General features: G+C 31.8%; 2 protein-coding genes and 4 long non-coding RNA genes across 6 annotated transcripts; 1 reads left to right on the top strand and 5 right to left on the bottom strand.

The window, feature by feature from the left end:
* Positions 1–2,982: 2,982 nt before the first annotated feature.
* Positions 2,983–3,386, bottom strand: LOC111717367 (uncharacterized). Its single transcript, XR_002768765.1, has 2 exons — positions 3,229–3,386; positions 2,983–3,060 (listed from the first exon to the last, which is right to left on the bottom strand). It is a non-coding gene; the product is annotated as an uncharacterized LOC111717367 (long non-coding RNA).
* Positions 3,387–7,926: 4,540 nt separating this feature from the next.
* On the top strand, positions 7,927–8,504 carry LOC111717371 (uncharacterized). Its single transcript, XR_002768766.1, has 2 exons — positions 7,927–8,048; positions 8,300–8,504. It is a non-coding gene; the product is annotated as an uncharacterized LOC111717371 (long non-coding RNA).
* Positions 8,505–13,946: 5,442 nt separating this feature from the next.
* On the bottom strand, positions 13,947–14,568 carry LOC111717366 (uncharacterized). The gene is made up of 2 exons (XR_002768764.1): positions 14,424–14,568; positions 13,947–14,158 (listed from the first exon to the last, which is right to left on the bottom strand). It is a non-coding gene; the product is annotated as an uncharacterized LOC111717366 (long non-coding RNA).
* A 22,879-nt stretch (positions 14,569–37,447) lies between these two features.
* LOC111717365 (uncharacterized) lies at positions 37,448–39,418 on the bottom strand. Its single transcript, XR_002768763.1, has 3 exons — positions 39,350–39,418; positions 38,627–38,697; positions 37,448–37,590 (listed from the first exon to the last, which is right to left on the bottom strand). It is a non-coding gene; the product is annotated as an uncharacterized LOC111717365 (long non-coding RNA).
* Positions 39,419–40,496: 1,078 nt separating this feature from the next.
* Positions 40,497–50,075, bottom strand: LOC111717369 (limbic system-associated membrane protein). The gene is made up of 8 exons (XM_023492869.1): positions 50,049–50,075; positions 49,889–49,963; positions 49,322–49,415; positions 48,935–49,037; positions 46,643–46,708; positions 45,835–45,938; positions 45,492–45,619; positions 40,497–40,577 (listed from the first exon to the last, which is right to left on the bottom strand). The coding sequence occupies exons 1-8, from the start codon at positions 50,052–50,054 to the stop codon at positions 40,497–40,499; spliced, it is 657 nt and encodes a 218-aa protein (XP_023348637.1). The 5' UTR covers positions 50,055–50,075.
* A 721-nt stretch (positions 50,076–50,796) lies between these two features.
* Positions 50,797–67,515, bottom strand: LOC111717368 (neuronal growth regulator 1). Its single transcript, XM_023492868.1, has 6 exons — positions 67,321–67,515; positions 57,039–57,136; positions 55,008–55,138; positions 53,552–53,593; positions 52,009–52,114; positions 50,797–50,805 (listed from the first exon to the last, which is right to left on the bottom strand). Exons 1-6 carry the CDS (start codon positions 67,361–67,363, stop codon positions 50,797–50,799), a joined length of 429 nt encoding a protein of 142 aa, XP_023348636.1. The 5' UTR covers positions 67,364–67,515.
* Positions 67,516–72,089: the final 4,574 nt, after the last annotated feature.

The raw sequence follows: 72,089 nt of genomic DNA, 5'->3' as shown, positions 1-72,089 counted from the left end.
TATCATCAGCAATGTTAGTGCAAATATGATCTAAAATGGTTGCTGAATTGTGATTTATTCTAGTAGGAAGAGTTATAAGAGGCAAAAAACTATTCTCAAGAAGCGTATCTAAATAAGTCTCTGTGTCACTATGCAATGTATGTTTTAGAAGGTTATTATTCATATCTCCTACTAAGACTACATCCTGCGCATTTCTTGAAGTAGGATCAGACCTAATTTTTGAAAAATTTCTCTTATTGTTTGCTTAAAATATTTCACGTCTGCATACGGAGCAGTGTTAGGCCTGTAAATGTTACCTACAACTGTATATTTATTCTTCCCATTTTTAATCTTAATAAATTGTGATTCAAAAACGGGAGGTAAGAAGATAGAAATTGAATTAATCGGTTCAAAACAAAGTGATTTCTCAACCCAGAGTCCTACTCCTCCCCTGCATTACTATTAAAGATATAAAAGTGAAAACATGAAAACATATTAATAACTTTTGTTTCAAGGGATCTAAACACCCCTTTAGCTAGGCAGCATAATACAGTTCAAAATATTCACACAGGCTGGTTTTTTGCACAGGCTTATTACTTTCTAATACTTCTAAAATTCATATTTTCTTGTCCATTGTCATAAATAAAGCATGATATAAAAAGTTTATAGTGTCGTAACTTTTACATAAAATCCAAACTATTGGGATCCCAAACGATTATTAACTAATGTTCAAGATATTGGGATTAGGCTTGGTTTGGGAATAAGGTATATGAATGAGATAGAACCAATTGGAAGTAGGTAGAAAATTTTTGGAATTGGAAAGGATATCAACTAAAGAGGAAGTTGGGATTGGGATGGAAATCAGCTGTAGAGAAATTTGGGATTGGAAGATTTGGGATTAGGAATCAATGAGAGCTAGGATGAAAATAAGGGTTGTTATATTGGTAGTTAGAGTGATTGGAAAGATTGGGCAAAGGAGTAGATGTTTTTTTAAGAAACACTGTATTGAAAGAGAATAAGCAAAATATTGAAGTTTAGTATAAAGATACCGATAGGATAAAATATGTGTGTGTAAAACTATAAGAGAATAAGTGATTTAGTGGATAAAAATGTTAAAATGGAATGAAGACGACATCTTGGAAAGGATGAACGTATTATTGTCAAGTTAAAATAAAAGAGTGAAAGGGATATAAAAATCATCTTTAGAATCATTCAATAATGCAACTCAAACTAGTTTGTAGATTAGTATTTTTTACATGTTTTGTCAATGTTATTTAAGAATTTAAAAAAATGTTTCTTCTGCTGATTGAAACAACAGGTAAAATATTACAAACAACTTATACGCTCTTTTTAAAAATTTACACCATAAAAATGTCTTACCGGTATCACATGAATCCTAAAGTATTCTTCTACAATACTGCACTTTCGACTCAACTACCAAATCTAGCCAGGCCATTTAAGTCAAAATAAGTATTGATAAATATTGCTTTATATTGAGCAAATTCCTTAGATTGAATGAACCAAGTTCAATAAATGGGTACTGAAACAGAACTGTAAAATCAATGGATGAATCAACTGAATGAGTGTTTAAAGATGGGATTGAAGATTCTACAGCTGCATTTAACACAACATCTTGCGGAGCTCACACTTTTTATTTCGGCTATGTTTTAGTTCTAATCATTGCAATCATTATAATATCCATAGTTTCTTTGTTGTGGTTGTAGAATGTTTTACAGCAATACTGGAACTCCCATTGACTTGGTCTTGTATATACCAAGTAGAAGATATGCCAACGTATAAAGCAGAAAAGATTCTGCATTTAATATTTGCCAAATCAAACTGAATTTAAATTTTTAACAAAAATATTTAGTAGAGTCAGAAGCATTTCTAAGGATTATTACATTATAGTTTTTAATTCTTTTCCTTCAGTACAAGCACAGAATTCAGAATATTGGGAAGTACTGGATGGTTCTGAGTGTTACTGGGGGTACTGGGGAGGACTGGCTGATACTGAGGGTTACTGGTGGGTACTGCGGAGTACTCAGGTAACTGCAGGATAACACCCAACAGTACATCCGACAGTACCCTTCAGTAACCCTGGCCTCAGTACCTCCCAGTACCCCCTAGAAACCCCCTAGTACCCCCGCGTACCCAACAGTACCCCACAGTACACCACAGTACCCTAAAGTATCTCAAAGTTTCACTCAGTACCCCCAATTTCCTCCAGTGCCCCTCAGTCTCTGTAGCAGCACCTCCACACAAATGAGATTATAGCATATATAGAGTGATGATATATGCTAATCCTTTACCAATTGTACAGGCCATGTACTTCACTAGCTAAGATCCAGCCCCCCCTGCCCCAACAGTACCCTGCAGAACCCCTCAGTTGCACCCAGTACCTCTTGTATCTCAAAATTTCTCCTGTATGCACCTAGTCTTAATAATTGAAAATGATATTTTTTCAAAGCTAGAATGAACATTTTTTTAAAGTTAGTTTTACCAGGGTATTTCTAGATAAATGCATCAGGGTTGTAGAAAAGTTTGAGGTTTAAATAGGTTTAATATGTAATACTATAATTTAATTTACCAAAATTATACTACAACCCTTAAACTATCATACAGGGATATTCTTAGGTTTTAAACATACCAGGGAATATTTTGACACCTTCTTTTATTCTTAAAACATTTAGTGAAAGAAAATTTCTATCTTTAGTCACTTTTGTCTTTTTGGCACGTGCCATATTAGAACAATAAGATTTGTATGCAATATTATAGAATAATATTGTTTTAAACAAAAACAATTTATTAATTTATCTTTGATATATTTAAACTATGTATATAATTTTGCATTTTAAAATACATAAATGTAAATATGCATGTAAAGTAAATAAAATATTAAATTCATGGTCCATATTTTGTCCATCATTAATATTCTACCGTCTTTAAGGAAATCGTGAACATAGTCTTGCTATATTTGTGAACTGCATGATAGTAAACGCGTTTGGTGCATCCGGATCAGCTGGTGGGCTAGGATCTGCGCAAACTAAATTTAAGTTCTGACAACACTGAGCACTCATAGGTCTGAAAAGATTCAAGTAGTTTTAATTTTATCGTCAAAAAACCAACCAAAAACATATCAAATTTTACTTTTTATTTTAGATATCAACCAAAAAATCAATGATAAAAAAATCTTACTTTTTTTCTTGAATAGGCTCATTCTTATTAATTTCAAAACTCAAAAATTCTTACGTATTTGGTGTTGGAAGTCTGCACGGTGCTCCGACTGTAGAAATGCACTGCTGCTGCGGAAATAAGAAGGATTGTGTTGAGTTGATGAGGAGAAGGATGGAGAGGATTAGAAATACAACCTTCATCTTGCAGTTGATCAGATCAGAATACAATTTCAGTTAAAGATACTCCAGCATTTATGGGAATTAAAACTAATAAAAAAGGCAAAAAAATATATGTTATTTAAACGCCATTTCCTAACGCAATAAAATTTCTATAAAACACACCAACTGTGAATGGATTCATAATCTATATAAAAAAGTTGAGTGCAAAAGCTTAATTATTTACATTTCCGAATGCAATAACATTCAGGAATAAATACATACTCTTATAATTTACAGGAATTATACTTTTACTAATAAATGCAGCTGGTTGTAGCAAAAAGAATGTAAACATGAGATTCTTTAAACTTGCAATGCCAATATGTTGTACATTACAAATGATTTAAAGTTCTGAATTTAGACATAATGACATTGTTCATTGAAACTACGTTTTCGGTTTTCAATGAATTCTTAAACATGATTACCTCAAGTCTCGCAACATACTTACATTCTTTAAACTTGCAATGCCAATATGTTGTACATTACAAATGATTTAAAGTTCTGAATTTAGACATAATGACATTGTTCATTGAAACTACGTTTGCGGTTTTCAATGAATTCTTAAACATGATTACCTCAAGTCTCGCAACATACTTAAATTATGCTATAAAATATGGTCAGAAATAGATTAATTGTATTCTATTCTCTTTAATCCTTTAGATACGTTCATTAAAACTTCAACTGTGCAATAAATACGCAAATCCTGGAAATGCGATTAAACTATTCCATGTTCGTAGAAAGATATGACTCTGTCATATCTATATTGTGATTGTCTATTTCGTATATATATTAACCAACTGTGACTTGTAATTACATTTAAATAACCCATTTCTAAATGCAATATACAGTTCAGTTGACTAAGACTCTGCTTTTGATTAAGTTATCAGAAGCCTAAGTAAGCTTGTCTGGGACTGCTTGTTCCTCGTTGAATTATACGAGTTGATATTATCTTACCTCATCTATGAACACTCAAGGCCAGGTTGCTTCTGTCTCTGGCCGCCTCTGTCCTCCTTACCTGTACTTGAATTTGGCGGAAGGATGGCATTCAGTCCTCGTTGAATTATATGAGTGGAATTGCCTGTGTGGCATTTAGTGTTGCCTGTGTGGCATTTAGCATTGCCTGTGTTACATTTTAAGTTGCCTGTGTGGCATCTAGAATTGCCTGTGTGGCATTCAATTCGCTTGTGTGGCATTTAGCATTGCCTGTGTGGCATCTAGAATTGCCTGTGTGGCATTCAGTATTGCCTGTGTGGCATATAGCGTTGCCTATGTGGCATTGAGATATTGCCTGTGTGGCACTTGGATCCGGCCCTGTTTGATTGAAGAGCCAGTCCTGGATAAGAGTGTTTAGAGGATAGACCTGAGATGGAATTTAAAGAATTTGAGCCGCGGTTTAAATCCGCCAAAACCCGGTTTAAATTTAGCGCTGGATTAAATCTTGAAACATTTGATACAATTTTAAGTGAAACCAACCATATTTGAGCCGCGGGTTAAATTTAAGCCACTGCTCAAATTCTTTAAATTCGGTCTCTGGATAGATACGTCTCGAAAAATTGTACTGGAGTAAGGGTATTTTCTACATGGTTACTTGCCTCTTACTTACAGAGTTTCTTTACTTACTTTCTTCAGATTATATATCAAGTTTTATTGTAAAAGAAAAGTGATAAAGCAGATTTGGGTTGATAGAACCATCTTTGCCAACTATTGAAGAATCAAAGATATGATTAAAAATGATAGTTTCTTATTTCCGGTCAATGTAGCGTAAATTAACATTAAAGTGAACCTCCATTTAAAGAGGGGCATTCTCGATTCACAATGGGACCTTTATAATGTGGAAGTTTACGTCGTTTTCCTAACTTGACAAGTTTTAATCCTGATAATTTTTTGGTACAATTCGCAATAAATCCCTTTAGTTTCATACCATTAATATGTCTATGATGTATAAATAGTGAATTGGGCCAAGGATTTCAAAAATACGGTCAACATTGGTGTACATTTACTCAGTGCGCGTGCACGCCGCAAAAAATTGCAATAATGTGTGCAAAAAATAGGTTGTATACCATTTAAAATGTTTTCGAGGCCTAGTGTTTTAAAAATGCGACCAAGATTTTCACACACTTACCCGGTGCGCGTGCACTCCAAAAAAAATTGCAAAAATATGTGCAAAATGCATTTTGTATAGCTAGCTTTAAAACTAAATATTTTTATTTTCTGTAGTTTTTCAAGATAATGATTGAATTACATAATATATATTTTATATATCACTTTAGTTTAGAAAGGAATTTATATCTGTGAATTTAATGTAGGTTACTAGTTCGTAACCAAGTCATGAGATAAAAGTTTTAAATTTGATCGTGTCCCTGTTTATATATAAACAACAGACACATTTGAAAGAATTCATAAGTTGTAATAATAACGACATCTTCAGAAATACTGTGAGTCGACTTTTTTCGTGTAAAAATGCCAGAGTTTGGACATCATGTAAAACAATGACGACATTCTTCAAGATACATTAAAAACTTAAATGTAACATATTTAGAATGAGATCTTAAGAAATACTGTGAGTCGTCGTTTTTGGAGTAAAAATAACATATTTTGGACATAGTGTATAACAATGACGATATTCTTCAAGATATTTAAGAAATCAAAATGTAACATATTTAGAATGACATAGTGCAGACATAGTCTGTACTAATGACGACATTTTTAAAACAGGAATTCAAAGCTGTACATATTCAGAGCTATACTTCTGACGACATTGGTTGAACAACTGTGGGTATGCGTTTTTCGAGTATTATTACATAGATCGGTCTTGTTACTGACGACATTCTTTAAAAGAATTTATGAAATTGAGAATTAACATAATTTCAAAGGGCTTTTATCAAAAGAGGAGATGCTTTTCGATAATTAAAATGTCATCTTGAAGTATACAAGTGGAAAAAAATAGCACAATGTGGGAGCTTTTTTATAATATATTTGAAAATTTTGTAAAGTGGAAAAAATAGCACGATGTGGGAGCTATTTTATAACATATTTGAAAATTTTGTAAAGATTGGTTTAAACCCGGTCATTAGCCAGAGAATCTGGCAGAATTTGTAACTGTTCACATCGATCTCTATAGATTGGAAGGATATTGACTGATCATCGTCTAGAGTAGTTTAACCGTTTATGGTGGTTATACCAGGTAATGATAGATTCATGAATTTATTTTCTCTTTCTTTCATTCTTTCCTTCTTTCCTTTGGTTCTTTAGTCCGAGTTGTTAATTATTCGCCATCAATTAGTCCTGTTTGAAAATTTAATCATATTACAAAATGGGTTCTCATTCGTTAAATTTTTTTTCTTGACACAGATTGTTTTTCAACGTAGTTTATATCCTGTGTGCCCAAATATGGCACTAAGCAACAATTTATTACATGCAAAAGTTTGGATTCCTTAAAATAATTTGTAATTTGTAAGTTATATAGGATAGAAATACGAGGATAAACCTGTAAATTATTTAGGGTAGAAATACAAGAACAACCTTGTAAATTTTCTAGGATAGAAATACGAGAACAAACTTGTATAACTAACTTGGATACAAACAAAAAAACAGACAGATAAGCTTTGTATATTTATAACATGAAAGTTTAAATTGTTATTAGAAATTTATTTTTGTTAATATTAATGACATATATGAATGGCAACTACCTAATTTACCGCCTGTTTTTAAAGAGTCCTCACCCCACCTCTCTTGAAGTTGGAAGGGAAGGGAAGAAAGGGAAGGGAAGGATGGAATGGGATAGGGAGGGGAGGGATGGGATGGGATGAAGTGGGGAGGGATGGAGAGGGGGGGATGGAGAGGGGGGGGATGGAGAGGGATGTTGATTGGGAGGGATGTTGATGGGGAGGGATGGGATGGAGAGGGATAGGATGAGATGGGGGGAATGTTGATGGGGAGGGATGGGATTGAATGGGATGGGGAGGGGATGGGGGGGATGGGGAAGGGATGGTACGGATGGGATGGGATGGGGATGCATGGGATGGAGATGGGATGGGGAGTGGACAGATGGTTAGGGAATGGGACCGTAAATCATATTTTTATTATAAAGCACATGCAGATATGTACAGGTGCAAAATATTTTTTTACATACATAATAAAAAACGCAAAGACCCTTCCCCCTTTCCCAGCCTTTTTTGGGTGGGGCTGGACACGTATCAACTCTTTCAAGCAGTTTTGTTAACGGTTTGTTCCAAGCGTTGAAAAAGAATTTAGGTAGCCATTAGTTTTTAGTTTAGTTTAGCCGTTCATTTCTTTAAGGGTATTTTACGTTGTTTTTAAGTTACCGTTAGTTAACAATCTCAATTTTATGAACAAGTGATGCATATATTCGGCATGCTCACAAAAATTATTTCTCTATAAATGTGAGTCTATTTACTGCTGAATATTTTATGGCATGCGGAAATGATATGATGTAAAATAAAAATTCTTTCTCAATTAAACATTTTATTTGTTTCGTTTTCCATAAAAGCTGTTGTATCTCTGTCTGAAAATGTATTGTAGTCTGATCAACTGCAGGATGAAGGTTGTATCTCTAATCCTCTCCGTTCTTCTCCTCATCAATTCAACACAATCCTTCTTATTAAACTTCCAACAGTGCCGTACTGCAGGAAATCCATGTTCTCTACCGCTTGCTACAACGTAAGAATATACTTTTTTTGGAAAATGAATAAATACGAGTTGGTTTAGTTTCAGGTCATGTTGGTTGATAGTTGCTTGCTTACAATCAATATTACAATATAATTTTTTATTAACAAAGGAAACAACTAACGAACAAATAAATTGTCTGTCATATTTTAATCTGTTAATAATTGTTTGTCATTTTCATTAAATAAATATTCAAAAAAAGTATAAAAATAATGAAATTTTTAGTAGTATATTTATCTCTTTAGAACGTTTTCTGGGCAATGCTGTCAAAATTTGAACTTAGCATGTACAGATCCAATACCACGAACTATAACAAGGAGCTACAATCAATGGCTGAATTTAAACAGAACATGCCAGTAATACAGATGAAGATGAAAGATATTGCTGATGGATAATATTTGAACAATAAAATAATGTAAACTAGAATAATAAAAATGTTCTATTTTTTAATCATTTATATTTCCTGATCAGGTTATTTTAAAGCACATTATTTTTCAAGAATTTTTTTAACGTTAACCGCTTCAAATTTTTAGATTTCTATTTCTATTTCATTTATTTTCTTTCAACTGCTGGAATAAAAAATTTTATGGAACTGTTTCTTCTTTCAATTAATTGGTTTTAAATAACTTTTAATTTCTTTCACACTAGCTTAAGAATTCTTTTTCCAGAGGTTACAGTTGAAAAAAAACAATTTTGCATAAAAAATTTAGTCCCCTTAATAGAAGAACAAAAAGGTTGTAAGAAATGTGCAATTTAAGCGGTTTAGAAATTAATTATTTTGTAAAAAAAGCTAAATTTCATCTGCTAGAAGGAAAAAAAGGTTGCAAAAATGAATCCTATTGGTTGAAGACAAAAAAACCTATATGTAAATGTGTAAGTGCAGTGATTGGAGAAAAAATAATTCTTTTTAAACAAGTGAAACCCAGTGGTCGAAAGTATGAAAGTTCTGTAGTAAGTGTTTTTGTAGTGAAAGCAAAAAGTTATTAAAATTTGTGGGCAACTGGAGCTACAGCTAAGATTACTGTGTAACAGATACTACACGGGAGCATGCTCAATGAGATATTGAGTTAAATATAGCTTCCTTCACCGTGACAAGACGTGAGTGTGTGTGTGTGCGCTCGGTCATCTGGCACTAATTATCTATAAGTTCATGTATAGATAGTTCAGTCAACAATTTATACAGGTTGTATAAATTGGCTGGTAGGAAAAATGCAAACCATGAAAAACCTCCAAGGGCTACTAACTCCAAGGAAAATAACAAGTCAGAAAATCACCCAGAAATAGAAATTGCTGCCCTAGATTCTATTCTCAAAAACCTGTCCGATCTAGGAATTGGTTCTGAGACTGATATACAACCTGAAAAATCTAGTTTTGGTACAATTCTAAACCATTTAGTTGAAATTGTGGTTATACTGAGCAAGGAGATATCAGAGCTCAAACAACAGAAGCAAGAAGNAATGTACAATGTACATTGTTTTTATCTGCAATTCTCATTCGTTTATAGTGGGCCAACCAATTAAAACAACCTACTCTGGTTAGGCGGGTCCAAACTACATAGTAAATTGTGATTTTTTATTTGTATTATCTCGTGCTTTGTAGTTGAATAAAAATATGAAATAATATGAAATCCGGAACAGGAGCAGCAAAACCGAATATGGAGTTTAGGAAGTTGCTCGGGCGGAAATCAAACTATCACAGACGAGCTACAGTTCTCAGATACTAGGACAGCAAGCTTAGCCAGAATAAACCACAACAGATGTATCTTAGATCCAATAAACTGTGAAAACATATTTATTTCTACTTTAAAGAACGAATTATTATTGAAGAGAGAAAAATCAGTTTATTAAACAGCACCAGGTTCTGAGCACCTGAGGGAGCAAATTTTTTAAAGCCTGAGGATATCTCAGCTTTTGTAATTGAGATAGAACATTAAACATTACATTTGTAACGACATCAATTACACTGTTACAGAGTTTTCTGGTTCTCACTGTAGAAAAAGAACTAATTTTTTATGATACAAATCTTACGATTTTAATCGAAAACAGTTTCCATTTTAATGTTCATCCAATGTGAACAAATGAAAATACACGAAAAAATGCTAAATTTTATGAAATTTTCTTATCGTGAAAATGCGAAAATATTTTCGCAAAATGCAAAAATTTTGCGAATTGCAAAAATTTTGTGAAAACCATGAGTTTTATAGCTGCAAAAATTAATTGCTCTAAAGAACTCGTGGAATACTCTGCTCCGTAGTAGATTTTATTTTGTGTTTTAAGAAGAAAGATCTTAACGGCCGAGTCTTTTTTGATGATTTTCGCAATTTTTTGTTTCGTTTTTTTGCAAAATTTCCATTTTTTCATGAAATTTTTGCATTTTTTCACTAAATGTTTGTATTATTTTTTCATGAAATTTTCGCATTTTCTGTTCCTCAAAAAAAAATTCACAAAATATTTGCTTTTCCTTTAAGCTGAAAACCCTACACCTTACCAGCCAGGATAAAGATATATATAACAATCTTTATATAGGATGGATCAAAAGAGTTGGCGGGTTAGTGAAAGCTATTAAGTCAATGGTGTAGCTAGGGGGGGGGGGGGGCAAACCAAGTTTAGTCCTCCCCTCAACCCCTCAGCATATTTCACCCCCTCTAGCCTCCCCCCTCTCACTTGACTCCAGCATGAACATGAATCGATTGTGGACTATTTTTATCAAATTTTGCTAAAAATGATAAAAAAAGAAAAAAATGTTCATTTTCATTAGAATTTCTAACTTTTTTCTCATTTTCAACTCAAAGACAGTCAGTCATTCTTAATGTATTCTCAAAAAAACCTGTACATATATATATTGCTTCTCATGATTTATACAATACATTTATCTTTTAAGGTTACACAAGAACAACAAGAAATATGATAAGGATTATATAAACTATTAGGACTTTTGTAGACTATAAGAGGAAAAAATGGATAAGCCCCTTACTGGCAAACAAGGACAGAGGGACTTCGATCAGAAAGACTATTAGTATTTTGTATTATGGACAGACAAAAGTACCGCCAGAACTGCTAGTAGACACATATATTTAGTGATTACAAATAAAATACTGCAGACTGTAATAAAGGACTTTATATACATAGTGAATATGACAGGGATTAACAGACACTAAGAAATACATGAAAAGCCAATTTTTGGAGCCTTACTTATATCATTTATTTTAAAGCTGTTGGAACTTGGAAGTATATTTATATATGTACAAAGTACACCAGAACATGCCATAAATATAATAAGAATTTGGTATATTATTGAGCACGGATCCAACCCTTCAACAATTAAAAAATACTGTTTTTTTACTTCAAATCCTGAAAACTGCGCTTTCTCTTTGAAAAAATATTTGACAGGAGGATCCAAAAAACATAATATTCGGAAGGAACAGCTCAGAAGGAGACTTGTCAGAGGTCTGGTGAAGCAAACTTCTGCAGAAACCAAGACAATCCTCAACATGTTTTTAGGCCAAAAGTAGAATTTTTCGGTAATGATATGGCTAATCTTAAATATTTGTTCTCAAATACCTCTAAATCATGTTGCTTAACCCTTTCAGCCCTTGTTTCAAAATTTAGGGGTTAAATTTTGAGGAATACAGGTATTTTTCAAGTGCTTTTCTAATCCTACCAAGCATTTTTTTCCATACTGAGCTGAAAACTTAAAATGATGGATATCAAGATTAATGCTTAAACTCCTGAGCTGAAAACTTAAAATGATGGATATCAAGATTAATGCTTAAACTCCTGAGCTGAAAACTTAAAATTATGGATATCAAGATTAATGCTTAAACTCCTGAGCTGAAAACTTAAAATTATGGATATCAAGATTTATGCTTAAACTCCTGAGCTGAAAACTTAAAATGATGGATATCAAGATTAATGCTTAAACTCCTGAGCTGAAAACTTAAAATGATGGATATCAAGATTAATGCTTAAACTCCTGAGCTGAAAACTTTAGAATGAGATATCCTTAATCCCGATCACTTAATCTAAGTATCCAATGGACACACTTTTGAAATTCTTCTTAAACCGTTCTTTCTTGGATACAGAAGAGAAAAATCTAAAACCAGTTTTTTAAATTATAGCGTCCCTCCTGCTTCTGTATATTAATCTTAAATGGCATGAAAAATTTAAAATTTATCGGCTTCATTTACGCGACTCTGATTGGTTGAATTTTATACACTTTTCAGGATACAAGTACTATACAAGATTAGTTTAGTCTCAATATTAAGAAAAAGAGAGGATAAAGCATCAATCTCGTTATCCATCATTCTAAAGTTTTCAGCTCTGGTTTTACTTAACCCAAGATTATTTTAAAACGCATTCCATATCCAAGAAAGAAGTTTGAAATTCAATCAATCAGCGTGTTATGTTAAGATGTACTCTTTAACTTTTGAAAAACTGGCTTTATTTCTGGTGTTGATGGTGTCATATCAATTGAACTAAACATCGATTGAACCAACGTAAGTTTTGGATTAATGTTTTTTAAAACTAACGTTTAAAATTACAATGGCCATAAAATGTGATAAAATATGTTTTTTTGTAAGTTCATATTAATATGATGAAATTTATATTTTTTAAATGCTTTAAAAGCCGGCTTGTGAACAGCTGATTTGAATTAAATCGGATATTATAATATAGTCCAATCGATATAGCATTGTATCTGCAATTTTTATCAAATGTAACTTTATACAGAATAGGGATATCCAAAAAAGAGGATTAAGAAGAAAATCAAAAGTGTGTAATTGGATACTCAGATTAAGCGATCGTAATTAAGGATATCTCATTCTAAAGTTTTCGGCTCTAGACTTTTAAGCCTTTTACTGATCCCTGTCCTTTTAAATTTAGCTCACCACGACTGGCTGTGCTTCTCTAAATCCTACATCTAGATCCTTACCAACATCTTTCTGCCTTTTTCCTGACCTCAAACACCCCAATAACTAGTCCCGATGGTATATCAGATATATGTTTTTTTTTAAATTGTGTTGCAGTAAAAAAAGATTTCTGGACAGTCTATTTTAATGTTTACATATATTTACTTTGCCCAAATATCATTTAGTAAACAAGGAAGAAAAGTATGTTTAAATTTTTTATGAGCCAAAAGTCATTTTCTAAACCAAAGGGGCCTAAATTCAACCCGCCGACTCTTTTTATCAACCATACATACTTTGCCTGTCTGGGTCTTTGTTTGCTGATTGTATCTAATAAACAGCAAAACGGCATAACCAATTGGGCCCAATTTTTGCATGGGACATCACATGACCCCAGGAAAGGTTTTTTTTTGCTAATGTTATATATCGTGCACAGAGAAGAGATAGAGCCATAATTTTTAACTTTATCAATTTATTTATTTATAATTTTTTATGAAACAAATAAATTGATACATGTATTTAATGCAGAATGCAGATACTTATTTTTCCAATCTTCTTGTTTCCTGGCTGTCCTGTTTTGCTCATTCAATTAGCTGAATACCCTCGCCCCCCCAGGAGGGTTAATATGCAGTTTCGACAGCTGATCAGGCAATTTGTAGTATTTCAATATCAGCTCTTGAGTTTCTATATTTATTCCAGTTGTTTTTGATATCGGCCATATGCAGGTTTATTGCTGACATTGTTGTATAATGAGAACTTCCCTTTGTCAGCTGCATTACATGTATCAGTGTCTTGCAGTAATTTAGAAAGAAATTAAAAGACCTATTAGCCTTAACTGCATTCGGCTAGGTTCAAGGTGATTTGGGTGTACCCCCTAGGAAATGAACACCCATGATACCAATGATGATCTCTCTCAGAAACTTTTGATTAAGATTCCACAGCAAAGCAGTTTCTGAGTTCCAAAATTAAAAGTTAAAATACTGTTACTGTTACTGCTTGAAAAATTTATTATTATTTTTAATAACATTATTTCTTGGCTCATGTTTCATGCAGCAGCAATAGTCTTCAAGGAAATGTCATGCATTGTCTTGGTCTTGCAAGGAAAGCAGCCGGAGTAATATCAACAACAGTAGGATCAGCTGGTGGATTGGGGTCAATGCACGCTAAGTTTAAGTTCTGACAGCACTGATTACTAATAGCTCTGAAAATAAGTACAGATAATTTTTTATTATTGACAAAACCTTTTACTTATTCCTTTCACTACCCAACGTAGCCCGCCCCCCCCCCACTCTTGTATACTCCCCGCCAACAAAAAAAAATTAAATATTTCTTTTTGTTAAATCTTTTTAGAAAAACATTTTTCTTTAAAATTTGAAAAGACAAAAATGTGTATAGGCTAAACAATTGCTGAATATTTGTTTCATCTGTAAAGTGAATAATAAATTTCTTGATATTATTATTCTTACGTGGTAGGAGTAGGAAGTGAACATGATGTTCCAGCAGTAAGGCATGACTGCTGGAAGAAGAGCGATCGTGTTGAGTTGATGAGGAGAAGGATGGAGAGGATTAGAGATACAACTTTCATCCTGCAGTTGATCAGATTAGAATACACCTTTACACATAGGTACACCAGCTTTTATGAAAATCAAAACCAATAAAAAAGAAGAAAAAAATTTAATTTTTACTCCATATCCAAATATAATAAAATTTCACGATAAATTCACCAGGTGTTATGGGGTTTAAAACCAATAAAAATGTTAGCGCAATGAAACAATTATTTACATATCCGTATACAATAAATAACCTGAATTTATAGGAATACAAATTATATTTTTACTGCAATGAAAAAAATAGATATTATTTTTCAGAACATAATAAGTTTAATAAATAGTTCAATGCTTTGTGTAGTTTTGTTCCAATTTTTAAGGTTATAAGCAATAGAATTAACAAAATCATTTGTTTTTCGAATTCTAAAAAGGAAAAATTAACAATTTTTTTCGTTTTGAAAATGTTTTAACATAAAAACAAAAACATTTAAAATCTTATGCATTTTTCAAATTTTCAATAAGATTCAGAATTTTTAATTAGCCAACAGAATTTTTCATCAATTAGGGTAAGTAGTAAATAATCAATGGTAGTAGTAGTTATTTATATCAAAAGTAATTAATTTCTCTAGGTTCATTGACTTTAAATGTTTACAATCATTTATGATTTAACAAGTGCTAAAAACTTTTTCCAACGCCCCTGTTACTTATTAGATTAGTGTAATTTAAAAACTAAAGTTAGGATTACAGAGCAAATGAGTTTTTATCAGATATGGTATAAGAAATTCATGTTAAAAGTTGTAAAGATCATGAAATTAATTTTAAACAATATAATCCTATAATTTTTTTATTTTTATGTTTTGCGCTTGCTTTTTTGTCTAATTTAGATGCATGTTGACCGAATTTTAAAATGCGTAATATAAAACATAAAATATAGTGAATACTGAATATGTGATAGTTAGATCTTTTATGAAATGTTTATACATTTCACTACATGCCTGTGCATAGAAACAAATAATAGGGGTTTTCTTAGCAAATACAAAAAAATACAATCATAACCTGAATTTACTAGTAATTCAATAAATCATATTAATTGAAATGGGTCTGCTTACAATGCATAATTGCTGTGCCTCATGTTTATTGGACTAAGTCATATCTTGTGTCCAAAAGTCAACTACCTATTCCAAAGTTTTCTGGTTATCACTGTACCCATTTTCGGAATCTGAAAAACAAGTAAGCTTTCTAGAACCAGAAACTGGTTTAATAAACTGCAAGATATGATTGAACCACGTAGACATAGTTCATCCACTTCTCTTCAGCTGATTCCGGCTCACAAGAGAAATGGTTGAACTATGTCTGCACTGTTTAGTGTTCAGCTACTTCTCCCTGTTCATCAAATGTGTTCCCAGGTGTTTATATTATATTTATTTTATTGGAGTCATGCATGTTACAACTTACAGAGATGCACTTTTTAATGTCTAAATATTTATATTTACATCAGTGCATAAAGATTTTATGAGCTACAAATTAAATAGATGCCTTTGTTGAATGACTTCATATTTGCCCCTAAACCTAGTTTTTAAAGTGTTTAAATATTTTATTGGGACTTTCCGTTTTCCAAATAGGATTTTCCAAAATATTAATGTAAATAACTGGAATTCCGAATTATTTAGCAATTATGAAAAACTATTGGAAATTGAAAAGATTCCGTTAATTTCAAGAAACTGGAAACTGGAATCTGAAAACTGGAAACTAACTGGAAACTAACTGAAAACTAGCTGGAAACTGGAAACTAACTGGAAACTGGGAAGAAATTTAGTCTTTGCTACAAACCAAAATTTTCTAATTCCTCTATCTTTAATTTAGTTTTTTATATGTATATTTTAGACATATATCAGATTTGAGACCTTTTCCAAGAAATGTCGTCTTTACCAGCTGAGTCCAAACCAAACACTTTTGCCGACCCTTCCTCTGTTTACCATGTGAGAGATCAAATTTATAAATAACTTTGCAATCAACTGTAAAATCCACTTAAGCTATCAAGTTTATATTCCAGAAGTGTTTACAGATATTTTAATCCATACCATCAAACCCTGAAACCCTCAATCACTCCTTTTTTACTCCGACAAGGAATACTACAGTTAAACCCTAAATAAGCCATACATCGAAAGAATTCAATAAATGTTGTATTCTTCACTTTCTGATAATGAAATGTTGCAGATATTTAGTTTTTTAATTAAATGATTATATGGAGCTCTTTAAGACTGTTTTCGCATATTCATGGCTATTTATTTATTTTCACAAATACTGAGATTTACGTAAAAAAGTATAAAACCCATTGAAAAATTTTCAAGACGACATTTGATAAATTGTTTCGATGTATGGCTTATTTAGGCTTTAACTGTGGTAAGTTACATTACTAAATACCCAACAATATAAAAATAAACAAAAAACTGCTAGCAGTCTCCTGCGCATGATTTAGGAATAATAGCAGAAAAAAAAATAATTCTTCCTTCATTAGAATAATCGTTTTTTTGATAAATAAATGGATTATCATTTTCAAAATCAGCCAACATTTGGTCAATGATGCAAAACAAGAAAAATAAAAAAGGAGATTTTAAGAAAATAGAGATATCAAAAAACCAGAAGCTGCTATCATATGATTATTTATATTATTTATACAACAAAAATTTATAATACCAATATTCAAAAATAAATGTTAAAAAAATTGATTATTAGGACATTTGCCTACCCTGTACAACAAAGAAACTGTAATTTTTTTATGGTAAGACGGTAAAAAGAACTTTTAGCAAAAAATTAATAAATTCAAATATATATGTTTACCCCTGCAATACCTAATCTAAATTTTAATATATAAATTTACCCCTGCAATACCTAATCTAAATTCAATCTCTAGTTCTCCAGTGTGTTAAACCAATTCATCCTAGACTAATGCATTCACTTATATCATTCATCATATCAGGCATATCATCTACCACAACCATAGGGTGTCCCAATATTGTGACAACTGTTACCACATTTAAAGAAATTTTGAGCCTTTGCCAAAAACTTCTAATCCTCTTTGCAATCTGAATGTGCAAGCCTTTGATATTTCCAACCTAGATCATTTGATTAAACAAAATGTATAGTTTTAAATATCAGCGGTTCTTTGACATTGGGTTTCAAAGATTAAAGGATCAGAACATTAAAAATTGTGGCAAAGACTGCCTGGTGTTCCCAAAGTAAATGTCCCTGTGCTTCACTGAAGACATTAGCTGAGCTGAGATAAATTCGGAATTATGGGTCGATGTTTAACAATTTAATGATGTGAAAACTGGCTCATTTTTTAACAATTTACGGATGTGCAAACTGCATGGCTCATCTTCTTATATCTCCGTTCATAAGCTAAGAAAACGGTAACCCACAATTTGAGTACCTCAGTGTAAAATTTAAAGTAATTTTTTAGACTATATTTTGAAAAAGTAGAAAAGCCTTTATTTCTTTTTTTCTTTGTATAACCTGGCTGTACAAGGAAAACAAGAATGAGTGCAAGGAATCTGAAGCGAGAAGAAAAAAATGGATGAACATTTATGAACAAAAACAATAATAAACAAAAAACACGAACCTGGCAAAGAACAAAAGCACAAATGTAACAAAAAACATGAACGTGGAAGTAGACATTAAAAAAACATTCAATTTAACCAAGCATAAGAATATGAACTTAACGTGGCCATGATTAGGGTTGTTGATCGTAATTGAAAACGATCGTTAAACGATCGGTTTTTTTTTCGTTTTCCGATCGTTTTCAAAAGCGACCGTTTCTTATTGGAAGAAAACGATCGTTTTTAAAAACGACCCACTCGTTTTGAACTTTTAAAAAACGAACAACGATCGTTTTTGAAAACGATCGTTTTTTATAAAAAACGATTAACGAAACAAAGCACTTTATAAAAACTGTCATTTTTGAAAAAAACGATCGTTTTTGAAAAAAAGATTACATGCAACTTTATCGCTTATATAAAGGTAAAAAGTTGTTGATATTTTTTTTAAACTGCTCAATGATAAGTACCGATGCCTTTCAGGGTGGTTTTCTTTCTCCTCCTCTCTTTGTTAACGAACGATGAAGAAAGGGTCGTCGTTAAAGATCGTTAACGATGGGTCGTTGTTAACGATCGTTAACGTAGGGACGTCGTTAAAGATCGTCAAAGAAAAGCTTTATAAAAACGATTATTTTGCAAAACGACCGTTTTCGTTTTTGTCGTCGTTTTAATAACGAAACATCATTTTTTATAAAAATGAAAACGATAACATCCCTAGCCATGATCAAGAAAAAAAAGAACCTAACCAAAGACCAGGCAATGAACCTAACCAAGAACAAAAACATGAAGCTATGAGAAGAAAAAGTATGAATCTAACAGACAAGAAAAACGATAATGTAATTAAAAACTAGAACGTAAACGTAATAAATAACATGAACGTTTAAAAAAGATAACATGAAGTCCTTATTAAGAGCAAGAACATGAACCTATAAAGAACAACAAAACCATGCAACATAAGAAAAAGGTAATGAACACTACCAACAAGAACCAGAAGTAAAGATAAAAAGAGAAAAGGCTTATCATAAATCTGATATTTGAAAAGAAGAAAAATAAACGGAAAAAAACTGAGAAAAATTGCAAAAATACTTCTGTTAAAATAAATTCGAAATATAAGGAAGACGATTTTTCCGACTCAAATGCCGACGTTTTATGTTCGTAATTCTTCCGCAATCTTTTAACCAAAACCCTTCCTCTTCTTCTCTTTTTTGATATGTCTTTCTTTCGCCAACCCCCCGCCCTCCTATCTTCATTTATTTGTTCCATCTCCGAATTACCGTCTTTTACCCCCTCAACTCCACTCCCTCCAACTAAATTTGTTCGAACTCTTCTCTACTTCCTTTCTATGTAATCCCTTTCTTCTCCTTTCTTTCTTTCTTTCTTTCTTTGAACCCCCTACCCCTCTATTTTTTCAACCCTCGTGTTCTCTCTGACTTTTAGTCTCTCAACCCCCTCCCCTTCCTCCATCAAATATTCTTTTAAGCCCCCTTCTTCTTCTTCTACCCTGTATCTAAACCCCTATAGCTAGGATTATTTGATACAAATTTAAAATCTGGATTTTAAAGGAAACTTTCTGTGGCTCTTGATAAAAATTAAAGATATCAATGTAAGTTTATTAACAATGATTTGAATAATCAAAAAAGTTTGGGGCTCTCTGGAGGGAGAGGAGGAGGGGTAATATATATAAGAAGGAGGGTTTAGCAGTTTTTCCCCTGATAAATCCATGCTGAATCTGTAACCTATCCGTCCTATCCGTTCCTCTTCTTATAAAACTTGAGTAAAACACACACCACGGGGGTTCCTTGGTTCACTGTCATTCAACCAAACTAAACTATACCGATCCAATGCCAACCAAACAAAACCAATCAAGGCCAACCAAGCAACATGATGCCAACCTAACAAAACAATGCATACCAAACCAAATAATGCTAACCAAACCTAGTAGTACCAAACAACCCAAACAATGCCAACCTGAACAAACATGACAACCAAACCAAACAATGCCAACCAAACAAAACAGAACAGTACCAACAAAACCAAACAATACCCACCTATCAAACAATGTCAACCAAACTAAACAAGGCTAAACAAACAAAATAATACCTAAACCAAACGATTCTAACCAACCCAAACAATGCTACCCTAACCAAACAATGATAACGAAACCAAACCATGCTAACCAAACCAAACAATGTCAACTGACCGGACAATGACAACCTAACAAAACAATACCAAGAAAACCATCAATGTCACCAAACCAAAATATACTAACCAACCAAACAATGTTCACTAAACCAAACAATGTCTAACAGACAAAACATGTTAACTAAACCAATTAAATCAATTAACAAAATCAAATAATGCAAATCTAACAAAACAAGGCTAACGAAACCAAACCATGCCAACCAACTCAAACAATACCAACAAAACCAAACAATTCCAAACAAAAACTAAATAATGCTAACCAAACCAAACAATGCCAAACAAACCAAACAATACCAAACAAACCAAACAATGCCAAACAAACCAAACAATTCCAAACAAACAAACCAATGAAATTGCCAACCAAAACGTTGCCAACCTAACAAAACAATGCTAACTAAACAAATAATGCAAACCAAACCAAACAATGCAAGCCAAACCAAACAATGCTAACCAAACCAAACAATGTCAACCGAACCAAATAATCCACAAACAACGCAAACCAAAATTAATAGTGCAATCCAAACCAAACAATTCCAAACAAACCAAATAATGCCAATCTAACCATACAATCCCAACTGAACCAAGCATCACTAACAAAACTAGACAAATCAACCAACTCCAGCATAACTCCTAAACTGTATCCTAGAGTTATCAAAAAAAAAAATCAACCGGACCCTGCAATAAGAACCAAACCATCTTCTGTCCACCACACAGACTCAAAACATATTTCGAACCAAATTCAATATATTCTATTCAAAATCAAACACAAAATTTGATAGAACTGTCCAAGCACAACTACTCCGAACCAATTTGAACCAAACAACGTGCTAGAAAACAGATCTATAAATATTAATAACATTTTATTAAAACTATGTCACCTACATATCTTTTTCTCCATGTTTTGCCTGTAAATTATTTTTACGTTTTTCAAACATTACTCATCTTCTTGAAGGCTTATTTAGAAGAACAAAAATGTTTTGAATTTCTTAAATGTACGAGAAATTAAAAATTTGAGGAGCGACGAGTGCATAAATGACTCAATTTCCCCAAATCAACCTGATAGAGTAAATCTATGATATTTCAAACTTAAATTAATTGATCTAACAGAATTGATAGTTTGAAATATCTTAGGTCTATGACATTATATTTAAAAGATATAGGGATTAGCATCAGAGTTTGTGGCAAAGAGTCAATTCCTTGGACCTTCTCCTTCTGTCTATAGATAAGTGAGTGATGATAAGTTCCTGTTGTTTTGCTTCATAGATTAATAAAAATACAAATAGAACACTAGATGTCGTCTTTTTAAGATTTGGGGTTTTTCGTTCTAATAACTCTGAGGCAGAAGCCCAAAGGAGTTACGCGCATGCTCTTTCATTGTCTTGTAATTCAACGCGGCATACGAGAAACTCCTTTAGGCTTCTGCCTCTGGGTTATTGTGAACGAAAAACCCCAAATCTTGAAAAGATGACTATTGTTCTATCTGTGTTGTTATTAATCTATGTTGTGCGTAAACATGCATTAGAATAGAAATGCACAAGAACCTTAATCATTTATCATTCAGCGTTACTCGGAATTTTAAACAAAATATTTTTTATGGTATTTGACATAGCTATATGTTTGTTTATTTTTCGTGGGTATCTACTTTACCGTCTTTTATCTATCTTTCTTTCAATTTTTCTTTCTATCTTTCAGTCTTTCATTCTATTAATCAACGGACTTAAGTCTTTGCCACAAACTCAGATTTGTCTATCCCTTTATCTTTGCAGTCAATTGTAATATACTCTAGATATTTCAATTTATGAATTCTGGTAAATCAAAAAATGTCAACGGTCTTTAATCCATCATCAGGTTGAAAAAGATTTAGGGATTACCAAATCTTATTTTGTGGCAAAGACTCAATTCCTTTCTTTCTATCTGTCCATCTGTCTATCTGTATATCTGTCTATCTGTCTATCTGTCTATATGTCTATCTGTCTATCTATCATATATCTATCTATATATCTGTCTATCTGTCTATCTATCTATCTGTCTATCTGTCTATCTCTCCATCTGTCTATATGTCAATCTGTCTATCTGTCTATCTATCTATATATCTGTCCTTTGTTCAATCTGCTGTATTCCATACATCTTTTACTCTATCATTCTGACTATTAGTCAAACATCTTTCTTTTTGTTTATTTATTGTATATCATATATATCTGTTTATCTATCTATCTGTCTGGAACTGGTCGAGTGTACCACTATACCCCCCCCCCCCCTAATGCCTTGTTTATGAAGTATTGTATTAAATAATTACCTGAAGGCGATGTGTACTGTGTAGGTGGATAATTGTATGGTTGCGTCTGCTTTCAACCTTTTTAGTCTTTCAAAACATTAGTTTTTGGACTCAGGCTTTTGCACTAATTGATCATCTTCAGTCCGATCTCGCCAGAGAAATACGTATTTAAAATCATAAAGAATAAGAGAAATGTTTCTCCACTGTATTATGTTGTGAATTTAATCAAAGAGCTTAATCTTAACGAGAGGCAAACGTTTTGAACAGACGATGATTTAAAAATGGAACAAAATTTTAGGAAAGGGTGAGTTTGAAAAACCGTGGCACAAACGTCCCCACGAAATGCCGTTGCTAACGTATCTGTGGAAAAAGTGGTTTGCAAAGACCTAATGAGTAATATACAGTTTTGCAAGATGAATCCCATGGTTTTCATCCTGAAAGTTGTTTTCTTTTAGAATATTCTAAGAATATATCTACAATGTACATTGCAAAAAGTTTGAGCAATGTGCTTAAATAAATGGGCTCTTCAAAACCAAAGTTTTAACATTCCAAAACTGCAAAAGTTCATTTTGGGACAACCTTTTAAAATAAAAATGGCCTGATTATATATAATTGAGTTTAATATTGCCTACCGTGCCAAACCAAACTACTTGATATTCTGTACACAAACACTTCGCAAGAAATGCGCGAGATAAAAGTTTAAAACTGGTTTCTTTAATATCATTCATAAACTACCCAACATTTAGATATATATTTTTAGAAGTTTTTTCTCTCTCTAATTGCGAGATATAATACGACTCCAGGGCAAAGATTAAATTATCGCTGGAAATGAAATGCTAAGAGATAATTTTCTAAAACTATGCATAATTATGAAAAACCAAATCAATATTTATAAATAAATGCACTGACAAATTCTGCAAAACAAAGTTTGATTTCAATTTCTTTTTTTGTTCCCCAAATATTGATATTTTAACTTTAATTTTTACTTTAGAATATATCATAATTTTGGATTTATGGATTTATGTAAATAATATTGGGAACCTTCCCTTCGATTACGAATAAGATTGTATACTTGGTTACACTACACAATAAATCCCCTTTAATCCCCCAGGTCGACTCATAGACTGACATTGATTAATTGGAACGTGAGAAATCCTGTTAATTCGCCAACATTTTAAGCAATACAGTTGTTTACAGCAATACAGTTATTTACTGGTAGCAATACAGTTCTTACGGTAATACAGTTGTTTACAGGAATACAGTAATTTACGGAAATACAGTTATTTATGGGTAGCAATACAGTTCTCTACAGCAATACAGTTGTTTACAGCAATACAGTTTTTTACAGGTAGCATTAGAGTTAGTTGTTTACAGAAATACAGTTGTTTACAGCAATACAGTTATTTACATCTATACAGTTGTTTACAGCAATACAGTTATTTACAGCAATACAGTTGTTTACAGGAATGCAGTTGTTTACAGGAATACTGTTGTTTTCAGTAATACAGTTGTTTCCAGGAATACAGTTGTTTACAGAAATACAGTTGTTTAAAGGAATACAGTTGTTTACAGGAATACAGTTGTTTTCAGTAATACAGTTCTTCAAAGAAATACAGTTGTTTTCAGTAATACAGTTGTTTACAGGAATACAGTTGTTTGCAGGAATACAGTTGTTTACAGTAATACAGTTGTTTACAGGAATACAGTTGTTTACAGGAATACTGTAGTTTACAGTAATACAGTTGTTTATAGCAATACAGTTGTTTACAGCAATACAGTTTTTTACACAAATACAGTTGTTTACGGCAATACAGTTGCTTATAACGATATAATTGTTTACAACAATACAGTTGTTTTCACCAATACAGTTGTTTACAGCAATACAGTTGTTTACAGCAATACTGTTGTTTACAGAAATACAGTTGTTTAATTTACAGCAATACAGTTGTTTTAAGCAATACAGTTGCATTCAGTAATACAGTTGTTACTGCAGTCACTAACGACCAAAAAATATAGACGTTAAATCAATCTCGTCTATGATAGGAAATAATTTTGAAAAAAGAATTATTGTAAGAAATGAACAATGAGTTAAGTCTGTATAACGTTACATTTCTAGAAGTAGAGGTTTCGTGAATATTTTGTATTATTAGTTTATGATATTCATCTATATTTTAAAGGCCTTCAAAGTTTAAGGGATCTCCTTGTCCAGGGACGTAGTCAGAAATTTTTCCAGGAGGGGGGGCTTACATTGTTTTCTTTCCAGGGCCGGGGGGGGGGGTAGCAACCTTTGGGGCGATTGGGCCTGAAAACACAATGAAATCAATAGATTTCACTGGTCCAAGGGGGGCTTAGCCTCTATTCTTGTCGTCTTTTTAATAGTAGACCTTAGATATTTCAAGTTTGAAATAACAAAGGTTTGAGACACCAGGTTCTAAAGATATAGAGATTTGAAAATTCAAGTTTGTGGTAAGCACTCAGTTTCTTTAATGCCGGATTGGTTCAGCCGTTTAGCGTTTATTGAATACAAATGTAACCAACAAACAGATAAGTCACCTGTCTATTCATTAATAACTATCTATCTATCCATATATCTGTCAATATATATATCTATCTATCTATCCAGCAGAGTGCAGGAAGTAGTAAGGTAATAGGTTTGAATATAATGGGTTGTGGGTTTACAGCTTAATAGATTCTCACATATACATTATCTTATAAATATTTAATTTAATGCTTCAACAGAATGTGAGGAAGTTAAATGGAATAGAGGTTGGAATGTGGAAATTTCACTTTATTGAATAAAATGTTATATTAAAGAGGGTGTTCTCCCTGTATTATATTAAAGAGGGTGTTCTCCCTGTGTTTATTAAAGAGGGTGTTCTCCCTGTATTATATTAAAGAGGATATTCTCCCTGTGTTATATTAAAGAGGGTGTTCTCCCTGTGATATATTAAAGAGGGTGTTCTCCCTGTGTTATAATAAAGAGGGTGTTCTCCCTGTGTTATATTAAAGAGAGTGTTCACCCTGTGTTATATTAAAGAGGGTGTTCTCCCTATGTTATATTAATAAGGGTGTTCTCCCTGTAATATATTAAAGAGAGTGTTCTCCCTGTGTTATATTAAAGAGGGTGTTCTCCCCGTGTTATATTAAAGAGGGTGTTCTCCTTGTGTTATATTAAAGAGAGTGTTCTCCCTGTGTTATGTTAAAGAGGGTGTTCTCCCTGTGTTATATTAAAGTGGGTGTTCTATCTGTGATATAATAAAGAGGGTGTTCTCCCTTTGTTATATTAAAGATGGTGTTCTCCCTGTGTTATATTAAAGAGAGAAGCATTCGGTTTCTTTAATTTGAAATCAAACGTGCTTTAGTCTATAACTCAACAGTCTTTAAACTTACAGATTTGTTTATTTATACTTTTTCATTCAAAATGTATATGCAAACAAAAAAATATTTAAAATAAAAGGCTATAAAATTATGTTAAAGGGGTCAAATTGTGATCGAAAGTCACATTTTTCAAAAATATTGACCGAACCGTTAAATCCACGTGTCTGTGTCATATTAAAGCGAGTGTTTTCCCTGTGTTACACAAAAAAAGATTTTCTCCCTCTAGTTTCGATCATAAATAAGTTTAAATAAAATTTTAAAAGAAAGAATTGCAAAATATGAAGAACATTTATAAGTTGTCAAAAGGGCTCTCGCTAGACAAAAAAAAATTGTTAAAATCCGCCAAAAAGTTGTTATTTGAAAAGTTTTTATTCAATCTAAATTATAATCACGTCTATGTATAGAAAGTATATATATATATATATTTATAAAGTCTCTTTTTGTCTTTTACGGAGTTTCCAGGCAAAGCTTGTTTCCCAAGCAAGCTGATGTATATAAGCATGGGAACTCCAATTTACGTGTAATCTAAGTTTTCATTATTTGAGGTAGATAGGTTCATGTATCTGTATCTATGTATCTGTATCTGTGTATTTGTATTTATGTATCTGTATTTATGTATCTGTATCTATGTATCTGTATCTATGTATCTGTATCTATGTATCTGTATCTATGTATCTGTATCTATGTATCTGTATCTATGTATCTGTAACTTTGTAACTGTATCTATGTATCTGTATCTATGTAGCTGTATCTTTGTATCTGTATCTATGTATCTGTATCTATGTATCTTTATCTATGTATCTGTATCGTATCTATGTATCTGTATCTATGTATCTGTATCTATGTATCTGTAACTTTGTAACTGTATCTATGTATCTGTATCTATGTAGCTGTATCTTTGTATCTGTATCTATGTATCTGTATCTATGTATCTTTATCTATGTATCTGTATCTATGTATATCTGTGTCTATGTATCTGTATCTATGTATCTTTATCGATGTATCTGTACCTATGTATCTGTATCTATGTATATCTGTATCTGTGTATCTGTATCTATGTCTCTGTATCTATGTATCTGTATCTATGTATCTGTATCTATATATCTGTATCTATGTATCTGTATCTATGTATCTGTATCTTTGTATCTGTATCTATTTATCTGTATATATGTATCTGTATCTATGTATCTGTGTATATGTATTTGTATCTATGTATATGTAGTTGTATCTATGTATCTATGTATATGTATCTGTATCTATGTATATGTATCTGTATCGATTTATCTGTATATATGTATCTGTATCTATGTATCTGTGTATATGTATCTGTATCTATGTATATGTCTCTGTATCTATGTATCTGTATCTATGTATCTGTATCTATGTATCTGTATCTATGTATCTGTAACTTTGTATCTGTATCTATTTATCTGTATATATGTATCTGTATCTATGTATCTGTGTATATGTATCTGTATCTATGTATATGTATCTGTATCTATGTATCTATGTATATGTATCTGTATCTATGTATCTATGTATCTGTATCTATGTATCTGTATCTATGTATCTGTATTTATGTATCTGTATCTATGTATCTGTATCTATGTATCTGTATCTATGTATCTGTGTGTATGTATCTGTTTCTATGTATCTGTAAGCTTCTTGTCTGTACTGAAAAGTTCTCATGGATTAGTAAAGGTTTTGTTTAAAGCTGGGGAGAAACTAATTCTTATTCAACTGCAACCTCTATACTCTAAGACTTTTAAAGAGACAAAAAATCTACTTGTCGGTGACCGTCGTCTACCTTTTACCTCCCCCCCCCCCCCTTAAATTATAGACATGAGGAATGTGTCAAATTTATGGGAAATTATTGGTACAACTTTGTGACCTCCTAGCTCCTGTAATTTAACATTTTCACCCAAGTGTGAATAAACTAGTTTAATTGATACAGCATTAGAAATTAAACTCTTTTAATTTCTTCTTCTTCAAAAAGAGGTGTCATAAATAAAAAAACACCTTTTTTATCATTTTTTTATTACAAATTTGTATCTAGCTTAAGATTGGTGGATAAGCTTTTTAGCTTCTCCCTTGATTGACAAAAACAGCTTAATGTAGTATTTTTTTTAACTATTATTCATTGTAATTTTTTTATTTGCTTTGAATACAAACCTAGGTTGAAATGTTGCCCCTCCTAATCGCTAGAAATTTTTACTTCTCAATTTAACTTTTAAACATCTCCCCCGGCTTATCTTGATTGAAACCATATAAGATATTAATCTGAAGTATTTAGTTTGATTTGACGTGTAATGTTTCTTAAAAATTAAAAAAAAACTTCTTCAGTTAATATCACGCATCTCTGCCCCTTTAGTAAAAGTTAAATTCAACTAATATGAAGTATAAAGTATTACCGTTTCCACCTTGTTGCACCGGCTAGTCCTGTCCAAGGAGCTAGGTACAGTACAAACTGGGACCGGAAAGGTTGACCCGGCTCGAAAATTCAAATGGACTACGGCTGCCCGTGATATCAAATTATTTTTTTCCTGAAGCTAAAGTACCATTTATTACCATTTTTTATACCATATACCACCGTAAAACAAACCAAGCATTGCTTTAAAAAAAAAAAATTTAAGACCAGGGGGGTCCCCAACCTTCCCCCTTATATGAAGACGATGGGGGAGGGAGTTTATGTCCCCCTACATCAGTGGGGGGGGGGAGGACCGTGTCAACATAATTATAGTATTTGATATGGAAGAAATTTCCTTAACTCTGGAAAATGTGTGACTACGTAATGTGAGTTTTTTTATTCAGGTGTATTTTTCAATATTATGTATCTTTATTGAAAATCCCAAATCAAAAGAAAAAAATAGAAGGGGAGAGGGTGGGTTAAAATTTGAACTTAGTTTAATTTTTGATATTTTAAATAGAAAAACGCATGATTTAAACAATGCGTAGATTCTAGTTAAAGATTTCAAAATTGGAAAACATTCAACATGGATCACGTAGTCTTTACTCTTTGTAAAGAGAAACTACAAAAATATTTTTTTACTTCGAATTGAATTTTCTGAATTTTTTAGGTGAATTTGTGTAAAGGAATTGAATAATTTATCCAGAAATGAAAGTAATATAGTCTGCAAGTCTGACTAATCTATAATTTTTATCTTTTTAATAATATTTAATTCAGAATAAACGTTGTATTTGTTTTGGTCTTCCCTTTACCACATTCCATTAAGAAAATGATAGGGGAGTAACCGGTTGTAAATAGTTTAATTTCTTTACTAACAAATTAAACATATTTTTAGAATAACCTCACATTTTAAGGAAAAGGTCAGCGGAAGGGGGTGGGGGGTAGAAAACAATTAATTTTGTCCCATTTGGTGTTGAATAGAGGACCATGTAAGAGTTATTTACATTTTTCTTTAAAAGTATGAAAACTCTTTCACGTTCACCAAAAATAAAAATACTTGTTACACTTGCTGCTAACTATATAAGAGCATAATTGCTGTTTTTGTTATTATTTGGAAACATATTCTGAAAATTGGTTAAAATAGAATAATGACAAGTATTTTCTTCCCTCATGTACTTAAATACTTTCCCTGTCAAATTTATCTATTTTCTCGACAATTCCGATTGTTCTGCGAAACTCTTTTGTTTCAGTTGTTGTTTGATTACCTACCTTTACCGTATTCTGTATATCCTGTTATATAATTATTAAAGGGACTGTATTCTGTATATCCTGTTTTATAATTATTAAAGGGACTGTATTCTGTATATCCTGTTTTATAATTATTAAAGGGACTGTATTCTGTATATCCTGTTATATAATTATTAAAGGGACTGTATTCTTTATATCCTGTTTCATAACTATTAAAGGGACTGTTTTCTGTATATCCTATTTTATAATTATTAAAGGGACTGTTTTCTATTTTCTATACTATTTTTAATAATAATTTAGATAATAATGATCGTTTTCGAGAACGATAATCTAAAAACAAATCGCTTATGAATGTATGACAATTAAGTTCAATTTTTTTTCTGACCCATTTATTTTGTCTTTAAAATGTCTTTAACGATAGTTAATGAAGGGTTATTGTTGACGATCATCAAAAATTAAAAAACGACCTAGTTTCGTTAACGAAACAACCATACCTAATTACCCGTTACATGAAGATTGTTCGTATTTGCTATTTTATACTTTTTGTTTTGAATTTAAAAGATCATTCTCATGGTTTTTGACTTCGATATCAGACCTTAGACAGGATGCACTTCGTTCTTTGTAGTTATTCATGAGCATGACTGATTCACATTAAACATTCGTTTGAGCAAAAATGACATTCTTGTTGCTCTTTCTGAAAATTAATAATTTCTAATTGTGGTTTGCATGCCTGATTCTTAATATCTCTCAGTGATTTTGATATTTTTTTTTACAGCAACCTTCAAGTGACTGAAAACGTAAGTTAGATAATGTCTAATAATACAATCCCTATAAAAACGTACGTTACGTACGTCTATGCATCCTATGCAGCCGTAAATAAACTTGTATATATTTCTTATACAAGTCTATGCATCTATGCATCCTATGCATCCTATGCAGCCGTATATAAACTTGTATATATTTTCCTATAAGTCTATGCATCTATGCATCCTATGCATCCTATGCAGCCGTATATAAACTTGTATGTATTTTCTTATACAAGTCTATACATATATGCATCCTATGCATCCTATGCAGCCGTATATAAACTTGTATAAATTTTCCTATACAAGTCTATGCATCCTATGCATCCTATGCAGCCGTATATAAACTTGTATATATTTTCTTATACAAGTCTATGCATCTATGCATCCTATGCAGCCATATATAAACTTGTATATATTTCTTATATAAGTCTATGCATCTATGCATCCTATGCTTCATGGTATATATGAATATATGACGTTAACGATATATAAAATGTATATAAACTATGCATCTATGCATCCTATGCATTTAAAAAAGGGTATTACTTTTCCTATGGTCTCATATTAGACCTCTAATGTATTAGAAGTAAGCTTAAAACAGGGGAAATGAGGAAACAAATATATATTTGGACGGTTTAAGAAGCTGGAAAGAATTGGGGGGGGTAATGTAGTTGAGAAAGATGATTATTATAAATTGTTGTATTTGTGTAAAATTGTTTCATATAGACTGCTTGCTGGGTATTACATGAGTTCAATTTGAGATATAGAAGGAATATAATAGAGCAACCCACGGTATTACTCAAACCAGGGGAAAATCTGGGGGAATTTTTAGAAATAAGTGAGTTAGGGGAAAATACCACTTTGCAATCTTTACTCATGCAGCAGAAGAGTTTGATGAATTCATTTTACTATGTAGATATAGATATAGAAAGTTTGACGCATATCCAAAATGTACATTGACACTTACAACATTTGTTACGCATATTTTCCGTCACATTACCTGTAAGTGGTATACCACTTGAGAATCTGACAGTTGTCTTACATAGTTATTACATTGTTTTGTAGATTTAGTGTGTTCAGAGATGCCAATGAAACAATTCTACGGGCTATTCAATGGTTCGTATTCCTTTACGACATTACATCCATTGGTCCGATGACATACCCTTGTTTTCACATTAATTGACAAAACACGATTCATGTAATAAATCTAGGTCCCGAGATTCCGCTACTCAAAGTCTAATTACAGTCTCACTGACAAAACCAAAACTCACGGCTCTCAATCTCTAGCCAAAACTCAAGGATCTGTATACGTCCGTCTAACACAAAGGTTCATGTAGTACTAATTTATTTATATACAGGGGAAATTAAACTGACCAGACTAGCCGGACAGGGTCAACATAAAAATAGATAAGATATATTACTAGCATGGATAACATAGATCGTACTAAGCATAACTACAGAATATGCTACATTCATTCTTTCATCCTTCTTATATTTGGAACTGCTCCTTTATACAATTATAAGAAATTGTTGGTGCTTTGCCCCCTCTTTTTAACATTAAGAAACCACATTTTCTTAAAGAGTTATTCATGCAATCATTTCTTTCATCGATTCAATCAATTCAGTGTGGACTGGAGGGACAAAAACAGATATTTTCGAATACGTGGAATAATGATATTAATAGTAATAATAATAATAATAATAATAATAATAATAATAATAATAATAATGATAATGGTAATAATAATAATAATAATAATAATAATAATAATAATAATAATAAAAATAATAATNGATTAAATGTGTGTTTGAGAGATTAAATGGTGTGTTTGAGAGATTAAATGTGTGTTTGAGAGATTCAATATGTGTTTGGTAGATTAAATGTGTGTTTGGGAGATCAATTGGTGTGTTTTAGAGATTAAATGGTGTGTTTTAGAGATTAAATAGTGTGTTTTAAAGATTAAATGTGTGTTTGAATGATTACATGTGTGTTTGAGAGATTAAATGGTGTGTTTGAGAGATTAAATGTGTGTTTGAGAGATTAAATGTGTGTTTTAGAGATTAAATATTTGTTTGATAGAATAAATGGTGTGTTTGAGAGATTAAATGTGTGTTTGAGAGATTCAATGTGTGTTTGGGAGATCAATTGGTGTGTTTTAGAGTTTTAATGGTGTGTTTTAGAGATTAAATGGTGTGTTTAAGAGATTAAATGTGTGTTTGAGAGATTAAATGGTGTGTTTGAGAGATTAAATGTGTGTTTGAGAGATTCAATATGTGTTTGGTAGATTAAATGTGTGTTTGGGAGATCAATTGGTGTGTTTTAGAGATTAAATGGTGTGTTTTAGAGATTAAATAGTGTGTTTTAAAGATTAAATGTGTGTTTGAATGATTACATGTGTGTTTGAGAGATTAAATGGTGTGTTTGAGAGATTAAATGGTGTGTTTTAGATATTTAATTTGTGTTTGAGAGATTAAATGGTGTGTTTGAGAGATTAAATGTTGTGTTTGAGAGATTAAATGGTGTGTTTGAGATATTAAATGGTGTGTTTGAGAGATTACATGTCTGTGTTTAAGAGATTAAACATGTGTGTTAGAATCCTATGAGGATTATAGAGAGTAATGTTCCAACTAATCCACTAATCTGCATACAAGACAGGGATGTTTACTCTTTACATAAGATTAAAGAACTTAATTTCCCAGATTATATAAACAGAAAGAATTAGAGGATGAATTTATTTTAATGTAATATAGAACCCAGAAAATCAAAGATAACTTGTGAATTAAGATTCCAAGAATTATCTACAAGTCTTACATCACGTTCAACTGATCTTAGAAGCAATCATTAGTCACCCCCCCCACCTCAACCACCCCCCCCTCAAACCTCACTCGCCGCCCCCAAAACCAACCCCAACATTTTTAAGCAGGTACGAGATAAATAAATAGCAAAGAACTGATAAATATTTTTTAGGCTGTTGTCATTTTTTTATATTCTAAAGTTTGTAAGAAAATAATTTTAGAAAAATATCTCCATTAAGTTTTTGTAAAATAATGATAATCAAAAGTGAAATAGAAAGACGACTGTTGGACTCAAGTAGTGGTTATAAACAGTCCAGTGAGTAGAAGACGACTGTTGGACTCAAGTAGTGATTATAAACAGTCCAGTGAATAGAAGACGACTGTTGGACTCAAGTAGTGGTTATAAACAGTCCAGTGAATAGAAGACGACTGTTGGACTCAAGTAGTGATTATAAACAGTCCAGTGAATAGACGACGACTGTTGGACTCAAGTAGTGGTTATAAACAGTCCAGTGAATAGAAGACGACTGTTGGACTCAAGTAGTGATTTTAAAGAGTCCAGTAAATAGGAGATGTGCACGGCACTTGTGCAGTTTGAACAGTCCAGTGAATAGGAGACGTGCACGGCGCTTGTGCAGTTTAAACAGTTCAGTGAATAGGAGACGTGCACGGCACTTTTGCAGTTTAAACAGTACATTGAATAAGAACGTGCACGGCACTTTAAACAGACCCTTTATACAATTCAAATGTTGATTGTTAAGCTTCTGATAAAACTATTTGCTTCATAACAACATTAAATACCGTTAGATACTTTCTAATCCATTGTTTTGTGTAGCTCACTGTATGTGGGTCAGCAAAGAGTTTATTTTCTATCTCTCACAAGAACAAATAAATAATCAATTTTGGATTCCTAACAAGAGTAAACATTAAAAGCGAAACTGTGCTGTTAGATTTTTTTCCTGATTGGAAAAAATGTTTCCATAAAAACAAATATTTGATGCTTTGTATTGAGAAAACTAAAGATACATTCTTTTAAGAATTGGCTCTTTTCTTCAAATTCTTTATTCTTTTTGTTAGTTTTTACTCCACCAAAGGGCCTATAAGGGGTTTGTCCAAAAGTTAAAAATTGCTGGTTTATCAAATATAACAATTAATTATTGGTAAATATTCACGCGACTAACAATTCTGGTAACACAATTGTCTTTATCATTTTTTTATAGAAAAGTTTTTCCCAATACCCCCCCCCCCTCACTTATAACATACTGAGTAGAGTCCCCATAAATCCCCCGGGAAAATTTACATTTAGATGGCACATTACCTCCTCTCCTCTAGTCTTCATGAATATTAGGAAAATTGTATGAAATGTCTTCACGATTCATAGTTTCACAATTCATAGTTTCACAATTCATAGTTTCACGATTTTCAATATCACAACTCACGGTTTTTTTTCTTTAAGCTTTTTCATTTGACGCAATACAAACTAAATTTTGTGAAAATATGATATATATGTTTACTTGCAGTTCTTCTAAATTATAGTGAATAGTAAAACATGAAAGCAAGTCAAATTAAAATTTCATATTTCAATCCAAAGCTCTCAATGATCATCACTAAAACAGAAAAGTTAAAAATTACAAAAGTTGAATTTGAATTCTGACATTCGTTTCCTTTCCTTTATCCAACGTTTAGATATCTCAATATCCATTAACCATCTTTTGAATCTTTATCCATCATGACTCTAGTTCGTTTCTTATTAATCCAGGTTTCCTCTATACTTTTTATATATCTTGCTACCTTCCATCCATCTTTATATATATACTCTATATATATACTTCTAAATATCCATTTACATCCATTTCTCCCTTTAGATCTCCCTGTATCCTCCATCCTTTTGTATCTCCCTGTACCCTCAATCCTTTTGTATCTCCCTGTACACTCAATCCTTGTGTATCTCCCTGTACCCTTTATGCTTTTATATCTCCCTGTACCCTTTATCCATTAGATCTCCCTGTACCCTCCATTCTTTAGATCTCCCTGTACCCTCCATCCTTTAGATCTCTCTGTACCCTCCATCCTTTTGTATCTCTCTGTACCTTTTATCCTTTATATCTCCCTGAATCCTCCATCCTTTAGATCTCTCCGTACCCTCCATCCTTTTGTATCTCCCTGTACCCTTTATCCTTTAGATCTCCCTGTATCATCAATCCTTTATATCTCCCTGTATCCTCCATCCTTTAGATCTATCTGTAGCCTCCATCCTTTTGTATCTCCCTGTACCCTTTATCCTTTAGATCTCCCTGTATCCTCCATCCTTTATATCTCCCTGTATCCTCCATCCTTTAGATCTCTCTGTACCTCCATACTTTTGTATCTCTCTGTACCCTTTATCCTTTATATCTCCCTGTATCCTCCATCCTTTAGATCTCTCTGTACCCTCCATCCTTTTGTATCTCTCTGTACCCTTTATCCTTTAGATCTCCCTGTATCCTCTATCCTTTAGATAATAGTACACCATAACAATCCTTGTGTACTCTCTCTTTTACTGTATCCTTGATCCTTTTAGGTCCGAAAAGATCCACAGCTGTACTATGAAATCTCTCTGTACCCTCCATCCTTTAGATCTCCCTGTATCCTTTATTCTTTAGATCTCCCTGTATCCTCCATCCTTTAGATCTCTCTGTACCCTCCATCCTTTAGATCTCCCTGTATCCTTTATCCTTTATATCTCCATGTATCCTCCATTCTTTAGATCTCCCTGTATCCTCTATTCTTTAGTTGTTCCCTCTGTATCCTTTATCCGGTAGATCTCTCTGTAGTTCACATCTTTTTTATCTTGTTGTGTTCTTTATCTTTTAGATCTTCCATCCTTCATCCTTTAGATTTGACTGTATTCATTATCCTTCCCTGTATACCCCATCCTAAACTATATCTCGATATTCTGGACGTATTCATCTCGCTGTATATAATTATTTTTAACCTTTGTTTCTAGAAACACTGATAATTGTTTTGAATTGTGTCTATGTAATGTATTGTATGTATATTGTAATTATACCATGCTACTGTGTTTGTTATAACTGATAAACGACTTGGATGGTTAGAATTGACAAAATTTGCCTGAAGAAAATTTCGAATTTTCAAATTCCACGCAAAAAAATCGATAAAAGAGCAATAATTAAAAGTTAAAATTAAAGATGGGCGCGAAGCGCCCTGGAAGCCTAGTATTGTTTATGTATGTATTAAGTACATACTCAACTAAGAAACAAAAAAATATGTAAAAATGGGATTAAATAACAGTTTCCTTTTCTCTTCCTATTCTTCGAATCATACAATTACAGACGGCACATTTTTCGGGATTCTCGTTGATTTTCCTATATTTTCTATCTTATTAGTGATGTCGCTTAGACTTAGCGCGTGGCTTGGCGCTCTGGGAGTAGCATTGTATCTTTGACAACAACATTCAGTCTGCAATAAGGTTTCATTTGGCTAATAAGCTAGAAAATATCTTAAACCCTTAATGATTTATAGGGATTCCATTAAAAAGTGTCTGAATCCTATACATTTTTGCTTCTTAAAACGAATAGTCTATAACAACCCCCCCCCCCCCCCCCCCCGGCCACCCATGAGTGTCCATAACAAATTTCAGCCCAATCGGTCCAATCGTTTTGCCGGCTTACGCAACATATAAATATACATATGACACAGGTAGTCGTAGTACATTTGAATTTCCGAGCCGGGTAAACCTTTCCGGTCCCAGTTTGTACTGTACCTAGCTTTATGCACAGGACTAGCCTGTGCAACAAGGTTGATGAGGTCAAATTTATGCTTAATATAGGTTGAATTTACTTTTACTAAAGGGGCAGATTTGCGTGATGAATATCTTGTTTTATTATATAGATAAAAGCTTAAAATTCATTAATTGAGGTTTGTAACCTATAAGGCATTGTTTTTATGGTTATTTTCCTCCAATTTGATAATCTGGCATTGACAAATGTATCATATGCTGATGATAGTTGACTGAAAATCAGATTTCGGATTTCCTAACAACTTTTGAGTCAAACGCCTTTTAGAAGTCTAAACTTCAGAACAAACTTAAATGTAATTTTCTCAAAAAGGGCTGGACAGGGATTTCTAAAAATCTTCATATTAGTTCTAGAAAACCTCAGGTGTCGCTGTTTATTAAACCTACTTTACAGCTGAGGTGAATGGTGTTGTGAGGTGAAGAAAATTACAAATATGTAAATTAGTTATATTTTAACATAAAAACAAGAATACAGGTAGTAACATGCGCAAACAGTTGCGCAGTAGACCAGAATTTATCATGACTGATTGACCAGCTACTCCGCTAGTGCTGGTTAGATAACTTCGATCTTCAACATCAAACCTTAAAATTATTTTTTAAAATTTATTTTTATTTTTTAGCTTTTTTAGCTTTTTTTGGTGATTCTCAAATCAGCAAAAATAACAAAGATTACGGTTTACTAAGAAAGTGTTAAACATGTTTTTTAAAGATTGTTTTATGATAAAACCTGAGGCGTATTCGGGGGAGGGGGGCTATGGGGCTAAGCCCCCCCCCCCCCGATTAGTGAAATCTATGGATTTCAGCGGGGTTTCAGGCCCCAACGGGTGCTGAGCCCCCCCCCCTGGAAAAAAAATTTAAGCCCCCCCCCCCTTGACAAATGCCTGAATACGCCCCTGGAAACACCTTTTTGATTTCTTCTTATCTATTTTGACTTTATATCGGAATTACAGTGAAAAGTGTTGCTTAGTAAGAACCAGATTTTTGTAAAGGAATGTACATTGTCTAGAAACTAATGCTTAAAGAGTAATATTAATTATGGAATTTGTCTGTGATAAGAGGTATACTTTCCTTATTGTTCTAAAGGAACTGAGTTTTTGTCACAAACTCTGATTTTCGAATCTCTATATCTATGCAACCCAATGTTGTAGACCCATGATATTGTAGACTATGGTTTCTGATAGATCAAAGTGTCTAAGTTTGAAATATAAAATGTTTACACCATCAGGTTGCACAGATTTAGGCATTAGAATGTTTGACTTTGTGGTAAATAAAAACTCAGTTCCTTTGCTAAATGTTTAATATCTAGATATTTATTTCTTAAACACTGTTTAAGCATAACGTTCTATATGTTGCAAACATACAGGGTGGCTTTATTTTTTTTCATAATCATCGTTTGTAAGTTTAACATTGTTAAATGTTGATTGTTCAGACACTTGATAAAAAATTGTTTTCAAAGATTCTTTCAATCACTTTCTCTTTCAATTCATGAATTTCAAGGTGACAGTTTTAAAATTACAGAAATGCAGCAAACAGAAAGCTGCAAGGGGGGATTAGAGGAGGGGCGGGGGGGGGGGGGGGAATTTCCCCATCCCCCTCCATTAGACATAAATTTGTTCACCTGGGAGTGGAGAATGTGAATGAAGGAGAGGCTGAAGACCATCCCTCTGTATTTTGTGCCTGAACCATCACCTGAACATTTTACAAACATATTTAATGATCGAATATGTAAGGAAAAGTTGATAAAGTCTCTTAAAAAAGGACAAATTTTTAAAAATTAACATAAGTGTCCTTGAAAAAAAGGACAAAATCCGTTAATTTTGATATCTTACACAGACGGAAAAACGAACGGATATGTTTATAAATAATTACATAAAACGTACAGAAAATAAAAAAAAACAATCTACAGATTATTTTTGTGTTTTGAGGCTTTTTAATATTTTGTTTAAATATTTTACATAAAATCATTGTTAACGGCTTGCTAGTGTCTGGAACCGTTAACGATTTCTAAAATATCATTCGTTCTTATTTATAGAACAAACGGCAACCTGAAAAAAACTACTTGGAAAAAGTCGAAACGTGCCTTGCCCTACTTTATAGTCTCAATCTTTGAGGGTAGCCATTGAGTAACCGTTTAGAATATTGAGGCACTTAGACTCGCACAAAGACGACCGTTTTCGCGTAATTTTTCTAACAAATATTTTACATTTTTTGATAATCTTTACGTGCATCACTATCAGAATAATTTAGACCATGGAATAACTATTCAACGTCGATTTATATTCACAATTTCAATTTAAATGTCTTAAAAAGTTGATGGTTCCAAATAAATATGATTATTTACCTCATAAAGGGATTCCGGCTGCAAGTCATAGAATGTAAAGTTTTCACTATACTGTATACCCTGCAGTCTAGAATTCAAACATAACAATAGAAAAAAGACATGATAATGGTATGATGGGAAGGAGAAATTTACATTAAAATGTAGGGGGGGAGAGGGGGAATAAAAATAAAAGTATTAGGTTTTTTCTGATTTATCAAATTGTACAAAATGTGTGATTATTTTTTAATGTTACTTGACCAATTATAGGTTAATTCACATTGAGAAATACATTTTAAAGATACATCAAAGAAGAGAAATCTAAAAGCAAATAATTGGCTTGATTCCTAGGTTTTTTGTTTATATAGCTTTTTAAATTTTAACTTCTCCCATGGTCTGATTTTCTTTAAAATCATCTGCATAATTGTTTAAAAATCATGGCATTTTCAGGCTAAAAAGAGATATAATAATTTTCATCTTTGTCTCTCGTTCAAAAACCAAGAAAGAAACAGTGAATTTGTTCATCAGGACTTTACAGACGTCTTGAAAGCTCCAGTATTAACTATTAAAGCTGACCAACAAATCAAACCAAATCTTTTCCATTTATATTTCACAGATATAGTTCTAAATTAACCAATATTTAGTCAAGATAACACAATTCAATGATCATTTCTTTGAACCATTTGATAAAGAAATTGAGTCTTTGCCACAAACTCAAATTTTCTAATCCCTATATCTTCACAATCTGCAGGTTATGTAAACCATTGATATTTCAAACTTAGATTATTTGATCTTAAAGAATTCATATACTTTAATATCTAAGGTTTACGATATTTGGTTGCAAAGATATAGGAATTTAAAAATCAGAGTTTGTTGCAAAGATTCATTTCCTTTCAAAACCTGATGTTTAAGTCGTGCTAGGAGAAAATAGAAGAAGAAGTTAATGAAAAAGTTAACATTTTGTTTAAATAAAGGTTGAATATATTCTATTTATTCAAATGTGATCTTCATTTACAAAGACATTTAAATGTTTTGAAAAGCTGGAGATATCAAAAACAAAGTTTAGCCAAAAAACCAATTTTCTCCTGAATGTCACAAAACCTCGATTTTAAATATTTAAAACAATTCAATTGAAAAATAATCGAACAAGATTAAACTTTGTAATCACTTTTTAAAAATAGTTAGTGTTCAATGGTGAATCAACAGTTGGGATTATATTTGTCCATTCACGTTCATCCCCTCTATACCCAGCCTAGATAGATAGATAGATAGATAAATAGATAGATAAAAACATAGATAGTGATAGAATAATAGATGATGGCTGAATCGATGAGTCCAAATTTTTTTGTGGGACCTTATGACCTGAGAAAAGGTTTTTGGACGGTCAAACTGAAAAATTTCCTCAAAATAATTCATTATTAAAGGGACTGTAAAGGAAAAATGAAAGGGGGTACAGGATGAAACCTGAGAATCTCAGGCGTTGAACGATACACATAAGGCATCTATCTGATGTTTCTGTGTCAAATTTATACGAAAATTCAAATATATGCAATTTTGTATAAATGTTGTAGTATAAAACAGATCATTTTCCACAAATACGAAACCAATCTGAAAACGACGATATCGCACAGAAACCTGAGAATCTTAGGTTTTCTCCTGTTATAATCATTTAATTTTCATTTTGCATTGTTAATAGATATAATTGATAATATTATTACATTGTTTCAGAGTATTGAATGATTCTAATGATGATTTTTATACTCTTTTCTCTCTCTTATCCCAACTTAACAGTAATCCACCAATTCCTTCCAAAATGTCGTCTTCACCCCTTAATAACATTTGTACCCACTAAACTACATTTTCTCCATAGTCTGTACACACATATTTTATTATATCTGTATCTCTGTTCTGAACTTCAATATCTTGCTGATTCTCTTTCCAATACTGTGGTCCCCGTAGAACATCTTTTCATTGCTCAATCTTCCCAATTACTCCAACTCCCGATTTACCAACCCTTTTTATCATCCTCACATTCGTTGAATCCCAATCCCAACTTCCTCTTTAGTTGGTATCCATCCCAATTCTCAACCTATTTTATCTTTTCCCAGTTGATCCCTGTCCAACCTATTCCAACTTCCTAGTCCTCATCCTAATCCCAATCCTTCCAATCCCAACATTTGTAAACATTCATCTGGGATTCTTACAGTTTGGGATTTTACTTATAAAATCAGAAAGAAATGTTTTATATTATTGCCGACTTTTTTACATGACAAATGACAACTATCAAACAAAATATTATAATTTAATGATGTATTATTGTTTCACATGAATGCCTTCTTAGAATACCTTTATATACACCAGTTGTATCTGGCGCTTGGATTTCTATCTTTTCTCTATGTATATGGTTTTAAATGGTTGGCTTGGTTAAGGGGTGGTTATATCCCATAACAAGAATTATTAATTTAATGATGTATCAATTTATCAATTTATCATTCAATTTAGATCCATGTATGTTTATCTTGTAAATTGTTATTTGATATTTTCACCCTGAAATTGAACCAGGATTTGAGTAGTACAAAGCCCGACCAGTAATAAGAACACATACCATGTAGTGTTGCTAAGAAATCCCTGCACTAAGCCTCTCGCAATTGGCTTACTTTAAGCGAGTTTGTTTTTCCTATGTGATCGTGAATTATAATTAATAAATCATCGGAATCATAGTGCTCATTAAACAACCAGATAACAGAGAGGAGAGAGGAAGTGTTAGATGAATGGTTATAGATAGATAAGATACAATCGTGGGATATAATCGTTTTCAGATTGTTTGCCTATTTGCTGAAAATGATCTGTTTAAAACTACTACTTATACTACTAACTAGATTTTCGTAAAATTTTGACACAGTTTTATATTAATTTCTCGAGACAGGAACATCAGATAGAAGTCTTATATATCGTTCAACTCCTGAGGCTCTCAGGTTTCATCCCATACCCCCTTTCATTTTTCCTTTACAGTCCCTTAAATATACTACATTTTTGTAAAGATATAGTTTGTGATGATGAACAAAAATTAATTAGAACTAAAACAAAAAAGCAAATATTTTTCAGTTTGATTTGATCTAATGGATGCATTATTCAACCTTCTTTTTGAGTTATTTAAACCAAAATTAATAACGTTTTACGATGAATCAAGAATCTGTTCCAATTCTTGTTTTTTATTGTTTATTGCTCCTAACCAAGGATAATAAATAGTTTGTAAATAAATAGATAATTATCAGATCATTAAGAAAGTATTAATGAAACAATTGAAAGTATTTATAATTGCGGAATACCTTTAATCATTGTCATGGACCGGCGGGGGCACAGATAAACAGGGTAAAACTTAAGAAAATTATTTTAAAGATTTGTATGAAAATTCTATAATTGCATAGAAATTTTCTACATTTGTACAGAAATTTTCTACATTTGTATAAAAATTCTCTATATTTATATAAAGATTCTCTATATTTGTATGAAAATTTTCTACATTTGTATAAAAATTCTCTATATTTGTATGAAAATTCTCTATATTTGAATGAAAATTCTCTATATTTGTATAAAAATGCTCTATATTTGTATGAAAATTCTCTATATTTATATAAAATTCTCTATATTTGTGTAAAAATTCTCTATATTTGCATGAAAAGTCTCTATATTTGTATGAAAATTCTTTATAATTGTACGAAAATTCTCCATATTTACATGAAAATTATCTATATTTATATAAAAATTCTCTATATTTGTGTAAAAATTCTCTATATTAGAATGAAATTTCTCTATATTTGTATAAAAATTGTTTATATTTGTATAAAAATTTTCTATAATTGCATGAAAAGTCTCTATATTTGTATGTAAATTCTCTATATTTGTATGAAAATTCTCTATATTTGTCTGAAAATTCTCTATATTTGTATGAAAATTCTCTATATTTGAATTAAAATTCTCTAAACTTGTATGAAAATTCTCTTATACACTTGTATGAAAATTGTTTATATTTGTATAAATATTCTCTATATTTGTGTAAAAATTCTTAATATTGGTATGAAAATTCTTTATATTTGTATGCAAATTCTTTATATTTGTATAAAAATTCTATATATTTGTATAACAATTCTCTAAATTTGTATGAAAATTCTCTATATTTGTATGAAAATTCTCTATATTTGTATGAAAATTCTCTATATTTGTATACAAATTCTCTATGTTTGCATGAAAATTCTTTATATTTGTATTAAAATTCTTTATAATTGTATGGAAATTCTCTAAATCTGTATGAAAAGTCTCTGTATTTGTATGAAAATTCTCTATATTTGTATGAAAATTCTTTATAATTGTATGAAAATTCTCTATATTTGTATGAAAATTCTCTATATTTGTATAAAAGTTCTCTATATTTGTATGAAAATATTCTATATATTTCTATGAAAATTCTATGTATTTGTATGAAAATTATCTATATTTGTATGAACATTTTTTATATTTGCATGAAAAGTCTCTATATTTGTATGAAAGTTCTCTATTTTTGTATTAATATTCTCTATATATGTATAAAGTTCTATATATTTGTATGAAAATTCTCTACAATTGCATAGCAATTCTCTTTATCTGTATATAAATTCTTTTTATTTATATATTTATTTGTATGGTTATTCTCGTGTTTTTGCATGATAAAGATGGCTTATTAGTTTTGTACTGCGTTACCCACTGAGGACATGAGATTGTAAATTGACCTTTAAAGCTCTTGAAATAAGACGAACCCAGCTTTAAACTAAGCTTTCTGTCTTAATTTATACCCTTTTAATATCTCATTTAATGATCTTACAATCATAGAAAGTTTCAGGGATTCACAAATACAAGAAAACAGACACCATCAATTCTGAACAGTCGTCTATAATCTCTCATCCTTTGTGGGTAACCCTACATGTTAAATATCCCGTTTTAAAAAAGTATTATTTTCCCATTAATCTCTGAATTCAGATGGCGGCGTATCCAGGTAGACAGCTGATTAACACCTTGTTATAAAATAGGAAAAGTTTGAACTAACTTGGATTAGATTTAAATAGAAACATTATTCTTCTTCTTATACTTCAATTAGTCTCAGCAAACTAAACTTTAACCAGATTATTTATATTTCATGTACACTACTCATTCATGTACACTGTGCACTGTACAATGAACATTGTACAGGGCAGTCGTGAACTTTGAAAGGAATTAAGTCAATGCCACAAACTGAAATTTTCAAACCCCCATATCTTTACAACTTGATATTTCAAACTTAGATTAAAACAGGTCTCATAGTTTCAAATAAAATATTAAAATGGTTTAGTTGCAAAAATATAGTAATGAGAAAATCGGAGTTTGTGGCAAAGACTCAATTCCTTTAAATCGTATTGCCTTGCACATATATTATAAAATTGCTAAAGCTGTAAAATCTTAATATGCATACAAAACTGGGAAAGATTATGATTGCAAGTGCCCAAGTCACTTTATTTTATCAACGTTTCATGTATGTCGTATGATAATACATTTCACAATAATATATACAACTAGGTTGTAGGGTGTATGCACATGTACTATCCTACCTGGAGTAGTCTGAATAGCACTCTGTACTCTGATATGACAAGTAAGCTGTACTATCCTACCTGGAGTAGTCTGAATAGCACTACTCTAATATAACAAGTAAGCTGTACTATCCTACCTGGAGTAGTCTGAATAGCACTCTGTACTCTGACTGATATGAGAAGTAATCTGTACTATTCTACCTTGAGTAGTCAGAATAGTACTCTGTACTCTGATATGACAAGTAAGCTGTACTATCCTACCTGGAGTAGTCTGAATAGCACTCTGTACTCTGACTGATATGAGAAGTAATCTGTACTATTCTACCTTGAGTAGTCAGAATAGTACTCTGTACTCTGATATGATAAGTAATCTGTACTATCCTACCTGGAGTAGTCTGAATAGCACTCTGTACTCTGACTGATATGACAAGTAATCTGTACTATCCTACCTTGAGTAGTCTGAATAGCACTCTGTACTCTAATATAACAAGTAAGCTGTACTATCCTACCTGGCGTAGTCTAAATAGTACTCTGTACTCTGATATGACAAGTAAGCTGTACTATCCTACCTGGCGTAGTCTGAATAGTACTCTGTACTCTGATATGACAAGTAAGCTAACTGTATTCCATCTCAAGGTGTACTCTGTACTCTTGAAGGACATCTCAGGGCTGGTTATCACAGGGGTCAACGGCTCCCCTAGTTGGAAGAGAATTAATCCACTTAAAAACATTAGAAAGTGCACATCATGTTCGACTAATGACTGCAACCTATCCAACACACTGATCTACCTAACACTGATTCACAGAACCAATGACAAGCAAATAAATTGAGATTGAACTATTTACTTTTCCATTGCGAAGCAAAAGAAAGATTTTGATAATTTCATGGAATCTTTTTGTGTCAAAATTTACCTGAAATCTGCAAAAATCCTCGTTCTTTTCCTAAACTATTCTCCGCCATACAGGAGTAATTTCCTAGGTCAGCCACACCCATTCTCAGTACATGTAGCTTATGCCTGGACATGTACAACAATATATATCAGTAGATAGTACATACATTCTCAGTACATGTAGTTTATGCCTGGACATGTACAACAATATATATATCAGTACATATTACATGCATTCTCAGTACATGTAGTTTATGCCTGGACATGTACAACAATATATATATCAGTACATATTACATGCATTCTCAGTACATGTAGTTTATGCCTAGACATATTAAACAATATAAATCAGTACATAGTACATACATTCTCAGTACATGTAGTTTATGCCTGATTGAAACAAAGGCAGGTTTATGTCTGATTGAAGTAAAGGCAGGTTTATGTCTAATAAAAGTAAAAGAAGGTTTATGTTTGATTGAAGTAAAAGAAGGTTTATGTCTGATTGAAACAAAGGAAGGTTTATGTCTGATTTAAGTAAAGGCAGGTTTATGTCTAATTTAAAGTAAAAGAAGGTTTATGTTTGATTGAAGTAAAAGAAGGTTTATGTCTGATTGAACTAAAGGCAGGTTTATGTCTGATTGAAATAAAGACAGGTTTATGTCTGATTGAAGTAAAGGCAGGTTTATGTCTGATTGAAGTGAAAACACTTGGCCTCCCAAAATTCAAAGCTTTTGTTGGAAGTAAAATTAAAACGCTAAAATTATTTCAAGAATGATGTAAATGTAACCTAAGTATATTTTAATATTCTATTGTACTGTATTGTACTGTACCTATTGTTGTTTGATTCCATGATCCTATTGGTTCCAGGATCCAGCAGCATAGAGTCCTTGTACCATCTAATAAAATAATCACTCTTTTTCTAACGGATTCAACAACAACAATTAATTACTGCTATAAACGCTTTTCACAACAACACAACAACAATTGAGTCGTTGCCACAAACTCAAATTTTCAAATGCCAATATTTTTGCAACCTTATGGTCTATTTCCATAGAGAATAGAATATATATTAGAGGGGAATTTAAAGAATTTCTCGGTATAAATTTTTTCAGTCCCTTTCAGCCTGAAAGGCAGTTCAAAGTGTACAAATCATGTAAATGTTCACAAATTATAAGCAGTAAAGTACACTAATACAGTATGTTCATTTTCATATTCATTTTAATTTCGAATTTTTTAAAGCTGTTAAGTAAACTTTATAATGAATTAGGTGAATAAAAAACATCATTTGATTTATAGTTATAACGGAAAATCATCGTTTGAAACCAGCCTATTTTATAATTTGGTTTTATTTTAACAATAATTTTAGATTTTCTATAAAATGATATTCCAGGGCCCAAAAGGTTACATAGCATAAATATGTGAAGTACACCTGCAGTATGGAAATAGTACAACAAAATGGCCGTTTTACACTTTTTTCTAGTAAATTTCCCTCTATTATAAATTCTATTCTCTAGGTCTATTTCAAGCTTACATTTTTTTATCCAAGAGAATGCATAGTTATGACATTGGGTTGCAAAATATAGTGATCATCAAATCAGAGATTGTGACAAAGTGGCTGCAGCAGATTGTCCAGTTTTCACCATTAAACTTTTGAAAACCGCCACAGATAATATAAGAATCAGATTTAGAGCTATTTTATGTTGCAAATCTCAGAATCAAGCATTGATCTCCGGCACTATGCACAATAACGGACTAGTTTGATTCCACTTCGATATACCATGGTGGGATAACTCTTTCTTATGGATCAAGCTTTTATCCTCAAATCTAAAAGTGCTCACATTGGATATCAAGATTAAACGTTCAAGATTAACAATATTATACACAAAACTTCCGACTTCATGTTTATTTGTTAAAAAACTTATAAAACAAACAAAAAAACAATGTTCACAATGTTCTCAATATGGCAAAATCTCTCAGCGTGAATTAGCATTTTAAACAAAATTCCCGTGACGTGTGTTATTTAAAATTAAGTCTATTCATATTTAATTAATAAACTTTTCCATTTGTACTTTACACGATTCATGAAATTTAAAATAATGTTAAAGAAAATAAAAGAATATTTATAATTTATTTAACAAGTTTATTTAAATAAACTGAGTCTTTGTCACTAACTCTGATTTTCTAATCCATATATCTTGGCATGACCCGATGTCGTAGACCTAAAATATTTCAAATATTTTTGTTAGATCAAATAGTCAAAGTTTGAAATATCAAAGTTTCACACCCTATGGTTGCAAAGATGTAAGGATTAGAAAATTTGAGCTTGCGGCAAAGACTAAATTCCTTTAGATGTCGATAAAACAAACTTAAAAGGAAAACGATCTAAAATCTTAAAGTTATACATATTTTAATATTTTCCAATGAATCCAGTTGTTTGCGCCATAAATTCCAATTTTGAGCCGAGCTTAGTCTACAGAAACTTTTTCAATTCTTTTAGAAGCATTCTTCGTTTCCACATTACCTTGGGACCCACTGTTTACTGTTAATTGCAGACTGTATTTGTATAATGTAAACCACATCTATATAAGTGTATTCGTATCGTTAGTAGTTTAATCAGGCATACACGGTAAACATTACTGGCTTAATGATACCAATATGTAACTTAGACATTATTCTACACTTACAGATTCATACTTAACTGCTGGTTTAGGTTCAGCGTGTACTGTACCTGACTACTAGTTTAGGTTCAGCTTGTACTGTACCTGACTACTGGTTTAGGTTCAGCGTGTACTGTACCTGACTACTAGTTTAGGTTTAGCTTGTACTGTACCTGACTGGTTTAGGTTCAGCGTGTACTGTACCTGACTGGTTTAGATTCAGCGTGTACTGTACCTGACTACTAGTTTAGGTTCAGCTTGTACTGTACCTGACTGGTTTAGGTTCAGCGTGTACTGTACCTGACTACTGGTTTAGGTTCAGCTTGTACTGTACCTGACTGGCTTAGGTTCAGCTTGTACTGTACCTGACTGGTTTAGGTTAAGCGTGTACTGTACCTGACTGGTTTAGGTTGAGCATGTACTTTACCTGACTGGTTTAGGTTCAGCGTGTACTGTACCAAGTACCTGACTACTGGTTTAGGTTCGGCGTGAACTGTGCAGAATATTTCCAGTTCAATCTGATATCGGTCAGCACTTAACCTTCTCTCCATTCGGATCTCAGGGGTGTCTAAGCATACGGATATCAGGGTGTTTAAACTTATATGGTTATCAGGGGTGTCTAAACATACGGATATAAGAGGTGTCTAAACATATATAGATATCAGGAATGTCTAAACATACAAATAATAGGGTGTCTAAACTTAATGCTCTAGGGGGTGTTTAAATAGTTATTTTCGCATATTAGGGGTGTTTAAGAATTGGATGTCAAGGGTGTATAAGAATCGTATCTGAGGATAGTTTAAAAATCTAAATCTCAGAGGATCTAAAAAATAGATTTAATATAAAACTTACAAAGAACAGTTAGAGAGATCTCCGCTAGTGCAGCAGATCCTACTCCGTTGTTAGCAGAGCACTCGTATCTACCAGCATGCTCTCGGGATATATTCTGATCAACAAACAATCAGATTTTGAAAACAGATTCAAGAAAACTATATATTTAAAACTTACACTCAGATTTAGAAAACAGATTAAAGAAAACTATATTTAGAACTTACACTCAGATTTAGAATACAGATTCAAGAAAACTATATTTAGAACTTACACTCAGATTTAGAATACAGATTCAAGAAAACTACATTTAGAACTTACACTCAGATTTAGAATACAGATTCAAGAAAACTACATTTAGAACTTACACTCAGATTTAGAATACAGATTCAAGAAAACGTAAAGTAAAGGTTTTAAATAATATTCATTAAATATTTTTGTCAATGTTGTGAAAAAATTTCGAAAAAATAACATTGAAAACTGTAAAATGTCGTTTTCCGGGTACACTTAAATTTTTAGTGATCACTGCATATTTTAAAGAAATCATTGAATCTTAAAATCGTAAATAATCTTGATAAATAGGTTTGTTTCCTCCAGAAGTATCGCTTCTCCAAGAACAGCATTGTTTTGATTTGAACCAAACATATTTAAACTGATCTGACGACCCTGAAAATATAAAGAATTAAAGATGTAACGATTGTTTTAAGGGGTAGGATAGGGGGGAGTGGGATTATGTGGAGGGGGGGAATACCTTCATGCTCCAGGATATAGTTGGTTTAGGTTTATTATTATTATTATTATTATTATTATTATTATTATTTAGCATTTGTATTTGCTGTTGCAGACTATAAACATGTAAACAGGTACACAAAATAACCCTGTATGTAAATCTCCTTGTGTAATGTGCATAAAGTTATTGTCCTGGGTTCGCTTTAACATATAAACTTTATAATTTTATTTTTATCTATATTCTCCATTGTGGAACATTTACACAGTTTAATGTTTAAAAAGGGAACCGTTTAAAAACTATTAATTTTAAAAGAATTTCTGCAGAATATCGCATGCTTTTACAAAGTTAATGTTAATGGATGAAAATGTCTTATTGTAAAATTAATGCACTCTTTTTGTTCGCAGTAAAAACATCTTTTTTACAACAGTGAATCCCAGATGTATGAATACATAGCAAGAGTTTTGTATAATGTATAAGGTAAATTAATAGCAGTGAAATATGAATGCAATTGATATACTAATTTTAAACTCATTTTCCGCAGCATTTGATCTTAAATATGTAATACGACATTATGAAAAACTCTTGCTATGTATTCATATATCTGGGATTCACTGTAGCTATTTGCTCTATTTCGTACAAAATTTATTAAATTATAAAAAAACTTGAAATAAATTATTTACAAAAAAAGAAATAAAGGAATTGAGTCTTTTTTTACAAATTCTCATTGTCTCATCTCTATATCTTTGTTGTAGACTTTAGGTATTTCAAACTATGAGTTCTGAAGATCAATTAATCTTAGATTGAAATAACAAGGACTAACACCATCACAAGTTGAAAATATAAAGGGATCAGAAAGTTTGAGTTTGTGACAATGACTCAATGCCTTTTTGGAAATCCGTCATTCTTGCATTTAATGATGATCACTCAAAGAGTGTTTTATAAGCAGAAACATCATCAGACTATTTAAATAGCTTGCGATGAAAAAATGTTATTTATTCAGAAAGTAGTGATGAGAAAAAAATTATAATGCAAATAAACCTATCAAGGTGTTCGGTTCCGTTGGCTTTAGTGAGATTATTTTGAAAATTAAATTGAAAACTCGCCTTAAAAACTCTTTTATCCTAATCCCAATATTTGTGCAACCAAATGCAACCAAAACTTAATAATGTGATTTAACAGATTTTATAGTTTAAAAATAAAGAGTTTTAGTTTCTTTCTCCCGCCAAATTAAGTCTACATAAAGACCTTGAAAAAGGACTTGAGTTTACAGTTAATCCAAGTGTACAATTAGATTACAATTAACACAGTTAGAAAGAAATGGAACCGATTAGTTCTTGATCAAATGATTGATGAACCTTGAACTCAAGGAAGAATAATAAAACAATTAATCAAGGAAATATTTCGAGAACATTTATACAGCTTTTCTTTCTTAAACTCAAGTTTTGTATCATTGCCAGTTTTTACAGGGGGTTTGCCACAAACTCAAATTATCTCATTCTTATTAACTTGAAACCTGACAGTGTACTTGTAAACCTTTCATACATCAAACTTGTTGATCTGAGTGAATTGAAATATCATTGAAAGGTTATATGGATATATACATCATGTATATGGATTAGAAAACACAATTCCTTTTCCCTTTCAACAAACTAACCCATAAAATCAGAAATACAAATTATCCCAAAATCTACCAAGTTTTCTTTGGGTATTCAAAGTAATTGATAATATTCACATGATTAATAATTGATACATGTAGATTAGAGTGAACCTATTTAAAATTCTCACTGACACTGTGATATGTATGAACGCTAAAGTCACAAACTTTCTCTAAAAATCATTCAAAAGCCTCTAAAATCACTCAAAGTCTCTAAAATCACTTCGATGTCTACTTTAAATCACTTTGAATTCTCTCAAAATTCTTTGAAATCTCTAAAGTCTCAAAATGTTTAAATATCTCCGATCTGTGAAATATCAAGTATACCTCTGGATGCGGAGCAACTGAGGGTGGTATAAGAACCTGGAGTAAACTTATTTGTCGGATAGGAGTCGTATACGTCTCAACTTCACATACATACTCTCCTTCATCCCTGATAATCAAACAATTAATCAAACAATCAAATAATCAATTAATCAATTAATCAATAGGAGTCGTATACATCTCAACCTCACAATCATACTCTCCTTCATCCCTGATAATCAAACAATTAATCAAGCAATCAACTAAACAATTAATCAATAGAAGTGGTATACGTCTCAACATACACACTCTCCGTCTTCCTTGATAATTAAACAATTAAACCATCTATAAAACAACTAATTAACTAATTAATCAATCAATCCACCAATCAATAGTAGTTTTATTCGCATCAACCTCACAAACATACCCTCCTTCATCCCTGAGGATAAATCAATCAATTTGATCTGACATATGTACATGTACATACATTTGAATAAACAAACAATCAAACAAAGAGAATAGAATATATATTAGAGTGGAATTTAGAAAATTCCTCGGTATGAATTTTGTCAGTCCCTTTCAGCCTGAAAGGGAGTTCAAAGTGTACAAATCATGTAAAGGTTCACAAATTATATGCAGTAGAGTACATTAATACAGTACGTTCCCTAGACTGTCCATTTCAATTTCGAATTTTTTAAAGCTGTTAGATAAACTTTATAAAATAAATTAGGTGAATAAAAAACATCATTTGATTTATAGTTATAACGGAACATCATCGTTTGTAAAGTGAAAGGCCTAGAGTCTATGTGAAATGATCATTTTTCAATTATGAAACTAGCCTATTTCATAATTTGGTTTTCTTTTAATATTAATTTTAGATTTTCTATAAAATGATGTTTCAGGGCCCAAAAGGTTATATAGCACAAAGTACACCTGCAGTATGGAAACAATACAAAAAAATGGCCGTTTTACACTTTTTTCTAGTAAATTCCACTCTAATATATATTCTATTCTCTTTGGTTATAAAATCATAAACATTTAATTAATTAAATCTTAAAATCATTTGAACAATAAAATAATCAAGTAATTAATAAATCAGTAATAAGACAATATTTCAATGAACATTATGAATCAGTTCAATAATTAAAACAAAAATTTATCAATTCATCTATATAGCATTTAAATGATGATTACAACTTCTCAAAATTTAAAATAAATCATGAATTTCATGACTTAATGTATGAAAATTGTAGAATAGGTTAATTGATTTAAAATCCTGTAACTTGTTTTGCTATCTCAACCTTTTCTTTAATAAAATGTCTACCACTTTCAATTTACTGAAACATTTGACAATCTTTAAATAAACTTTGCTATAATAGTTGATACATAAATGATAAGGTTTGGATTGGTTTGAGAACTGTATTTAAACCTGATATTGAATTCAGTAAAATCTATCATTCTTTAACCTCAAGCCTTTTCTTTATTGCGGGCGGAGAATTTAAAAACAATCATTTAGTGATAGGTGATAAATGATTATCAAATTCGAATATTGTCAAAACAAAATTACCTCACGTCCACGTCATGCAGAGTCAAATTGTATCCGGACAAGCTAAAGAAAAAACGGAATTAGTTCTTATTGAAAACTGAAATTTTACCTGTTAATCTGTCAATTATCTCAAGATGAAAACTTCTGAAAATACAGAAAAAGAAACCCTTTAAATATAACTAAGTATTTAGCAATACGAGATCTGAAAGTAACTGTAGGCTTAATTTCAAGCAATCCCCATATAGCCCAAAAAAAAGTGGATTCAATTTGGTATCGTCGGTTTTCTATCTAAATATGACTGTCGTCTTAGTTTTAACCAACCTTTTATTAGGTTTGTACTCGATTCACAACGGTACCCTTTAAACCTTTATCTGATTAATATTCTGGAAACTATCATCGTTATTATAGCTAATGTTTAATTTTGACAGTTTCCTGAACTGGTCCTGGAGCATAAATGTGCAAGTCCCTTCGTAGATAAACCGCAATTAAAAATTACAAAAATCAAATTTTATCTTATTTTTGTAAATATTGTTTTCCCTTTTTTGTCGAACGCATATCGTTTATTTACTCCGGTTGAAATATAAAACTAGTTTGACGATGAATTTCAAGATTCTAGATTCTAGGTGAGAACTTCAAACCAATAACATGAAATCACGTGACCAGCTGAAGAGTCAAGGACTTCATCGAATTTTTTGCGTAGACAATATAGATAAATTATTTGAAAGGAATTGAGTCTTTGCCACAAATTCAAATTCTCTCATCCCCATATCTTTGCAACATGATAATGTAAACCTTTTATATTTAAATTATTGAAATTGATCAAACAGAATTCATAGTTTGAAATATCTAAGGTCTACAACATTGGGTTTCAAAGAGAGTTTGTAATAAGCACTAAATTCCTTTAACATAATCTTAGGCCGAATTTAAAGAATTTGAGCCGAGGCTTAAATTTAGGCCGCGGCTTAGATTTAAGCCGCGGCTCAAATATGGTTGGTTCCACTTAAAATTGTATTCAATTTTTCAAGATTTAATGAAAATGATTAAAATTAAACGGGTTTTGAAATTTCTCTGTGGAGTGGGAAGAGCATAATTGCTAAAGATAAAAGAAGAATTATTAATTTTACAGATTTATCCGATTATTTCTATAAAAAGAATCAGGAATAAGCCGCCCTCGACTGACTTTTAAAAAGTTGTGCTGAGTCCAAGATAAAGAGATTTTCCACGTATTTTTGAGGACCACAATGAACGGTTTTTATCAAATTCTGGTTTAGGAAACCTCTCCTCTACTAATTAAAATTAAAATTGAAATTTCATAATCCCCATTGCAAATCGGATGGTGTAAGCATATGAACAAGCAGAAATATGATAATTTTAAATATTAAAGGTCATACGACATCATGTTGCAAAAATATTTGGATTAGAAAATTCAAGTTTGAGACAAGAGTTCATTTCCTCTCTTTAGATGAATTGTATTTACCTAAAACGTTTGTCCTTCCTAATAATGGTTGTCCCAGCACTGATTATCCTGTTCTCTTTCTTCCATATCAAGGTGCTAGTTCCAATATTCTCCACAGAGCAGTGGAAGCTTACATCCTTACCCACCTCAGCCTAGAAAATAAAGGTCAAAACTTTTGTATGAAATAGCGCTGATCTACAGTTCTTAATCTGGATACTCACTGTAAGTTTTTGGATAAACATTTGATCCATCAATTGCATTTATCTCTACAAGGTATGAAAACTACCGGATATCCAAAAAGGAATTGATTTTAATCCGTAGGACTGCATAAATACAGATAACTGATAATTGTTTGATTTTCTAATTGATAATCAACAAGTTTTAACCTTAGGACAGATAGGACAATAGATAGGACATAATAGATTGTACAGATAGGACAGGACAGAATATGCCGATTAAACATGATATAGTATACAGATTACAGATAGAACAGGACAGGTTATACATATAGAACATAATATCGTATACATTTACATAGAACATGATATCGTTAACATATAGAACAGGAAATTGTATACAAAAAGAACAGGAAAGAGTAAACACAGGACAGAACAGAATATACAGATAGGACAGGACAGTTTATACTTACAGAACAGGACAGAGTTTATAGATAGGACAGGAAAGAGTATACAGATAGAAATAGGATTTAAATCAACACCTCTGGAGAGATATATCGGATAGAAAAAAAAATAATACAATTGGAGTTGAATCTACCAGTCTCTGCTCCAGTGTTGATGTAAAGTACGGATCTGGTTTACCTCTCTCTGCTCCGGTGTTGATGTAAAGTACGGATCTGGTTTACCTGTCTCTACTCCGGTGTTGATGTAAAGTAGGATCTGGTTGACCTGTCTTTGCTCCGGTGCTGATGTAAAGAACGGATCTGGTTTACCTGTCTTTGCTCCGGTGTTGATGTAAAGTACGGATCTGGTTTACCTGTCTCTGCTCCGGTTCTGATGTAAAGTACGGATCTGGTTTACCTCTCTCTGCTCCTGTGCTGATGTAAAGTACAGAAATAGTTTACCTGTCTCTACTCCTGTGTTGATGTAAAGTACGGATCTGGTTTACCTGTCTCTGCTCCGGTGTTGATGTAAAGTACAGATATAGTTTACCTGTCTCTGCTCCGGTGCTGATGTAAAGTATGGATCCATGGTGTACCTGTCTCTATTCCAGTGCTGATGTAAAGAACGGATCTGGTTTATCTGTCTTTGCTCTGGTGCTTATGTAAAGTATGGATCCATGGTTTACCTGTCTCTATTCCAGTGCTGATGTAAAGTACGGATCTGGTTTACCTCTCTTTGCTCCGGTGCTGATGTAAAGTATGGATCCATGGTTTACCTGTCTCTACTCCGGTGTTGATGTAAAGTAGGATCTGGTTGACCTGTCTTTGCTCCGGTGCTGATGTAAAGAACGGATCTGGTTTACCTGTCTTTGCTCCGGTGCTGATGTAAAGTACGGATCTGGTTTACCTGGCTTTGCTCCGGTGCTGATGTAAAGTACGGATCTGGTTTACCTGTCTCTGCTCCGGTGTTGATGTAAAGTACGGATCTGGTTTACCTGTCTCTGCTCCGGTGTTGATGTAGTACGGATCTGGTATACTTGTCTCTACTCCGGTGCTGATGTAAAGAACGGATCTGGTTTACCTGTCTCTGCTCCGGTGTTGATGTAAAGTACGGATCTGGTTTACCTGTCTCTGCTCCGGTGTTGATGTAAAGTACGGATCTGGTATACTTGTCTCTACTCCGGTGCTGATGTAAAGAACGGATCTGGTTTACCTGTCTTTGCCCCGGTGTTGATGTAAAGTACGGATCTGGTTTACCTGTCTCTGCTCCGGTGCTGATGTTAAGTACGGATCTGGTTTACCTTTCTTTGCTCTGGTGCTGATGTAAAGTATGGATCTGATTTACCTGTCTCTGCTCCAGTGTTGATGTAAAGTACGGATCTGGTTTACCTGTCTCTTCTCCGGTGTTGATGTAAAGTATGGATCTGGTTTACCTGTCTCTGCTCCGGTGTTGATGTAAAGTATGGATCTGTGACTTCCTCCAGAACATACTGAAGACGATCTCGTAACCTCTGGTTAGAAATACACATCCCTGAACACAAAGAATAAATTTTTATTTGTTTTTATTTTTATTTTTGAGGTTAATAATCGATCTTACATTATAGTATAGAAAGATAAATATGCACCGTAGGATCTTCAAACCGTGGAATCGGACATACAAACAGAAATATCGTGTGTTTGGTTCTGACGCTTTTTCAAAAAGAAATGTGCAATTCATTTATAAAGAAAGCCGATGGATATCCCATGCATTTTTGTTGACACAACGCTTTAAAATTAAGGGTAACGTTGAGAATAGGGCATGTCAATCTGTAAATGAAGAGTTAATTAAAATGAGGTGTACAGTCCCTTTAAAGTTTAAGGTCACGTTGTGAATATGACATGTCAATCTGCAAATGGAGATTTAATTAAAATAACGTGAACACTGTACAGTGTGCAGTTCCTTTAAACAGTTGTAGTTTCAGGAAGAAGTAGGTTTGAAAAGTTAAGACCATGCAAGGTCAATATGAACACTTTTAATTGCTCCCAGCAATAAAGACTAATTAAAAGTTTATCAATTATTAGGAAAGTCAATGATTTGGGCCAAAGAGAAGGGGAGTTTAACGATAATGTTTTTTAAAACTTTTGGTTGACATCCTGCTTTGCAAAAACAGAACTAAGAATTTCAATTTATTTTCGAATTATACGGTGGTAGTCGGTTATATCAATACAATGAAGACGACATTTTTATTTAGGTTTTTATTGTTAACAAGCTTTTTTCAAATTACAAGTTTTCAAGTAATCAGAAATAGAAGATTTTTTAATTGATAAATTCTCTTGACCTTTATGTTTTTTTTGTATCCATATTATTTAACAGCTTTATTCATATCAAAATTGAATTCGAAAGCCGTCTTAATTTTATTGATTTAATCGCCTACCACTTTATGGAAATGTGCAAGAAAGTCGTCTGCAATCAATGGAGCCTAAATATTTCAAATAAAATCTAAAAAAATATGGAATACTAAAATTTTAATTAGTACCATAATTGTGTCAGAAAACAAATTGGTAATTTTTACACATGACAGCATAAAACCTTTTTCTGATCAGAGATGAAGGAAATATAGAATTTTGTATTAGAAAGTATTTTGATTTTGATTGCTCTGTAAAAGTGACTTGTTGCAAAATTGTCCGAATTAAACAGTTTTTATGACAGAATTTCAAAGATATCTTCCGCTTCTATGAATGCGGGTCACTTGAAATAAGTTTTATAAATCAATATATTATAATTATCTTGCATCGGAACTTTTCTTACAAATTTCCATTGTATTTAATTTCCAATCAAGTTCAACCATTATAAATCCTTCGGGTAATTTTAAAATTAATTCATTTAAATCTTTCAACCTCATTATTATTAATGATGTTTCTCTATTAATAAGAAATAGAGAACTTTCATTAAAAATTAATTATCAGAATTTTCAATATTCTAGTGTAAAATAAAACTTTACGATTTGAATAAATTGGAATCTCAATTCTCAAAAACTTAAATTGCAACCATGAACATGCATGCGTTATAATTCAAACATCACTAATCTATGCTTGTCTGTTTGTTTGTATCCAATAAACCTCAACACGGCTTCCAGCTTATTTTGTGTGGAACCTCACGTGACCCCGGGGAAGGTTTATGGATGATCAAAAATTTTAAAATTAGCCTCCAACAAATCTCGAGTTTTATCAAATTTTGAAAGTCCACGAAATTGTTTTTTTATAAAATCCGCAATTTTTTGTTTTGTTTTTAACAATGTATACAAAGAGAGAAAATGCAGTTTAAAATTGAAAAAGGAGTAGGCACGAAGCGCCCTGAAGCGCTAGTCTCTATTTAAATAGATTTATGGATCTTTCAGATCTTGAGAACAAACTTGCAAACTGGCACTTCAGTGCCCAAGAGTTCAGTGTAGAAGTAGTTAAACTTTTCATATATAGTTCATTTACTTTTCTTTTTCAATAAATTCTACCTCTGACTATTATAACAGTGATTGGTAAACCCCAGAGTTAGTCTGTGTTAGCTAGTTAGCTAGTCAGCTTATCAGTTAGATGAAATTTTAGTAAGGCAACTTCAAACTTGGTTTTAATAATCACAAAAAACTGAAGCTGTGGGAGATGTTTTTTCCAGTACAATAGTTAAACCTTTCCACGCAATTCCACAAAGTTCCGCCCAATTCCGCGCCACTCCACACAATTGCACACAATATCACGCAATTTCTCCCAATTTCCAGCGATGGAATTTCGATTGGAAACCCTATTATTATTTCGATTCAGTGAAAAGCTAGCTCTGTCTATCTAATCAAATACAAATTGGCTAACTAAATCTATTTATCTATTTGCTTATTGACTGTTGCCTATTTATCTAACTAAACCTCTAGCTAACTATATATCTATATATACATCTAAACCTCTAGCTAACTGTTTGCTAGCTTATTGACTGTTGCCTATTTATCTAACTAAACCTCTAGCTAACTATATATCTATATATACATCTAAACCTCTAGCTATCTATTTGCTTATTGACTGTTGCCTATTTATCTAACTAAACCTCTAGCTAACTATATATCTATATATACATCTAAAGCTCTAGCTAACTATATATCTATATATACATCTAAACCTCTAGCTAACTATTTGCTTATTGACTGTTGCCTATTTATCTAACTAAACCTCTAGCTAACTATATATACATCTAAAGCGCAAACTAACATGATTGACAATCTAATCATTAAACTTCTAGCAACTATACTTTCATAAATATATCTATCTATCATCTATCTATCTATCTATCTATCTATCTATCTATCTATCTATCTATCTATCTATCTATCTATCTATCTATCTATCTATCCTTCTATCTATCTATCCATCTATCTATCTATCCTTCTATCTATCTATCTATCTTTCTATCTATCTATCTAACTGTCTATCTATATATATATCTATCTAACCAACTGGTTAACTTTATCTTGATCACAATATATTCTTGATTGTAAACAGATCAGTGCTCACTAGTCAACTATGTTTTCCTTAATCTTAACTAAATCCAATTGACAGAAGGATACAGTGGTTTAATAGAGGGGGATACATGGGGATACAGTGGTTTAATAGAGGGGGATGCAGAAGTTATACAGTGGTTTAATAGAGGGGAGGATACATGGGGATACAGCAGATCATAGAGGGATACAGGAGGGAAATTCAATGGTTTAATAGAGAGGGATACAGGAAGGATACGGTGGTTTAATATAGGAGGATACAGGAGGGATACAGTGGAGTATGACATGGCTGGGAATACAGAGGGTATCGAAGAGAACTCCCTTCCCTCCCCCCCCTTCCCCCCCGTCCTCTTTCGAAGCATCGTTTGATCCCCTTTAACTCTCCTTTCACTTTCTACAATCAAACAAGGGAGCATATCTTTGTAAGATATCACTCAGAAACAAAATAATTGAAATAAACAGAAAACAGACCTCTTTACTAAACTCACGCTCCCCCCTCCCTTTCCTCCTTCTCCTTCATGCTCCCCCCCCCCCCATCACCACCATTCTTTCCAAAATCTTTAAAAGGGGACGGGGGACGATCAATATTATGTTTTCGTACAGTATCACATCTTCCTTTAAAATTAATAATTAGGTGGAAATTTTATTTTTATTCTTAACACAAAATACATTATATGATATTTAAGTTCAGAATCATCAAGTAAAGTTGAAGTATTCCTTAGAACATTAAACTTTTCTTAAAGGGATAGACTGGCCAGGTAAGGTAATTGAACTGAAACTGGAGTAGTATTATAAAAAAGAAAGAAAAAATAGAATTAAATTAATGCACTGTGATTTGAAGTTCTCACGTTTTCAAGCAAAAATTTATGAGAATTTGCCTATTACTTCTTAAAAACTAAAACTAACAACAAGTGCTTTGCAGTGCATGATAACATGTATTTGTAGAGGGCTACAGAAAAGCATGAGTGAGTTAAAAAGGTAAAATCTAAGCCCCAGGTGTTGCGTCACTTCAAAGTCGACCCGTTCTTTAAATTGATGGGGCTCTGAATAAGAGCGTAAACTCGTTTGTCAAATTTAACCATAGAAGAAACGTTTTTTTTTTTTTAATTATTTGATAACATGGACAAATAGACGCATCAAAAATTCTACTTTCAGCAATTAAGTTGTTTAGGAACATATTTCTGAAAAGAAATGTGTGATGAAATCAATGGTAGAATCAATTATATATGTTGAATTAGCTATTGTGTAAATTTGTTCGCAGATCTCTTCAAATTTTTTCAAATGTCGCCTTGCAATGAATTGCAAGTAAATATACAGGAAGAATCAAACATTCAAGAAACTAAAAACTGAATAAAATTACTTATTTTTAATTAATTTCAGTTTCTAAACCTGTCCATAAATACAATTTACTAAGTGATTATACACCGCAAAATTGTTTTATTGGAATCAATGAATCCTAATTTTTTCTCTATAATACTGCAGTTTCAGTTCAACAAAACACAATTTGTAGAACGTGACGGGAAACTTGAGGATAAATAGTCCCTTTAAACTTGAATTCTTTAAAAAGTAATTATTGAATAATCCATCCTTTCTCTAAATTCTATTAATTGTTTCTGGTGTATTAGCTTTATGTCTAATCTTAGATTGATTCATATTTATATTTCATGCATTTTATCCATTCATGATTGATTGATTGATTGATTGATTAATCCCTCTAGCTTGAGAAATCTTCTATTTATCGATAGTTTCCAAACCCTAAACAATAATCTAGCAGACACAATATTGACATTTTCATTCAAACCATCCTCATCATATTTAAAGTGTTTGGAAACCATTCTCATGATATTTACAGTGTTTAGAAACCATCCTTATCATATTTATAGTGTTTGGAAACCATTCTCATGATATTTACAGTGTTTGGAAACCATTCTCATCATATTTATAGGTATTGGAAACCATACTCATCTATTTATAGTGTTTGGAAACCATCCTCATCATATTTATATTGTTTGGAAACCATCCTCATGATATTTATAGTGTTTGAAAACCATACTCATCATATTTACAGTGTTTGGAAACCATCCTCATCATATTCACAATGTTTGGAAACCATACTCATCATATTTATGGTGTTTGGAAACCATTATCATCATATTTACAGTGTTTGGAAATCATACTCATCATATTAATAGTATTTGGAAACGAAATTCTTATCATACTTATAGTGTTTGGAAACCATTCTCACCATATTTAGTGTTTGGAAACCAAACTTTTATCATAATTATAATGTTTGGAAACCATCCTCATCATATTGACAGTGTTTGGAAACCAAACTCTTATCATACTTATAATGTTTGGAAACCATTCTCATCATACTTACAGTGTTTGGAAACCATCCTCATCATATTTAGTGTTTGGAAACCAAACTGTTATCATACTTATAGTATTTGGAAACCATCCTCATTACATTTATAGTGTTAGGAATCCATCCTCATTATATTTACAGTGTTTGGAAACCATTCTCATCATATTTATAGTGTTTGGAAACCAACTTTTATCATATTTATAGTGTTTGGAAACCATCCTCATCATATTTATAGTGTTTGGAAACCATCCTCATCATATTTATAGTGTTTGGAAACCATTCTCATCATATTTATAATGTTTGGAAACCATCCTCATCATATTTATAGTGTTTGGAAACCATCCTCATCATATTTATAGTGTTTGGAAACCATCCTAATCATATTTATACTAATTGGAAACCATCCTCATCATATTTATAATTTTTGGAAACCATCTTCATCATATTTATGGTGTTTGAAAACTATACCGATTATGTACTATTAGAAAACACAAAAGAAATGAGTTTTAAATGTATTTAATTATGCTTGTAAAAACTTTACTCTTAAAGAGCGATTCTACGATTTACATTCACAAAAGGTTTACTTATTACTCTGTTGTAAATGCTGATAAAAGGTTTACTTGTTACTCTGTTGTGAATGCTGATAAAAGGTTTACTTATTACTCTGCTGTAAATGCTGAGAAAAGGTTTATTTATTACTCTGCTGTAAATGCTGATAAAAGGTTTACTTATTACTCTGCTGTAAATGCTGATAAAAGGTTTACTTATTACTCTGCTGTAAATGCTGATAAAAGGTTTACTTATTACTCTGCTGTAAATGCTGATAAAAGGTTTACTTATTACTCTGCTGTAAATGCTGATAAAAGGTTTACTTATTACTCTGTTGTAAATGCTGATAAAAGGTTTACTTATTACTCTGTTGTAAATGCTGATAAAAGGTTTACTTATTACTCTGCTGTAAATGCTGATAAAAATATGGTATTTATAGGAAAAACTAATTTCACAGCTTTGACAAATATTAGTTTAAAAAATGAGACAAAATAAAGTTGGTAAATTCAAAGAGCTTGGTATTATAATGAGGAGGCAAAACCAGACGCCTCAATTGGTTTAGTTAAAAAGACACAGAAGGTCGTCTTTTCTATAATTCAAAATAATTTTAGGATCTTTGCGCAAGTCTCTCACCAAACGTTTTAACGTAATTCTCCGTTAGAAATGCTAATGCATAACTTTAATATATTTGTGGATAAAGTTTATCTTAAAACAGAATGCAATGTTTGGTTTGCAGTTTTTGGCCCCTTTTAGAGCTCATTTTACCAGCCTAGAATTCTGCTTTAAACTAAAAGAAAACTTGACCTTTAGAAATTCTTTTTAAAAAAATATTTGGTATTTTTCATACAAATGAGAAATAACATAACAAAATTACAATTTTAGCTTTATTTCAGCAGGAGAGCATCCTATCCTAAACTGAATAAACAAATTAAGAAGTTTAAAACCGTATCGTTAATTTCCGACCATTTTTAGCACCTACAATTGATTTATTTATTTGATAACTCTAGAGTTTTAATGTTGATGGTTTGTGTTTCAAAACCTATACTGAAGCCAATGACAATTTGACTATTCGGGTACAGTCCTAATGCATTATCTTTTACTATTGGACCATCTTTAGGTTAGACTTTTAAATCCTATTCTTTGTAAAGGAATTGAGCCTCTGTCACAAACTTAAATTTTCCAATTCCTATATTTTGCAACCAGATGGTGTAAGCCTTAGAAATTTCAAACTTAGATTATTTTATCTAACATAATAAATAGTTTGAAATATCTAAGGTCTCCGACATTGGGCTTCAATAATAAAGGGATTAGAAAATTCGTATTTGTGGCAATAAATCATTTTTCGGGACTTGCTTTGATTATATTGATTTATTTGGAGTAGAAATGTGAAGATATAGTGTTTTCTTTATAAAAATATGCAGAAATTAAAAAAAAACTAAATTTATTCCTAACCACCACCTCAGCTTCCTTCTCCCCCCCCTTACCGCCCCTCATATCTTTTATGCAATTTATTCATTACAGGAAACCGTCCAAATTATATCAATATTTGAGTTTCCAAACTGATTTTGAATTTATATAGTTTGAAAAGTGTTGTTTGGTTGAGATAAGGTTGATATTGACAGGTCTCTCGTCCTATTTCTAGTTTTCTGATTCAATTATTTCTTGGAAAGGGAATTGTCGATTATTTGGCGCCAAAAAATTGGATTTTCTGAGGACCCAATCAACTCTTATTTTTGTTTATTTTGACATTATTCTTCCTTTACCCACTCATTCTTTCATATATCTCTTCATTTTCTTTCTTCTTAATAGTTTCTTTTCCTTTTTTATCATTCTTAAATCGATATTTAACTATGACCAGTTTTTTTCATTTTCTTTCGACAACAGACACCAGGCAATAGACAACAGTCAATAGACAAAAGATAACAGACAACGAGAACAGACACCAGGCAATAGACAACAGACACCAGGCAATAGACAACAGACACCAGGCAATAGACAACAGACAACAGACAAATCATAATCACATCTATTGCCAATAAAGTAATAAATATTTTGCATTATGTATAAAGTACATGATTATGAGATATGATGAGAAATAAAATCATAAAATTTACAGTTAGCCCCGGCCATAACACTGTGAAATAAGAAGACGATATTCAAGCAATCATGTGTATTAAATTCTGTTAAAACTTATAAAGAACAATTTTACAAACTTTTTAAGTGATTTAAGTCTGTTAAATTGCTCAATGACTGAGTCGTTATTGGACTATTTAAAATCATACATTAAGTCTAACAGTCGTCTTCATTTCCAAATGTTTTTTGGGTCCCACTGTATATATCGCATTGTATATTTGGTTTTGGGTCCCACTGTACAAATTGCATTGTATATTTGGTTTCGGGTCCCACGTTGTATATATCGCATTGTATATTTGGTTTCGGGTCCCACTGTATATATCGCAATGTATATTTGGTTTCGGGTCCCACTGTATATCGCATTGTATATTTGGTTTCGGGTCCTACTGTATATTTCGCATTGTATGTTTGGTTTCTGGTCCCACTGTATATATCGCATTGTATATTTGGTTTCGGGTCCCACTGTATATATCGCATTTGGTTTCGGGTCCTACTGTATATTTCGCATTGTATGTTTGGTTTCTGGTCCCACTGTATATATCGCATTGTATATTTGGTTTTGGGTCCCACTGTATATATCGCATTGTATATTTGGTTTCGGGTCCCACTGTATATATCGCATTGTATATTTGGTTTTGGGTCCCACTGTTTATATCGCATTGTATATTTGTACTTTTTTGTTCAATGTACATTGATTATGATAAAAATATGTACATCGATTATGATAAAAAGAATATCTAATGTACATGAAAAAGATTACTTTAATGTAGTGTACATGATCTTGTTGTTACCCTTCGTAAATTGTTCTAAACCTGATAGAATCCTAAACTAGGGTCTGGGACTGAGTTAACTCATTAATCTGTCTCAAATTAATAATCTGACAGAACACGCAACAGTTTTTAGTCAGAAATAGAGACAACCCTGTACACTGGTACAATGCACAATAAAACATTAGAATTTAGATATCATGATTAGAGTGAAACAATTGGTCCTTTAATCTTGGATTCTTGGATTCTTGGATTCTTGGATTCTTGGATTCTTGAATTCTTGGATTCTTGGATTCTTGGATTCTTGGATTCTTGGATTCTTGGATTCTTGGATTCTTGTATTCTTGGATTTTTGGATTCTTGGATTTTTGGATTCTTGGATTCTTGGATTCTTGGATTCTTGGATTCTTGGATTTTTGGATTCTTGGATTCTTGGATTCTTGGATTCTTGGATTCTTGGATTTTTGGATTCTTGGATTCTTGATTCTTAATTCTTAATTCATAATTTTTATTCTTTATTCTTAATTCTTAATTCTTAATTCTTCACTCCTAATTCTTCACTCTTCATTTTTCATTTTTATTTATTAATTGTTCATTGATCATTCTTCATTCTTCATTGTTTATTGTTCGTTATATTATCAGACTTGCAAATTCTTTTTTTGGACAATTAATTTTCAAACTAATATTTTTCAATGTTAGTGAATAATGAATTTATCAATTTGAATATTGTATCGAATCTAAAACACATAAAACTGCTATGTTCATCTGCTGTATAAAGAAATACACCGTAATTAGTTAGAATGTAAGTTATTATATGCACATTATGACACAAAAATGTATTAGTATTTTTTTAAATACTCTTTCAACCTAACTGAAGCTAGAAACAAGCGCTTTAAACTCTAAAAATATGTTTCCAATGCTTTATACTTGTTATCATCAAAAGAATAACAAAGGACTTGAGACACCTTAGAGCTGAACCCGTCACATCAATATTGTTGCTTAATTTGCATACGTGTTGTATACCATGATTTTTATCTGAATCTGGCATCTGTTCGATTTTTATGTTTCTGTCCAAATCTGTCTAAGATGATATCTGTCTAAGATGGAATCTGTCTAAAATCAAATCTGTCTAAGATCAAATCTGTCTAAGATGACATCTGTCTGCGGATGAAATCTGTCTAAGATGAAATCTGTCTAAGATCAATTCTGTCTAAGATCAAATATGTCTAAGATCAAATCTGTCTAAGATAAAATCTGTCTAAGATGTAATCCGTCCAAGATGTAATCTGTCTGAGACGAAATCTGTTCAAGAAGAAATCTGACTAAGATAAAATCTGTCTGAGATGAAATAAGAAATAAAAATTGAAAAAGTCAACTATTTGATCACCTGACATTATCTCCCATAGAAACATGACTCGTCGGAACAACATCGCAGAATATTTTCTCTCTCAACTCATTCCTTTCAACTCCTTTCAACTCCTTTGGCACAGTGGATCAGGACTGGTTGATAATCTCCGGTCTTAACTCAGGACTAGAATGAGAGCATGTTGAATTCTTGATGTATATCTCCAGTTTAAACGAGGTCTGGATAAGAACTGGTGGCGGGGTTCGGATACCTGAACTCTTTTCCGGAGTAAAACGTCCCAAGGGAGGGAAGTCCGGAGAAGCAGAACCAACCAACCCGGAGTTAAGAGGAGGAACGCGGGTTCGGTTCTCCGAGGAAGTTTTACTCCGTTCAATGGTTCTATACTGTAGAGTTCATGTTTTCTCTAGATAAAACATAAACTCATGATAAAATGGTTAATGCCAAAAGAATGAATTTTTTTTGCAGTTGCTTAAAAAATGTTTCAACACATGTTGTTTAACAGGGGGGAGTAGCATGGTTTGGTAGATAACTGGTTATAAAAGGAATGGGGGGGGGGTCACGGGGTTTAGAATTGGGATTTATTATTAATCTTTAACTTTTGGTCTACCTCCATCCTTCCTGCTCTACCTGCTGCAAAGGATGAAATTTTGAATTTCTTTTTATTTTGAAAAAAAATCCTTTTTTAGTTTTAGCCTTTTTTGGTTATTTTAACTCTAAAATTAAATATAAATAATATCAATTTGGATTTCAATCTAAACTTACTATTTTACATCCTCTTATGCATATCCTTAAATTCATAACTGAAGCACTTAATGAGAACAATTTTGCAGTTGCTATTTTTCTGGGTCTACAAAAAGCGTTCGACTTAGTTAATCATGATATTTTTCTTTTAAAACTTAAAACTGCCATTGGTTGGAGTTCTGGTAACATGTTCCGGACACATAAATATTGTTATCAATTATAACTATTAAAAATGAAAAATTATTAAATTCAAATAATAATAGGAGCAAACTTGAGTTTCTCAGGCTCCTCTGGGATATCGTAGTTTTCAGATTTCAGAGTATTTGTTGAATATGATCTGTTTATTACTAAGAATCTTATACAAAATCTTATATATATATTTGGTATAATTTTGACACAGTTTTATATCAATTTCTCGAGACAGGAACATCAGATAGAACTCTTATATGTCTTGAGATTTAGGTTGAAAGAAATTGTTTTCTATAAATTATTTATATATCTTTTAATATTACTGAAATATTGATAATGAAAATTAATTATTTTTTAAAAATCTACAAATTGTACACTCCCCTTTTAAAGATAAACCAGGTTATCAGCAATTAAACGCTATCATACATTTTAAAGATTTTATGACCCCCGCCCCTCTTCCAGCTTCACAAAAAATATACATTGCTCGGCCCAGAAATGATCTAAGCTTATCCTTTTGCAATTACTTATAAGTAAAATCACTTTTGGTGTAATAATCATTCAAAATCAACGTTTTATATACATTTCAGTCACACTACATTATGTAAAACCTTTATAAAAAAGCATTAAAGATCAAAGACGATATTTAACTCTAAACTATCATGATAGTGGGATACCCTGTTTATTTGGACAAGACATATTTGAAAATAGAAATATATATATATATATATATATATATATATATATATATATATATATATATATATATATATATATATATATATAGACGAGCATAAAATGTTTATGATGACTACATGGTTTGACTAGTTTTATCTTTATCTTGTTCTCCGACAGTACCATTCATCCCTAGGGAGCTCAGATCTCAACTCCTACCAGATTCATGAAACAATGACCTTACATTCTAGATAAATAGATTCCATAAATAATATTCAAGGAACTGATTACTTTCCTCAAACTTTAATTTCATAATTCTAATACTTAAATATTTCAAACATATGAATTCTGAGCTGAAACGTTAGAATTCTGGATATCTTATATTATCTATATTTTTTATTATTATTAAGATTAATTTAAACTTACACTTATATTGAGGAAAGTACCTTAAATTGAACCAATCAGAGTGTTGCTTGTAGAAACCAAAAAGCCAATCAGAAGCTAAGAAAATTGCAAAATTCTGTGCACGATTAAAAGGATATAAATCCAAAAGAGAGGATTAAAAAGAAAATCAAAAGTGTCCACAATGAATAAAGAGATTTAACAATCAGGATTAAAGGTATCACGGCTCGATCGGACTCGAAATTGTTGTGGTTGACCTTCCTCCCCTCGTTCAGCCTTTTTGACGTTTCTTGGATATAAACAAACAGACAGACAAGCATTAAGTATATAGAAGATAAAGACAAAGTTTAGTGGGCTAGACAATATGATAAAGGACTCCTAGAAACAGTCGTATAACTGTATAAAGTTAGTTCTAAACCTTTAACTGTAGTTAGTTAATATCCTCCTGTGTAGAATGGGCAATAAAGAATCTAGAACACTATCTTTTAAATCCCAGAGTTCACACTTAAACTTCTAGTTATCAGATAATCCGTCCTCAAGGATACAACATTTATATATCGCATCCTCCAATACTTTTACAGGGTTTACACAGACAATTCAGAATATATTTTTGCGTAAAGGGCTAATTAAGGATTTTTAAAAAAATCCTAGATAAATTAGACTAAATAGCTCATTTCGTGTTCACATTACCAGAGTACTTCAGCTGAATATGAAAATATGAATTTAGTGCCGTATTAGCTATATACGTATACGTCCATACGGTTCATTGAACAAGAAGAGTTTTATATTCCGTACTAACTTTTTTTGTTTTGTTTAGAGGACCAGTCAAACGAAACTACAGACTTTCCTTTTTGGGTCTTAACATTTGTGTAGATTTTGATTTAAGAGATTCGATAAATAACTAATATTATATTTTCATAACAAAAATATCTTAACATTTGTGTAGATTTTGATTTAAGAGATTCGATAAATAACTAATATTATATTTTCATAACAAAAATATCTTAACATTTGTGTAGATTTTGATTTAAGAGATTCGATAAATAACTAATATTATATTTTCATAACAAAAATATCTTAACATTTGTGTAGATTTTGATTTAAGAGATTCGATAAATAACTAATATTATATTTTCATAACAAAAATATCTTAACATTTGTGTAGATTTTGATTTAAGAGATTCGATAAATAACTAATATTATATTTTCATAACAAAAATATCTTAACATTTGTGTAGATTTTGATTTAAGAGATTCGATAAATAACTAATATAATATTTTCATAACAAAAATATCCCCAAATCCAAACATTTCAAAACGATACTTTGTTTTAAGTTTTGATACACAATTCAGAATAAGAAGAAAGATATAAGAATTATAGAGTTTGAGTTTGCGACAAAGATTCAATTCCTTTGTCTATAAATTCTAATTCTCTGTTCTCTAGATTGTGTGCTTAAAATCTTAAATTGATCCTTTTATTTGTCTGGCATCTTAAAATTACTCTTTTTACCTGTTTGCGCCTTTAAATTTATTAAAAATCAGGATTTTTTTTTATTTCTGTATTTTCTTATATACATTAGAATGTTTTTAACAGATTGACCCCGAGAAGTAAAACGCAATCATTAACCTTTTTGTATGACGAGTATATATGATGTACAAATAAACGGATCAAATTAAGATTTTATGCATCAGAAAACAGAGAATTAGAATTTTTAGACAAAGGAATTGAATCTTTGTCTCAAACTCTATTATTCTTATATCTTCATAGTTTGAAATATCTAAGGTCGAAGACATCAGGTTTCAAAGATAAAGAAATTAGAAAATCAGATTTATTAGCAAAGACTCAATTCCTGTAAGAGACAATTAAAGATTTTGGACAAATATGAAAGAAAGAAAAAAAAGTTATATTTTACAGAAAAGTAAAATTAAGCGGAATTTTTACAAACATGTGTGTTCAACGGTTGATTGAATTGTAACGAATCACGTTTATTTTCAGCGAATTTTTCATTAAATGTAAGAGCACTTCAATGAACATTTTACGAGTTGCATTTTCAAAGTAAATAATTATCTGGAAAAAAGAGGGAAAAAATCTGCTGAATTATGAATTAATTAACAAAGTGGCAAAATTTCATTTATTCCAAATCTTTCCATAACATTACAACATGATCCCGCATAATGTAGAATCTTATATTCAATATATTCAGCTCCCCCCCGTCATTGTAAAATATGAATTAATAGACAAGAATTAGAAAATATTTAGTTTCTTTATCATGCGAAAAGTAAAATCTGGATAAAAATTGATAAAACTGTTCAAATCTAAAAAATTCTTTTTAAATTTTTAATGTGAGAAAAAATCTTCCCATTATTGATAAATAAAAACAAGATTTGACATTGAAATAGTCCCAACAAGAAAATCATGGAAAGTTTACCGATTTTTTTAAATACTGTAGGAAACTAAAGCGTTATGACCTTGGAATCTTCTTATCCAGAGCTATGAAAAAATACAGTCGCTTGGTACGGCTAAACCCAAGGCAAAGGGCTGGAAACACTTGAAAGTGGGAACATTTTAAAGTCCTGGTGTATACTTTTAATACTGTGTTATAGATTCCTTTGATATAATTATCAAATATTTATATCAGAGGGCGACACTTTTGTGTTAGCTCTTAGGCTTATCCAAAGATCTTCACGTTTACGTCTAAACCTTATCCACAGAGTTTATTCTAGGTGAATGCTGTCATTTGCAGATTTTTGAGTTAAGTAAACACGATTCACAAAAAACTGCTTAG

This window comes from Eurytemora carolleeae, unplaced genomic scaffold (assembly GCF_000591075.1).
Source record: "Eurytemora carolleeae unplaced genomic scaffold, Eaff_2.0 scaffold1414, whole genome shotgun sequence".
Classification (NCBI taxonomy): Eukaryota; Metazoa; Arthropoda; class Copepoda; order Calanoida; family Temoridae; genus Eurytemora; species Eurytemora carolleeae.
This window is presented reverse-complemented; position numbering and strand designations above follow the sequence as displayed.

Coding starts and splice junctions, on each gene's coding strand:
- LOC111717368 (XM_023492868.1), bottom strand. CDS start 67,363: ATGTTGTTCCGACGAGTCATGTTTCTATGGGAGATAATGTCAG. Junction 55,139..57,038: donor CAACACCGGAGCAGAGACAG/GTAAACCAGATC, acceptor TTTATTTTCTAG/GCTGAGGTGGGTAAGGATGT. Junction 53,594..55,007: donor AGGAAGGACAAACGTTTTAG/GTAAATACAATT, acceptor TTTTTTCTTTAG/CTTGTCCGGATACAATTTGA.
- LOC111717369 (XM_023492869.1), bottom strand. Junction 49,038..49,321: donor GATCTCTCTAACTGTTCTTT/GTAAGTTTTATA, acceptor CCGTATGCTTAG/ACACCCCTGAGATCCGAATG. Junction 45,939..46,642: donor ATGGAATCAAACAACAATAG/GTACAGTACAAT, acceptor GTACATGTCCAG/GCATAAGCTACATGTACTGA.